Source organism: Camellia sinensis, chromosome 5, assembly GCF_055761805.1.
Source record: "Camellia sinensis isolate YWXY chromosome 5, ASM5576180v1, whole genome shotgun sequence".
Classification (NCBI taxonomy): Eukaryota; Viridiplantae; Streptophyta; class Magnoliopsida; order Ericales; family Theaceae; genus Camellia; species Camellia sinensis.
The window spans coordinates 34,625,257-34,688,327 of record NC_138965.1 but is presented as its reverse complement, the minus strand read 5'-3'; the positions used below and the strand labels follow the sequence as shown (position 1 = coordinate 34,688,327).

The 63,071-nt window shown below is 36.9% G+C and overlaps 1 protein-coding gene across 1 annotated transcript; it reads right to left on the bottom strand.

The window, feature by feature from the left end:
* Nucleotides 1-2,688: 2,688 nt before the first annotated feature.
* LOC114291736 (glutathione S-transferase zeta class) lies at nt 2,689-19,915 on the bottom strand. Its single transcript, XM_082868537.1, has 11 exons — nt 19,778-19,915; nt 19,500-19,605; nt 19,360-19,416; nt 18,066-18,151; nt 17,902-17,973; nt 16,289-16,342; nt 16,087-16,162; nt 13,421-13,482; nt 5,730-5,789; nt 4,954-5,059; nt 2,689-3,025 (listed from the first exon to the last, which is right to left on the bottom strand). Exons 1-10 carry the CDS (start codon nt 19,778-19,780, stop codon nt 4,955-4,957), a joined length of 681 nt encoding a protein of 226 aa, XP_082724663.1. The 5' UTR covers nt 19,781-19,915; the 3' UTR covers nt 2,689-3,025; nt 4,954.
* Between the last annotated feature and the right edge of the window lie 43,156 nt (nt 19,916-63,071).

Sequence of the window (63,071 nt, the reverse complement as noted above, 5' to 3'; positions counted from 1 at the left end):
ATCCGATCAGATCTGAACGTTGGATCGACGATCTATGGTGCAGATCATTCTAACATTGAATAGCTACCTTGACTGATCACACCTGATCACGATCGGGTGCCATCTCAACCGTATGATCGCGCGCATCTCCAATCAATGGCTATGATCAACCTGTTCCAGATCAAACACACAACCGTTTGATCGGTTGGTTGACTCATCGCCAACAAACGACACGTCATTGCCACGTGGAGCTGACTATATTCCATGTCACCCATGCCACGTTGGATCCACATCATCACTCCAACCTGTTCGATGCAAATAGGAAAGCGCTCTAATGGCGCCTTGCGGTGTGGATGTATGCACACTAGCTTTCACCTCACAATTCCATATTCAAAGGAATATTTCATGTAATGTTTTCCTCTCTTTCCAATGTGGGATAAAGTCCCCAAGCTTAATTAATGCTCTCCAAAGAAAAACAAGGAAGGTTTTGAAAACAACCAAAAAATTAACCCGTAAATTTCAAAAACCATTTTGAAAATTCCCCAACATTCCTCCACCATTTTCAAAATACCAGATGATGACTCTTGGTTCACTTGGCAGCCTTATACATAGGTGAAGATATCTTACGATTTGAAATGCATAGGTGAAGATATCTTACGATTTGAATCATTCACTTAGTGAAGACATCTCAAAGTTAGTCAAGATGGCATAGTAGACTTGTCTTTGAACTAGCGATCTTATTCGACTAACCAGACATGTCTCACTCACAGTACAGGTTACCTCAAGTATTCAAACAAACCGACACGTGAATTGGCCTTGTGTCTATATCCTGTTTCATGAGCGCTCTAGAGTCAAGCCCTTGGACTTATAGGAAGCGACACCACCTCCTACACTCACAAAGGTAAGCTTACTGAGAGTACCCCTGTAATTTACAGTACCCTAACAACCCAGTTGTAAGCTTATTAAGAGTTTGCTAACTCATCCTCTTCTTTTCACATTATAGGTACCAAGCACTTCAACCTTAGAATGAAAATAAAATAAAACTAAGTGCTTACAATCACGACATATGGTGTACTTGGGCTCATTGAACTCAAGGCTTGATATTTCTTCAAGCGTTGAGTCGAGTTTCCACCAGGAGTGATTATGTTAAGTGGGCTTAAGACCCATCCCCTTTGATGTTTTCCACGCCAAATCCGTTGCAAGTCCCTTTGTTAAGGCGTCAGCGAAGTTTTCACTTGATTTTACATAATTAATAGTAATCACACCTTCTGTGATTAACTACCTAACACAGTTATGTCTCAGTCCTATATGTCTGGACTTTCTGTTATAGACATGGCTATAGACCCGTGATAGAGTTGCTTCACTATCACAATGCAAAGATATTGGTGGCATGGGTTTTGGCCATATCTTAATCTCTAACAAGAGATTCCTTAGCCATTCTGCCTCTTTGCTACAAGAAGCCAATGCTACAAACTCAGATGCCATGGTTGAGTCTATTATGCATGTTTGCTTCTTAGAACCCCAAGAGATAGCTCCTCCTTTAAGAGTAAAAATCCAACCACTCGTGGACGAGTGATCTTCACGGTCAGTTATCCAACTAGTATCCGTAAATCCTTCCAGCACTGCTGGATAGCCACTATAGACTATTCCATAGTCTATTGTGTTCCTCAAGTACAAGAGAGAATGGGTGAGATATAGGAGAGAATGTGAATGGGTTGTTGGTAGGCAGTGTCTGATGGAGGCAAGGGGTCGCGACGGTGTGTGAGGTGGCAAAGATGGAAGGGGTAGAAGCAGTGTGTGATAGTGGTAGAGATAGAGAGGAAGGGGTGGGGGTTGCAGTGGTGTGCAATAGAGGGGGAAGAATACCCCCATGCAGCGGTGTGCGATAGAGGGAAAAGAATAGGTAGGGGTCACAACAACACTATGGTAGGAGAAAGTATTGTATGCCACGGATGCACTAGCATGGCGCAATACCTTCTAGGGATGAAAAAAGAAAAAGAAAAAAGTAAATGTTTGAAGCAAATTAATTTATTTTCTCTTTAAGTGAAGCTCAGTTATCTGTCTAATGGATTTAGCTTGGCATGAATTTGCCAAAACAAATCTTGTCAAACCACTGCCACAAAGTCGAAGCATGGATAACAATTGGGATTTGATGGCCAAAGAATTTCTATTCCCAAATCCCTTCTCTTCCTATCCCAAAACATTTACCCAGACCTGTCTGACCTACCATTAGCCTGCTAAAGCTTTACTACTGACAGCTGGCATATCGTAGTCCTCACCAATATAAGTGCCTGGACACCACATCTTGACCAACTCATCCGAACAGAGTGAGGAGCCCTCCTCGATGCAAAATCCTGATATGAATACAAAGAATTTTTTTGGGCATTTCAGAGGAGGCCGAAGGCATTCTCTATGAAATCCAATGTTCATGTCTTTATCCTAAGGGCTATAAAACCATCTTTGAGAAGCATTAAGCCGTCAAACTGTCAACTCTAACCTCAAAATATAATTCAACAGCTGTCAAGTATTATATGAGAATTCCAAAACTTTGTTTCTTACAACTCCAAGAACAGAAAACTTCAAAATTTTTTTTCCAAGCATGGCCTTTGTCTCTCAAAACAAGGTGGATGTTTTACATTTTTTTACGGAACAAAAGCAGCCAACAAAGTAATTTTAAAGCACCAAGAGACAAAGAAAGAGAGCAAGAAATAACAAAGCCATAAATTATTCTCATTTATTTATAGCAGCATAAACACAGTAACATAAGGAAACCTTTAACTGGGCAATGTCAACATCTGTGTGATACAGTTGACAAACACCAACAGCTTAACAATTAAAAAGAGGGTACAACAAGCCAGTTTGAGCTTCAGGAAACTATGCTTAGATGTTTCAAAACGTATAATCACATCACTTAATTTTATTGCATTATTGTTATTCAAATGCACAGACAAAGCTTGGTGGCATTACAATCTGCTAGCGACAGCTCTGCATCAGATCTGCTTCACCGGTTTACCTTGAAAGTTCAATCTAACCCGCCTCTTCTGATCTAAATGTAGAAACAAAAGGAGGAAATTTTAGTACAAATCCAACAAAGCTTTGCACCAACTCTGTGAGGTCAAGCTGAAATTTAACAAGAAAGAAAACTTGAACCAAGCATCACAATATTATGAGAATTCAAAGTATAGTTACACGAAGCGAGGGCAGGGCAGGGAGCGCCTATGTGAGCGTGTGTATTTTATATATTAAATATATAAATATATTTTAACAAATTATTATTTTTAGTTGTAATATGTGTTAAATATGAATTATTAGTAGAGATTGATATCAACTACAAATTGTCTTTGTTAAGGACAAATAAATATTATGTAAATAGAAAGTACTAGAATAAGCTTAAGGTTTGTTTGCATTTTTTTTGGAGATTGTATGTTTGAGAAGTTCTATCTTAGATGAGAGTGAGTTCCTCAGCAGGAGTGAGTTTCTTACAGGTCTCTTAATTGGGAGTGCGAAATCACGTTTTCGAGTAATAAATGTCACCTAAATACAGCTACTAAGGTTCAAAGCCACTAAACCACCACTGGCCTTGTTGGACCCTTGTGAATTGCAAACACCAACCACAGCAATTCATTAGAACCCAATACTAAAGGGCTAAGCATACATCCATCTAAGAAATATATGTCAGGAAGTAAGGCACCCTCAACTAGAGCAACACAATGGTGGTAAATGAATGCATAAACTCATCCTCCTTCCCTCCCAAAAAAACAAACCAAAAAAAAAAAAAAAGGGAAAAGAAAAGGAAGAGAGAACAAAGTGTTAGGTTTTATTTCTTGGCAATCCCGTTTGACAAAACTCCTTTGAGTTGTAATTTTATTCGCATTTTTATTTCAGTAAGGCTATGAGTGTTTAGATGCGAATCCAACCCGAATTGTGCCATTCAGAGAAGTTTGTGATGCTAATGCTTTCAAGATTGCCACTTCGCTGATTATGACGGGGATCGAGCTGCCCGGTCAGCTCGCGGGGGTCCAGGGGGCAGCGCCCCTTGGCGGGTCCGGGGCAGCGCCACGGCGGGGTCGAGGGGCAGCGCCCCCGAAGCAAAATGCAAAAATGCATTCAAAGTTGCCTGTCCGAGCATGTTATATTTTTCTAGTTTTTCCAGTTTTGGCCTTCCCGCTCGAGCGGGGAAACGGGCGCTCGAGCGGGGATTGGAAGCTCTCAGCATCTCTGCAGTCGCCTGTAAAAATACTGGAATGTGTGATTTTACGCTCGAGCGGATGCTCCTACGCTCGAGCGCATCTCAGTTTGTTCGCACGCAGTTTTTGGTCAGTCCGCTCGAGCGGGCTGTGTTGAGCTCGAGCGGAGATCGCGGGACAGATTCTATAAATTCGCGTGTTGGGTCAGATTTTAGGATAACTTCTCCAGATCTTCTTTTTGGTTTCTAGGGTTTATATCTGGGGATACTTTGGGAGTTTTCTTTGATGTTTTTATTGAGTATTCAACTCATGATCTAAAGAGAGTACATCAAAGGTTTGTTTGTTATACACAAAAGAGAGAGTTATTCTTCAGTTGTGGATTCTGAAGAATTCGAGCCTGAAGCTTTGGTGGAATCCGGAGTGGCTCATCAGAAAGACAATTCCGTGGTGAAGATGGGGTTGGAAGAGGCACATAGAGGTTGGTTCAATTAGGCGTTGTGGATTCGCTAGGTAATTGAGAGTATACCTGTGTAATTCCTTTAAATCTTCTTAGTGGATTGTTCTTGTGGCTGTTGCCCGTGGTTTTTTGATCACAGTTGGAGGTGTCCAATTGTGGTTTTTTCCACGTTAAAATCGTTGTGTCTCTTTGTCTTGATTGTTTGATTGTTTGATTGGGATTGTTATATTCTGCTTTAAAATTGATACATAATCACAAATCATCATCTAGGGGATTTCTAGATTTTTCACAAAGCATATATCAAGAGGTACTTTTATACTAGTTTATTACCTCATGCCTCAACTGGTGCGTCTGGCTGGTTTTCTGGCATGGCATCTTGGAAGGCAGGAAGCTCATTGTATGCATCATTCAACCTCGAGAGAATAGGGTACTGAGTCTGCAAGAACAACAAGAAACTTGTAATTAGAACTTTCTCTGAGCGATACCAGGTGCACAGAAAATACATGGCATCAATTCCACGTAACAAGCAGGAAGAAAACAGGCTGCAATTGCGGCCACAGTGGTGTGCACACATGTCACAGAGATGGAGAGAGATTTAACATTGCACAAAGAACTCCTAAGGTGTTGAAGTTCAACTCAACTCACAAGTCTTTACTCCGGGTCGGCTACATGGATCCATTTCCTCACAATGACAAAACTAAAGAAGTTACAAGGAGATAGAAAAAATTAAGAAAGTCCAGAAGCACTACACATTCGTATTTGATTGCAACCATCACATAATCAAGAAGATAGTTGATGATATATTAGATTTTCAAGTGTAATATAGGTTATATTAGATTCTACACGAACCCATTCTATTGGATTTGAGACTACCAGAAACCACAATTCTTGCAAACAATGCACCAGCATACATTCCATTTATTTTAAAAAAGCTGACAGCAGAGAAAGTTAACACAATTAATGTGGATTTCCCCCCATCTCTTTTCCTCCGTTTGTTTAAGAAATGGGTATGGCAAAATTTAGACATGTAAAATACAAAAATTATTTGAAGCTGAAATATAAATAATTACAGATTCAATTGGACATGAACTAAAAGAATGACGTACCATGTCAAGACTGAACCTTTTGATTGCTCCATGAATCTGAGGTGCTAGAAAACAATCCGCCTGCAAACAATAGCCAATATTATATTTCAGGTAGTATAGGAGTACAAAATAATTTTACATAAGCACTTGCTATATATCTACGTGTAATCTAGGTTATATGGAAAAAAAATCGCCACAAGTATGAAAAGCAACAATTTCTCATGTCAAAACCTAATATCTGGATTCTGGTTCCTATCTATGTGTAATCTAGGTTATATGAAAAAAATTGCCACAAGTATGAAAAGCAACAATTTTTCATGTCAGATTCTGGAGCAATAGTCGGTACTCTTCCTGCTTGGAAACTATTGACCTATGGTTTTAGCGCATAATTGTGTTCAGATTGAAGCACAAACAATCTCCTGGTTTTCAAATTTATAAATTATATATTGTGGTGGGTAGAAAGTCTATACGATGGTTTAAAGAATCTATCAATGTCAAGCATTTGCTTTCATTTGTGAGAAAATAAACCACATCAACAGAATATTGGCCCTAGTAGAATTAGGAGAAGAACAAATTTGTAGATGTCCATGTAAAACCTCTATTCAATAGAGTTGAGCTTTTAAAAATTGAGATTGTTTTAGTGTGGTTTTTATCAACCCTTGCGATGGTGAAGCCCCCTCCTCCCAACCCCAAAACAAACCTATTTCAGTCCAAAGTCCCTACCTAGCTAGTCGAGTCCTAATAAACCAAAGTGTGGCCTTCAATTCAAAGCCCTCAAATTTGTTTCTGTCTACAGATTTCAAGTGATTAGTTTCCACGAATCTAGAAACCCAGCACCTTGGAAAGCAAGCCAATTTCAATCCCTTGTTGACTACAACCATAGGACTCTTCCACCCTTAGAACTCTAATGTTGTGTTTGGTTGGGGGATTTGGGAACGGATTTGGAAAAAGAAAGAGAAAAGATGTGTCAAACTAGGTGAAATATAAGTATATTTTATTTACATTTCACCTTCCTTTTCATTTCCCTTTCCAAATCATTTCCTAAATCCCCCAACCAAACACAGCATAAATGTAAAAGCTTTCCTCAACAAAGGCCACCTACGTTACACGGACTCGTTCATTTTTGGGAGGTACCCGTGTCGACACGACATGACACAGGTACGGGTATGGGTACGGGATATGGCCGGGATACGGCAAAATAAAAATGGATACGGCTAATTGTTTTTCTATAATATTTTTGTTACAAAATTTCTTTCTTGTTCTTGGTTTGAACCTTAGTTGCTCGAAGCGGAAGTGGGAGCGGAAGCAGGAACGAGAGCGGGAAAGCATGGCCATGTAAAGGAGTTGTAGTTTGGGAGCGTTTATATATTATTTTTATTGAAATATTTTTAATTTATCTATATAAACATTTTTTTTTTAATTTTTAATTAACATATAGATGTTATAAATTTTTTTATTTTTATGCAATATTTAATTAATTAAATACAATATAAAAAAATATTTTTTAAAAATGAATAACCAATAAAAGTAGAGGAGTGTTTTTAAAGGCTCAAGATGCACTAAGGCGCTGACGGTCTCTCGGGGCCTAGGCACAAGGCGAGGCACGAGCTTTATTAAAGTAAGGCGCACAGTCTTAGTAAAAACTAAAAAAATTAACATAGACTAATCATTCATAGTACTAACTACTAAGACAATTTTTTTAAAAATAAAAAGTAATCAAGATTCAAGATAAAATATAAAATAATTCTCAAAGCCATGAAAGTGCATATTACATAACATTCCAATTTTCAAAGATAAAATAATCCACATTCAATAAATAAAAACAAAAACAAAAACCTAAACACTAATACATCCAAAACATAAATATCTAATTTTGAAAAATAAGAATCAGAATCAGAATCTAATTTTGGAAAATATGAATTAATTTTAGTTAATTAGAATAAGAATCTAATTTTGGCAAATATGAATTTTGGAAAATAAGAATAAGAATCAAAATCTAATTTTGGAAAATAATTTTAGTTAATTAATCAGAATCAGAATCTATTTTTTTCCCCTAACAGATAAAGGAAAAAAAAAGACTAGTAGAACATTGTATTAATTAATTATTTATTTGTAATTTTTTTTTCAGTGTATTTTTTTAGTTAATTAATCAGAATCAAAATTTATTTTTTTCCCCTAATAGATAAGGAAAAAAAATTGAAAAAAAAAGAAGGCATAATTGAAAGGCATAATAATCTATTTTTTTTAGTCTATTTTTTTAGTTAATTATTTTGTATTTGTATTTTGTTTTTTTTGTTTTTTTGTTTCTAACAGACTCAAAGGCTTAATTGGAAAAAAAAACAAAAAGGGGGCAGAACAGAGACGAGACGACACAGCCAAAAGAAGGAGGAGGAGAAAGAGAGTCAGAGTCAGAGTCGAAGAAGTCAAAGCCAAAAAAAAAAAAAAAAAAAAAAAAACAGAACCAGTCGATCAAGTCGAAGAGGAGGAGGAGGAGAAGAATCAAGTCGATCAGCCCATTCGATCAAGTCGATCTATCAAGTCGATCAGCCCAGTCGAAGAGGAGGAGAAGAAAAAGAAGAATCAAGTCGATCAACCCATTCGATCAAGTCAATCTGTGGTTAAGAGCCATTCGAAAAATCAAACGCGCCTAGTCGTCGCCTTGCGCCTCTGTCGCCTGGTTCAAGTCGCGTCTCAGGCGTGCGCCTAACTCAACTCGCCTCTCCTGGGACCTGTCCAGGCGCAAACCATGCGCTTCGCTTCGCCTTGCGCCTAGGCGCGCTTTTCACAACACTCCGAGTGATATTTTTTAGAACACTGGTCATTATCTTTGAATAAAGTTTATTATATTTTATTTAATAAAACAACATTTATGTTTTATTTAAATATATTTATTATTTTTATTGATAATATTTTTAATTTATTTATATATATTTTTAATTTTTAATTGACATATATATTATAAATAAATATGATTTACAAATAGTTATTTTTATTGATATATGACATATATATATTATAATTGACATATATATTAATTAAATATCTTTTGAGAGAGAGGGAGAACAAATTATAAATACAGAAAAAACTTATAATTTCAACCTATGTTACAGGAACTCGGGTACGGGTATCAGGTGCGGGTGCGTAGGGGTCGGACATTTCAAAATTAAAAATTGAGGATACGTGAATATATATCCAAATTTGGATACTGGTACGGGGATACATTAAACAATTTTTTTTTAAAAAATATATATTTATTATATGAAGATGAGTTATATTATATATAATAACATAAGTATTTTTATTTTAGACATAAAAATTATATTATTTATGATATATTATATTATATAATTTTTTTTGGATAAATAATATTATATAATATTATATTAATGTAATTTATATTATATACTAATATAAATGTATATAATATAAAGAGTAGAGAGAAGTCAGACAAACAAATAGAAGAAGAGAGAGGAAAGGAAGAGGGAGATCGAGATCGAGAGACGAGAGGAGAAGAAGAGAGATCAAGAAATGAGAGAGAAGACAGAGAAGGAGATTGAGAGACGAGAGAGAAGACAGAGAAGGAGAAGGAGATCGAGCATTGAGCATCGAGCAAAGGTCGAAGCTGCGACCAGAAGGATCGAAGTCGGTGACCGATGTATTCGTCGTTTCGAAAGGCGACTAGGTTCTCTCTTGCTCACTCCTCTTCCATTTCTTTTGCTATCTGTAAAGAGCCGTATCCGAGAGAAAATAGGCAAATCCGACACAGATCCCACACCCACCCGCACCCGTGTCGTGTCGTGTCATGTCGACACGGGTACTTCTTCCCAAAGTGCCAAGTCCTTGTAACACAAATTTCAACCATTATACATCACAGGAAAAACAATCCGATGCTTCAGCCCACGTCATTATTATAATATAAGCACTACACTAAAAATAACTATTAATATTGACTTCTTAACTTCTTCCCCATCTTCATTATTTAATATTTATATTCTCTATTATCAGAATCTTACAATTCGCGATTCGATTCGCAATTTTTGCAAAATCGATACGAATTTATGGGTGAATCTATTTTGGAAGTGAATCTCTAATGAATCGCATGATTCACAATCGATTCACGATTCGATTCACTTTTTACAATTCATGTAATTTTTGAAATTATTATGTCCGACATATTTTCAATTCTTTTTTCCTCCATCTTTTTAGTGCAAATGACATAATACAACTTCTAATCAGTGTGTTTGGTTTGAGTTTTTTGGATTAAGTTATTTGAAAATTGAGTTTTTTGGTTTTCGTATTTTTTTTGTTTTTAGTGAATATTTTTAAAATTTTAAACATTTTTTTTACTTTTTTAGATACACCTTACTTAGATGTATCTAAAAAGTAAAAAATTTGTGAAAAAATATTTTAAAAAATTAATAAATACATAAAAATACAAAATATGCACTGAATTGTTGTATTTTTGGTATTTAGTGAATTTTTAAAATATTTTTTTACAATCTTTTTACTTTTTAGGTGTATTTATGTTAGATGTGTCTAAAAAGTAAAAAAATTGCTTAAAATATTAAAAAAATTCAGTAAAAACAAAAAAATACGAAAAATAAGAAAGTAGAATTTTCTGAAAAGTGTTTTTTGAAAAATGGAAACAAGCAAGGTGAATAGCGTTTAATACTAAAATAACCAACATATATACATGATTTGTAATTATTTTAGTACCCAACATATTTTTTAACCTTTCTTCTCATTTTTTTTTCCTTTTAAAAAATTATAATATATCTTCTAAAGATGTTTAAGATTAAAGATACACTATGAATTATCTATTACTATTTTATTAAATTGAATATTATATGTGCCAGGCCAGTTATCATTTTTAAAATATTTTAGGCTTTAAAATAAAAGATTCTAAATAATTCTTTCTTATTATTTGCTCACTGCTACTTAGAAAAGTATATATGCTTATTGTCCAAATATCAACATTGTTGTTAATTATTGTTACTTTGAAAATTGATAGTTTGTCTATTTGGTTATTATCTTTATTAAGAATGGTTGATAAGAAATATCTAAAAAAGAAAAAAGGTAATATGGTAAGCTTAAATAGGAATCTTTGTTAACTTCTTACCTATTATACTACGCGATTATTATTCAAAATAACATTTTTATTGATTGAAGTCTAAATATTTTATATTCATAAGATATATTTAACATCTAAATTTGTAGGTATATATTTTTAAGTAATTTATAAAAAGTGACTGAATCTTTATGATTCACGATTCGATACAAGGCCATTTCGATTCACAATACGAATCCCGATTTGACAACTATGTTTATATTATAATAAAAAGAAATAAAAAAGAAAGAGGAGAGACTCAGACAAACACGAGAGAGAACACCGAGAAGCGAGAGAGAACAACGAAGTGAAAGGCGAGAGAGGAGACAGCGAGAAGAGGAGGAGGCGATCGACTGAGAGAGAAGAGTAGATCGAGAGACGAGAAGAGACGAGACGAGATCGATCGAGGGAGAGATGAGATGAGATTGATTGATCTAGAGAAGACAAGTCACGAGATCGAGATTGAGAGAGAAGGGATAGACAGATAGAGAGGAAGACAGATCCACAATCAAATTCGCATTTCTCTAGCATCAAACTCGTGATTCTTCTACGAATCTGAGTTAGAAGCGCAAAATTGCGCTTTTGAGGAGGAATCGTGAGCAAGTTGAACGATCCTGCTACTAAGGTTCGAACAGGAAGAGGGCAAGATGAGAAGAAACAAACCAAGGAAATACAGAAATTCACAATTTGATTTGAACGGAAAGAAAAAGAAACCTGAAATGTTGAAGCAAAGTTCAGCAAGACGAAGTCAAAGTGCGATCGAGTTCGAAGTGCGTAGTCGATCTCGTCTTCCTTACCCGTACTCGTGTCGATCTCTTGTTCTTCTCTCTCCTATTGCGATCTTGATATTGTGTTCTCTCTCTCAATCTCTCCTGTTCTTCATCTCTCGATCTCCTCTTCTCTCTCTCCCTCTCTCTCTCTCTCTCGATTTGTCTTCTCTTCCGTATGTTCTCTCTTTCTCTCTCTCTCACCCCAATATTATTTAAAGATAATAATGACTCTCTAGTCCTGCTGACTCCACTACTTTGATTTAAATAATATCTCACCACTACTCCACTATTTTTATTTAAATATAATGACTCTCTCTCCCCACTTTTATTTAAATGACTTTCTCTCTCTCTCACCTCATTACTTTTAAAATAATAACTTTATAAAGATAATAATTTTATTTTAAAATATTTTTATATTATATTTAATATGCTGTATTTAATTAATTAAATATTATTTAGATAAGTTTTTAACATGATAATTTAACAAATATTTTTCAAAAATAACTATTTACCGTATTTCCGTACCCATATCCAAATTTGAATCCATATCCCCGTATCTTCCATTTTCAGTTTTAAAGTGTCCGACCCCTAGATATGCACTCGCATCCGCACCCGCACCCGATACTCGTACCAGAGTTTGTGAACGTAGAAGGCCACCACAAAAATAAGTGTAGGCAACACTATCCTAAGTTCTGAAATGTCATACATCACAAGTTCAACACTTAGTTATACCATTTTAGGGTCTATCATGTACAATTTGGTACTTTGTCTATCCAGCAATATTTTTTATCAAACCCACGTTTGTTTTAAACTAATTTTCCAAAACCAAGCACACACTTGTTCCCCAAACCTAGGTTGTTTTTAAAGTCATGTATTCAAAACACGATTTTGTGTGTGAAGTCTTGTTTCCAATACATGACTTCAGGAAGGGAAAAAACAAGAAGAGAAAAAGAAGTTACACAGACCTCAATGTAGTTTCTGAAATTACACTGACTCCCCTGTTAGAGTTGTTGGCTGACCAAGATTAAAGGGAAACGTGAAATTAACCTTTTGCCCGTTAATAATACCAAAATTCCATCACAATATTTCTAACCAAACAAATCCTTTCCTTTAATATCTGTTACCAAACAAACACATATTTCAAAACCATCCATTTTGCTCTCTAACCAAACACTATCACCACCCACAACCTCCCCTATTTCATTAGCCAAACAAAATCCAATGCCATCCCTCATCCCATTGTTCCCACCTGTGCCTCCACCTTCTCTACTCCACCCTCTCTGTCCCACTCATTCTCCCATTCTGTCTATTGATTGCATCACCTAAAACCCACAACACAGTTGGTGAATCAATTATAGGATTATGGGGCAACCACCACCACCGTAGCATACAAATCCAGCAAATTCCCTTTCTGTCTATTTGGTTAACTAACATTAATTGAAATAAGGCTTTATGTTAGGGAAGGGTTTTAGCCATGGAAGTCGTGCATTGATCACACAATCGTGAAATCAATACACATATTAACTCTCCATTGCCTTTAAAATCATATTTTCAAAAAACGTTTTTATCTTAAAGTAATGTTTTGAAAACACGATTTCAAAAACAAACTTGGTTTGGTATATAAGTTCACAACAGCTTGAGTTTGGGAAATTTGTTTCGAAATGACGTGTTTGGTATTAAAAAAAAAACTATCTATTCAGGTTACACAGCCAGCGTGGTCTCATATTTTAAAATTTCATTAGGGCTTAGATATTAACACTCTGCAACGGATCCCCCCTAAACATACAGTATGCATATAGGCTTGAACACAGATAGCAGGGAGGGAAGAAACAAACCAGACAGACTTCATCTCCAGTGGCATATTTCCCAGCATAATCTTTTAATAGCTTCTCAAGAGCTGCAATGTGTGTACATAGAAATCAGCTCAAATTCAACACTCAATTTTCAAAGCAACCTTAATCATATCATAGCAAACTTGTTTCTGGTCACTGTTTGCCCAGAAATTACCAAACTCTAATGGAAAATTTCCCAACTCAAAAGTTAAAATAGGTTAGGATTTTTTCAGACGAATTCTACAAAAAGAAACTCCTATTGATGATAAATTTAAATCAGCAGTGATTTTTTTCCTAATGCTTAGTACAAGATCAAATTCTCACCTAACTTCATGGTAATTGAAACTTAAACCAATAGGAAGCCATGATGCACTTTCAATCCACTACCCACATTCATGGAGATGATTACCTATTGAATATGTTAATCCTAATTATGTATGTTCAATCAGATAAATTGATGCATTCTTATTGAATGTGTTGATTAATCCTTTTAAAGCACCAGAACTTCTGTGCAAAGTCCTATATTTGATACAATACCAAGATCATTTGAATGGTTTGTAGATCCTCATGGCATAAAATATAAAGTTGCCTCAAATTTAACTTACATTGCACATAAGTTGTCTGGCTTGAAAAAAAGGAAAAAGAAAAAAGGATAGAAAATGTTTCCATTGGACTGAACCATGGGTTGCATTAAAAAAGTTCCATCTTTTCAATATAAGGCATACTAAAACAAGGTATATTAATGACATGCCCATTTTCATTTGTTGGACTCCAACACTCGTCTTTAGACACTTATGACACGTGTCAAACACGTCCAGTTATTATTATTATTATTATTATTATTATTATTATTATTATTATTATAACCAAAATTTAAACTCAGACACACTTTGGAAATTTGAGGGACACATAACATTACAAATTTGAACAAAATAAATTAGGAACTAATAATTATAAAAAAAAATGTAAATTTATACCCATTAATCCATTCTCATTTGAACTTTGGAAATGCGTGTTATGTAGTGTATTTTTATTAACTTTGACTGAAATATTTATATATATAACATATGATAAATATAAAAAAATTATATTTTACTCATGTTCCCACGTAATGTCCTGCATTTTTTTTTTTGAAAACTGTTGTATCGGTGTGTCCATGTCCATGCTTATTAGATTATAGGGTTTTTGTTAGAGGACAAAGTGAAGATTTGAATAGATAACAAGATCATATCTTCTACTTTTTATGTATTTATTTGATGATCCTAACACAAGACATGTTTTAAAAGTAAGCTAACATCAATTACTTATAAATTAATTAAATAATTGGCATGAGGAAAAAGGTTCCAGTCACTTCATAAAGTCTTCTTCTTAACAATGATCCAGCTATTGTTTGGTTGATACTAGCAAAACAATTAAAATACATTATTAAAACGAAATTATCATAAAGGAGTTTGGATCAAACTGTGATGTTCATGGGTTGCACACACTTGCTCTTTGATAGGAACAAGGAAACAAAGTATTGCTCGGATGATTGGAGGCAACAGGTTAAGAAGGTGAAACGTCGAGTAGTCAGCACTAGCAGGCTACACACCATAGTTGTCAAATCGGGATTCGTATCGTGAATCGAAATGATCTCGTACCGAATTGTGAATCGAATCGAATCGTGAATCGTAAAGATTCGGTCACTTCTTCTAAATTATTTAAAAACATATATTTACACATTTAGATTTTAAATATATCTTATGAATATAAAATATTTAGACTTAAATCAATAAAAATATTATTTTGAATGATAATCACGTAGTTTAACAAGTAAGAAGTTAACAAACGTTCCTATGTAAGATCACCATCTTACCTTTTTTTTTTTTTTTAGATATTTCTTATCAACCATTCTTAATAAAAATAATAACCAAATAGACAAACTATCAATTTCTAAAGTAATAATAATTAACAACGATATTGATATTTGGACAATAAGCATACATACTTTTCTAAGTAACAGTGAACAAATAATAAGAAAGAATCATTTAGAATCTTTTTTTTAAAGCCTAAAATATTTTAAAAATATAACTGACCTCATAGATGTAATATTTAATTTAATAAAATAGCAACAGATAATTCATAGTGTAATTTTAATTTTAAACATCTTTAGAAGATATATTATGATTTTTTAAAGGAAAAAAAATAATGAGAAAAAAAGGTTAAAAATATGTTGGATCTGACTAAATCTAATTGGATCCTATTAAAAACTTCATGATCACTAAAATAACAACAAAGCATGTATATATGCTGGTTATTTTCGTATTAAACGCTATTAGAAGTTGTATTATGTCATTTTTACTAAAAAGATAGAGGAAAAATAGAGTCAAAAATATGTCGGACACAATAATTTTAAAAATTGCATGAATCGTAAAAAACGAATCGAATCGTGAATCGATTGTGAATCGTGCGATTCACTAGAGATTCACTTCCAAAATAGATTCACCCTTAGATTCGTATCGATTTTGCAAAAATTGTGAATCGAATCGTGAATCGAATCGCGAATCGTAAGATTCTGATAACAGAGCTACACACAACCAACTTGTGTATTCAAACTGGTATGACAGATTTCTTTAAATGAAAAAATAAAATAAAAATCCATAATCTGTAGTTCATTAGGTAAAGCTTACCTGCAAAGCCTTTGCCAATATGATACTGAACCCAAACAAGCTTCTCATCAGGATGAACTTTTTCCCCAATATACTTCTGTACATTAAAAAGCAGGGAAAAAGATAACCCATCACTATGCTAAAAAAAATGTTGTGATAGCATTATATGAATTTTAGCAATGAAACAAAAATTTTAAAGCAGTGATCTCACTCCAATACTCACCAGTACACCTATATTCTGAAGCGGCTGTATGCTTGAGGAAACGATATTTGCAGCCTATAAATCAAATAATAAATACATTGAGGATTAGTTTAAGTAATCAGAAAAGAAAAAAAAAAAAAAAAAAAAAAAAAAAATTGAGAAAGTAGAAATAGAAGGAATGAATGAATAGTTCTGCTAGCCTAAAGTTTTATTACTTTAACATGTTATTCCCCCAAAGCCGGATAAAGCACTTCAACTAGAGCAAGGGTGTTCTAAGGATATCATTTTCCATGTAAAATGACAGTTGCATGTATGTGTTGGACCCACTAAGGTCCATTTTCAGACTTTCAGTAGCATTGCTATAACCTATACTCCATCCTCCCAAGAATTCCCTTATCTTTCAATAAGTTCCTTATCTTATCTAAGAAATGAAAATACCACTGAAGGTGCATATCTTGATCACAAAAGATCACATATATACCAACAAGTGGATTTGAGCACCGAACATCAAAGATGAGAGGTCAAACAGATACCACTAAGCTTAGATCAGCGATTTTCTGTTGCCAAGCAGTCCAAAGAATTCCTGTGTTCATTATTTTGTGATTGAGAACATTTGATCTCATTGTACTCTACACATGAATATAATCAAGTGGTTTGAAAGTTTAACTTTGACAATAGTCATATTGGTATGGTTGTTAGAATCATACAATTCATGATTCAATATGATTCATGATTTGATTCACAATTTGACAACAATGGGTAACCCATTCAAAACAATACAGGCCAACTTGGTATGAGGAATATCCTTGTGGAAAGTGACTACCATTGGTGATTAATTTAGCCAATAACTTCTCATAGTGTCTGTGGAGGCAACCACACCTATGCATGAGGTGCTGGATTCTGTCGAAAGAAGAGATTTCTACCCTTACTATGATTTATATAAAGAGGGGCTATTAGCATTTGAAGCAACTAACATGCGTACATGCTGGTTAGCCCAATTCAACCAAATTTGCTAAAAAAGGAGTGGGCTTGTGAAGAGAACATTTGAACTTATGATGTGTATATGGCTCTTTAGGCATGTCATTGACCAATACCAAGATAGTAATCACCTCCATATGATTGACAAGACCTTCATCAAGCAATATAGCAACCCAACATTTGTAGGATATTTTAATTAAATTTTCCTGGTTTAAACACCTTCAACTGTGAGAGTAATAAGATGCATATAGTACCACTCCATAACAATATAATGTTAACTCTGTTGTCACATAATGAATTTTAAGCCAACTAGCATTTCTTCACCAGTTCTGAATTTTCTAGCTTATTCCTCATAAAAATTGATTTGTTACTACATTCGGTTTGAATAAAGTTTGCTAATACTAGTTGTAACTATATTTGGTTTAAATAAAGTGTGCTAATATTAGTGAGAACTTGTAGAAAATATGACGATATAAAATTTATGCAAGCAGTGAAATTCTAGCATTTCCAGAGCCTCACATGGATGCTTAGGTTCAAACACATTGAATCAAATAAATATCATACTGGTGAATGGAAAAGAGCTAAAAAATGTTGTTGTAAATAATAAACAATTCATATCAATTGATCAAGAAAATAAGAGATTACATGCATTATACCTGGTAGTTGATGCCTCTTCTTTGAAGATCACGAGGCAACAATGGATGTTGAGGATACTTCTCTTCCAAATACTGCAAATTACTAAGCACATGTTAGAAACATTGAAAATTTTTACTAAAATCAAATCCAATCGGGTGAAGACAACAAAGGTCCAACCACTCACCATTAAGATTGCAAAAGAGTCAGAAAGCACAATGTCTTCATCCACCAACACCGGCACATAACCAATAGGATTGAGCTTCAAAAACTCTACATTCGAGAAAGGAACAAATGTTATGAAGCATATTACAGTATCTATAACAAGTCCAGTTATGATGGAACCCAAAATTTTGGCCTCCTAGTTTTATAATATGCATATGTATCTCAAGAATCAATGTCATTGTAAGCAATTTATATATATATACATATATATATATATATATAATATAAACTGCACTCACCTCCTTCAAGTTTGGGAAAAATACAATTAGCCCCACACTTTTGACATAATTACATTGACTTCCCTTTTACTAAGGCTAAAATGACTTAAATTAATGCAAATGGTGGATAGACTTTGAAATAAACAAAGATAAATATACATTTTAGTTGAAAAAAGATAATAACAGCTTGTTTGATTCCATTTTTCTAAAAATACTTTTCAGAAAATTCTACTTTCTTATTTTCTGTGTTTTTTTGTTTTTACTGAATTTTTTTAATATTTTAAGCATTTTTTTAACTTTTTAGACACACCTAACATAAATACACCTAAAAAGTAAAAAAAATTGTAAAAAAAATCTTTTAAAAATGTACTAAATACCAAAAATACAAAAAAATATAAGAATTTAGTACATTTTTTGTATTTTTTATATATTTATTAATTTTTTAAAACATTTTTTCACAAATTTTTTACGTTTTACATATATCTAAGTACGGTGCATCTAAAAAAGTAAAAAAATGTTTAAAATTTTAAAAATATTCACTAAAAAAAAAAAAACACGAAAACCAAAAAAACTCATTTTTAAAAAATTTAATCTAGAAAACTCAAACCAAATACACTGATTTTTTTTCATTCATAAAACTAATGAATTATTGATAATATAAATAAAAAATAAAAAATACCTAACTTGTTATGTGAATTAAAACCTCAATGGAATCCAGTGTAATTATGTTGAAAGTGTGAGGCTAACTATATTTTCCCAAATCTTATCCATTTATACGTATTCTGTTGTGCTCTTGGTCTCCGTGTCAGACCATCTCAACCCTTCACCAATTTTTTCATCAAATTTGATTCTAAACTTGAACAAAAAGTTTGATTTAATATGAACTACTTCAATCTTTTCATCAAAATCTTTATAAAATTTCACCTTTTATCCCAAATTTCCCTTTTATTAGTAGCAGAACTGTTACAAAAAGTACACCTACTACTAACAACACTCTATGTGTGTGTGAAAATGAGCACCCAGTAAAATACAACTCACCAGGACTCAACTGCTCTCCCTTGAGTAAATTAACTGCTTTGTATTCATAATCAAGACCTGTTTATAAACACGATGAACAAAAATCAACAAAATTAGGGTTTGAAAAAGAAATCAAATTTAGGGAGTTATTAGAGAGAGACCTTTCAAGTTGAGAGCAATACGAACACGTTGAGAGCAAGAGCTTCGAAAGTAAGAATACAATTGCAGCTTCGTTTTGGGCTCCACAACAACACCACCACCACTCGCCTAATCATCGATTTCAAAAATTCAACAATTCAGGGGTCAATTACTTGAATTGCTCCGAGAAAATGAGCGAGAAAAAAGATTGTTTACGCATAAATCATATGAACATAGACAGAGAAAGTGAGTGTAGTAATAGAAAGAGGAGAGAGAGAGAGAGAGAGAGAGAAATGCGCACCATAACTAGTTTGAAAACGTCGATTGGATTGGAACTGAAAATTGACTCAGTTTTCAAATTTTAGTCCATATTTATAATAGTGAAATTCTATGGTACACATTATTTATTTACTTATTTTATTATTACTAATATCATTTTTGGTCTATCACATATGCCAATTATGATTTTGTAATTTTTTATTTTGATCAGTTATGATTTAATTATAATTTATTATGTTGTTAATTATGATTCAATTATAATTATTTATAATTTTTAGAGAAAATGTCAATAAGACGTGGGAAGTTGAACAAATAATTACAACTTAAGTGTAAGTCATTTATGTATTAAATTGTGCAAATAAATATTATACTTTTATCAACTTATAATTATTTTTCTTACTTCTCATTTTTTTTTATATATATTTTCTCTGATTTTTATTTTAATTATAATCGAATAGGTCGTTGGTTATGTTAAAATGATATTTGGTTATAATATTTGATTATGACTATTTTTTTATGTTGGTTATCACATATTATAATTATTATTTTGGTTATAATTGAAAATGTCTTTATTATGTATTGTGTTTGATTGTTATTCATTGTTATTTTTTTAGTTATATTTTAAAATGATTTAAATAGCACAAATATCTTAACTTACATTAATACATGATTTTGGAGTGTTTGATAATCTAATTCAGCACTTAAAATTGAATATATTAAGTGATAATTAAATAAATCTATTTAATAATCACAATTGATATCATTTAAAATTTTAAATACCTCTTAAAATTAGAGCTAAAAGTTAAAAAAAATTTAAGTCATATGAAACTAATTGTAATTGAATTTATAAATGCTAAACATAAGAATCAATATACATTATTATAAACTCACTATCATTACCACTACCACTACCGTCACTATCACTACCACCCCTACCATCAACACCACAACCACTTCCACAACCGCCGCCACCACCATCACTTCCACTTCGACCACCACCATCACCAGTATGCCACCGCCACTGCAACTACCACCACCTTCATCACCATTGTCATTATTATTATAAGCACTATCATCATTTTACAATCACCACCACTACAGTCGCCATTGCATTACTACAACAACCACTACAATCTTTCACCTCCACAATTATCGCCATCATTGTCATAACTAGTATAACAACCACCATCATTACACTGACATTACTCTTAAACCATTACAACCACCACTATCCATCTATTTCCACCATCATTGACATTAGCGTGATAGCTAACACCAGCACCTCCACCACCACTACCACCACCATCAACTCACCATCACAATATAAAAATTGAAAGATATAATTTAAAAATAATAAATTTCAAATTTAATTTTATACATATCAAATAACTTGTTTTAATTCAACACTTAAATTTTTATTAATCAACTTTTCAATTTAAAAAATTCAGGATTCAATTTTTGGTATTTAATTTTCAATTTTCAATTTTCAAACTTTAGCAAACACCATCTTTATATATATATATATATATATATATTAGCGAGTTTGCGGTTAAATATGTAAAATATAAAAGTGAATTGGTTATGTATCGCCCAAATAATAAAATTATTCAGTGTGTTTGGTTTGAGTTTTATAGATTAAATTTTTTAAAAATTGACTTTTTTGGTTTTCGTGTTTTTTTTTGTTTTTAGTGAATATTTTTTAAATTTTAAACATTTTTTTTTTTACTTTTTTAGATACACCTTACTTAGAGTATCTAAAAAGTAAAAAATTTGTGAAAGAATATTTAAAAAAATTAATAAATACATAAAAATACAAAAAATGTACTAAATTCTTGTATTTTTTTGTATTCTTTGTATTTTTTTGGTATTTAGTGAATTTTTTAAAAGATTTTTTTTACAATTTTTTTTACTTTTTAAGTATATTTATGTTAGGTGTGTCTAAAAAGTAAAAAAATTGATATTAAAAAAATTCAGTAAAAACAAAAAAATACGAAAAATAAGAAAGTAAAATTTTTTAAATAGTGTTTTTGAAAAGTGAAAACAACCAAATTGTTTTGCATATCAAAGGTCCTGAGTTCAAACCCCATTCACCCCATTTTGTATTTTAAATAATTGTTTAGGGAAAAATCTAAAATATAGGTAATGTTATGGTACACACCTTCAAAATGTATGTATTATATGTAGAATTGTTAGTATTTTTTTTTTAGTAGAGTTATGGTGTATTTTTTTTTTTTTTAATTTTATGGTAGAGTTATGGTTAAAAATATATATATAACATTATTTCAAAATACATAATTTTATTTTTAAATTATAAATTGTTGTCTACCAAAAAATTAGGTTATATTTACCACAAAAATTCATAATAGAGTGCATATGATATACACGTTTGGATAGATAGATAAAAGGATAAATTACAAATATACCTTCTGAGATTTACTTAAAATATAGATTGCTCACTATGGTTTAGAAAATTACAAATACCCTCTATTAAATTTTTTATTTAACAAAATTAACTGAAAAATTAAAATTCCTAATTGTTCTCTTATATAATAATAAGAAGGGTAAATTACAAATATACCTCTTGAGATTTAAAATACGATTTGCCTTATGTGGTTCTAGAAATTACATCTCACCTCTTAAAATTTCTAATTTCATCACAAGTAACCCATTTTATTAATAAATCATGAAATTAATTAGCAGTTTTTGATGATGTCATAAATTTATTTCAATTAATAATTCAAATAATTTTATTATTGTATAGGAGAATAATTAGAAATTTTATTTTTCTTAGTTAATTTTTTAAATAAAAAATTCTGACAAATAGATATTTATAATTTTTCAAATCACATGGAATAATTTATATTTTAAGCAAACCTCAAGGCGTGTATTTATAATTTACCATTATTTCGATTAATAATTCAGATAATTTTATTATGGGTAAATTACAAATACACCTCTTGATGTTTGTTTAAAATACGGATTGCTTTCTGTGGTTTGAAAAATTACAAATATCCCTTATAAGAATATTTTATTTAACAGAATTAATTGAAAAAATAAAATTCCTAATTATTCTCCTATACAATGATAAAATTACCTAAATGATTAATTGAAATAAATTTATAATATCATTAAAAAATGTTAATTGACTTAATAATTTATTAATAAAATTGGTCATTTTAATGATTTATTAAATTGTATTTTAAGCAAATCTCATGCAATGCATTGGTAATTTACCCTTAAAATAAATTTCTAACATCATTAAAAATTGTTAATTAATTTGATGATTTATTAATAAAATGAACAATTTGTTATAAAATTAGAAATTTCAAGGGACGAGATATAATTTCCAAAACTACAGGAATAAACTGTATTTTAATCAAATATCAAAAAGTCTATTTATAATTTTACCCTAGATTGCTTCTCTCAAGTTGGCTATCTGAACTTGAGAGAGTGTTTAAGCTTGGTAAGCTCATTTTTGGATCGATTTTGGTGATTCGAACTACTCACTTTTTAGGATTCGTCGAGTAGAATATTTATATAATAAATTAAGAGAATCGAATATTGATAACTATATATTTGAATCAAATTTATATTACAAAAAATGAATGACTATTATTAAAATTATATTTATCGTATATTTTTTAAAAACAAATATGATTCAAACATAAAACTACCCATATTCAATTATCTTGATTTTTTACACGAATATTCTACTCAACGAATTCTAAAATATGAATAATTCGAATAACCGAAATCGACCCTAAAATAAACTTACCAAGTTTAAACTCTCTTCCAAATTAATATGAAATTTAAAACAACCAAACCCACAAAAGCCAAACTTTTTGATTTTTAACATTTTCTAAATCATATCACCTTTTTATTTTTTTATACAATTTTTAAAAAAAATTTAAAAAATTAATTTTTTTACCAATTTTCCAAAATAACTACACGGTTTTTGGCAGGACAGGCATGGGTATTGCAAGTGCAGATGTACATGAATGGATGTCTATAGTGGAGATTGAAAGAGTTGCGAATGGGATGACCTCAGAATAGACAAACGCAAGCTTCGCCATGTCCGACCACCGCCGCCTTTGTCGTTGTTATATTAAAAAAACATAGTCAAATTACCATCGCATATAACTTCAGGTTAACAATTTCTCTGAATTTTAAAATTTGTGGGGGCTTATCATAATGTGGTTTATTTTATAGATAACGTTATGGTGTATATATATATATATATATTTGGATAAAATACCATTAAATCTCGAATTAATATTTGTTGCACCATTTAGTCATGAAATTTATTGGTGTTAGAAATAGTTTTGGAAAAAAACAAAAATTTTTATCAACTTTGATCTAATTTTTAGGTGAGACCCATGCGCCGAATTTGAGGGGCTAAGTAGTAACGCGTTCTATGTCGCGTTGTGATTCACGTAGTATATTTGGTTGCTCAAAACCATTATCGGGTGAATAAAAAATTGAAGTAAAAGTGAGCTCCATGGAAATGGAGTGTTTGGTGGAAATTCCTTAAGGTTTGAATAAAGGCTTGTCCCACATTGGCCTCGTTTGGGAAGTGGCTATTTTAGAGGCTTTTTGGCTTTTTTGCTATTTTAGTAGGCTATTTTAGTTTTTGTGTTTGTGAAGATGAGATGGATTTTTATTTGAGTTGTTGTAATGAAAAGTGTGTTGAAATGATGTTTGAATTTAAAATGACTAATTTGTCCCTAATATTATAATTTTTTAAATTGATGTAGTGGGGCAAAATTGTAATTTCCCAAGTGGTGTAACAATTTGACACTTTGACAGTGTAGGCTGTGCCTACACTGCCGGCAGCTGCAACCTTTTTTTTTTTTTTTTTTTGAAAAACTTTGAACAGTGGGGCTTTCTGACTTATTTGTAATTTGAGGCTATAATAGCCTCATCATTTTCTTTCCAAACAGCGCCATTGGTTTGGTGAGAAAACTTTTATAAGCTTATAAGGCTTGAGTTTGTAACTTGGAGAGGGCCCCAAGGGGCATCCCAAATTTGTAGAAAGGAGGGGTTATGGCCAAATTGGGCTAGACCCATTGGATCCAAAAATAAAAACACGGCTACCACTGTCGGCCGATCAGTTGGGTTTGGATGCAGGTGCATGGTGTGAGGTTGCGTTGGACTTATTCAATCCAATGCCTATCTTTTTGGGCCAAAAATATTTGTGTTTAATTTTATTTTTTGGTAAAATAAAATCTGTCAAGAATTTGAAATTAATTCTGAAAATCTGTCCAATTTAATTTCAATTTTTGAATTCAAATCTGTTTGCACCTCTTCAGAATTTCTGTACAGATCCGAATATGTTCAAACCGAAAACAGTTTTTTTATCTGTTTGAAAATCAAACCAGATATATCCGAATAGGTACCATACCTATTGAATTCAAATTGAAAGGCCACCATTCCATCTATAAATAGGCAGTCTCTCATTTGGTTTTTTCACTAAATTTTCATCCTAAATTCTACCTGCTCTCTCTGTATTTTGTTGCATTTAATTTTCTGTGAGAATGAGTGTAAACACAAAGTGTGTTCGTTGTGCAAATAATTTGTAGTGTTGCTATTATTCGCAGTTGATCATTTTATCCTGGGAGATAGACGACCACAATTTGAAAGCACCGTGGAGAGAACGAATCCGTCTTAAGGATACAGTGTTAAACACTGGGCTTGATCAAAATTTTGTTCAATAAATACATAAGGTTAGTAATTAATTTACTTTCTGTTTTACTTATTTATTTTTATCAGATTCTAATTTTGTTTTTTGTAACAAAATAAGAATCTATTGTTTTATTTTATTTTATTTTCTGGTTTGATTTTTATAATCAAATAATCTCTCTCATTTTTTTTTATTTCTTCTGTTTGTTGTTAAGTACACAAACATAATTTGTTTGTAATATAGTGAACATTATCCAACAATCTTATGACAGAATATTTTTTAGTGTCTTCATTGTATTTATTTTCTGTGCTTTTTACAAAGTGATATTCTGGTTGGAAAATACAAATAGTAGTAATATACTGTTTATTTTCTTTAACAACTAGTAGTAATATACTGGTGTCATTAACAATTTGAGAATATTAATTTGTGATACAGAAAATTATTGTGGTATTTTATTTTTCTAGTTTTAGTAACAGGAAAATAAAATCATTTTGTATTGTAATTTCTTTTTTGGTTTTAGTAACTAGAAAATTAATTTGTATTTTAATTTTTTCTGATTTTTATAATCAGATATTATGGCTGTTGAAAGTAGTACTCCAAATCCGATCGTTACAACGACTCCAGTCCCTATCCAGAACCATGCTCAAGTTCCGATAAATTATGGAGAAAAATCGAAAAAATTTAATGGCACTGAGTTTAAGAGATGGCAACAGAAAATGCTGTTTTATCTTATATCTGAATCTTGCCCGGTTTCTTTGTAAAGAGGCTCTAGTACTTAGAGAGGATGAAAGTGATCGGTAAGTTGTTGTCGCTGTGAATGCCTGGAAACATTTTGATTTTCTGTGCAGAAACTACATCCTCAATGGCTTTGACAACATGTATAATGTTTACAGCCCTCTGAAAACAGCAAAAGAATTGTGAGATTCTTTGGGGAAAAAATACAAGACAGAGGATGCCGGCACAAAGAAATTTGTTTTCGATAAATTTCTGGACTTCGTTATGGTAGACTCCTAAACGGTAATTTCTCAAGTTCAAAATTTTCAATTAATTTTGCATGATATTCATGCTGAGGGTAGGTCTCTGAGCGAGTCTTTCCAAGTCACTGCATTAGTGGAAAAATTATCACCAGCTTGGAAAAATTTTAAAAATTATTTAAAACATAAACGCAAGGAGATGACCATGAATGAATTGATTGTAAAGCTAAGAATTGAGGAAGATAACCGTAAAACTGAAAAAGGAATGGTAAAAATCCCATTGAGTCCAAGGCTAATGTGGTTGAACAAGTGCACAAATCACATAACAAAAAGAGGAAGTTTGCTAGAAATGGTCCTAAATAAGGCGACAACAATGGCAATAAGAAGTTCAAAGAAAAATGTTATAACTGTGGCAAGATTGGACATCGAGCTTCTAATTGTCGCCGCCCTAAGAAGGATCGGGGAAGTACAAGTAAGAAGACCACCAATCAAGCCAATGTGACAGAATTAGATTACATCTCTTACGGGGTAAATGACATCAATCTCTCAACTGTGGTGACTGAGGCTAATTTGGTTGGAAATCCCAAGGAATGGTGGGTTGACACTGGGGCAACTCGTCACATTTGTGCCGACAAGAAGATGTTCACTACTTACAATGAGGCTGCAAATGGTAAACAATTTTTCATAGGAAATTCTTCTACTTCTACTGTGGCTGGACAAGGAAATGTGATCTTAAAGATGACATTAGGGAAGGAACTTACTCTCAACAATGTACTACATGTACCAGACATCTGGAAGAATTTAGTTTCTAGTTCTTTGTTAAGTAAAAAAGGCTTGTATTTGAGTCTAATAAATTTGTATTAACAAAGAGTGGTATGTATATTGGTAAGGGATACATGAGTGATGGTCTCTTCAAGTTGAATTTAATGACGGTTGTATTAAAACTTGCTATTAATAAGAATAACACATCTTTTACTTATATTCTTGAGTCAAATTTATGGCATAGTAGACTAGGACATGTAAATTTTGATGCTTTACGCAGATTAATTGGTTTGGATTATATACCAAAGTTTGAAATTGATCCTAATCACAAATGTGAGATTTGTGTAGAAGCGAAATTAACTAAGGCTCCATTGAAATTGGTTGAAAGAAAAACCTAACTTCTAGAATTAATTCATATAGATGTATGTGATCTTAAATTTGTTCAAACTAGAGGAAGCAAAAAGTATTTCATAACATTTATCAATGATTGCACAAGATATTGTTATGTGTACTTACTTAGAAGTAAAGATGAAACTTTAGAAATGTTTAAACTCTACAAAATTGAAGTTGAAAATCAATTTGGTAAAACCATTAAAATGGTTAGAAGTGATAGGAGTGGTGAATATGATGCATCTTTAAATGAATTTTGTGCACAACATGACATTATTCACCAAACTACAGTACCCTATTCTCCACAGCAAAATGGAATTACTGAAAGGAAGAATAGAACTCTTAAAGGAATGATGAATGCCATGTTACTAAGTTCAAGCTTACTACAAAACTTGTGGGGGGAAGTAATATTATTCGCTAATTATGTTCTTAACAGAATACCCCACAAGAAAACCAACAGTATTCCTTATGAATTGTGGAAATGTTGACCACCTTCCTACAAATACTTAAAAATGTGGGGTTGTTTGGAAAAGGTAGAAGTTCATGTTTCTAAAAAGACTAAGATAGGACCAAAAACAGTGGATTGTGTGTTTATTGGTTATGCTCAGAATAGTAGTGCATATCGGTTTCTGACTTATAAATCAGAAATACTTGATATAAATGTGAACACTATTATAGAGTGAAGGAATGCTGTGTTTTTTGAACATGTATTTCCTTACAAAAAAGGACAACAATTAAGTTCATAGAAAAGAACTTATGATTGTACACAAAGTCAAGAGACTAATGACAATCAAACACAAGAGACTAGTAATGCTCACGACTAAGAGCATCTCCAATGGTGGTAGGCATTTTACCTATCTAAATATTACTATAAAGTATACATTTTATTTTGCCTGTCAACAATTTCATGTTTCTACCCCAACCATGCTCTTTATTTTAGCTACTCATCCAAATACTATTAACTTTATAGAATGCCACGTTAGCAACAAAGATGGAGGGAAATAATCTTAATGATTAAATATATTTTGCCTAGCCTTGAAGGCTAGCTACATATAGCTAGTGAATGTGAGCTGAGCCAAAATGCCTAAGCATATGCCTAGTGCATTGGAGTTGAAAAAAGTGAGTCATATTAGGCATTTTGACTAACAAGCATCATATGCCTAGTGGGTTGGAGATGCTCTAATAGGATTTAACTGATGATGAACCAAGGCGAAGTAAGAGAGCAAGAACATCAGAATCCTTTGGTCCAGATTTTCTAACATACATGTTAGAAAATGAACCTCAAAGCTTTAAAGAAGCAATGACAGGTCCTGAAGCACCTTTGTGGAAAGAGGCTGTTAAAAATGAAATTGAATCCATTATACAAAATGATACTTGGGAATTGGTGAATCTTCCACCCGGTTCTAAACTTCTTGGATATAAATGGATATTCAAGAGAAAAATGAAAGCAGATGGTTCAATAGATAAGTATAAAGCAAGACTTGTGGTAAAATATTACAGATAAAAGAAAGATCTGGACTATTTTGACACATATTCCCCTATGACAAGAATAACATCCATCTGCATGCTTATTGCTATAGCAGAGTTGTATAATTTAGAAATACATCAAATGGATGTTAAGACAGCTTTCTTAAACAGTGATCTAAATGAAAAGATCTATATGGAGCAACCCGAAGGGGCTGTAGTGCTAGGGCAAGAAAATAAAGTTTGTCGGCTTGTAAAATCTCTTTATGGATTAAAACAAGCTTCTAAGCAATGGCATGAAAAATTTGATCATGCTATGCTTACTAACGAGCTTAAGATAAACGAATGTGACAAGTGCGTATATGTTAAAAACACTGACCAAGGATATGTCATAGTTTGTCTTTATGTGGATGACATGTTTGTCATTGGAAGCAGTCAAAACATGATCAAATCAACTACGCAATTGCTGAATAGAAGATTTGAAATGAAAGATATAGGAGTCGCAGATGTAATATTAGGAATGAAAATTACTAAAACATCTGACAGATATGTATTATCTCAATCACATTATATTGAGAAAATTCTTGGTAAATTTATTAAAGATGATATGAATGTAGCTAGAACACCTGTAGACATCAGTCTTTATTTATCAAAAAATAAAAGTGATGTGGTGTCTCAGTTAAAATACTCCCAAATCATTGGAAGCCTAATGTACCTAATGAATTGTACTCGTCCTGATATAGCTTATACTGTCAGTAAATTGAGTAGGTACACTAGTAATATTGGAGAAGACCATTGGAAAATGATTATTCAGGTTCTTAGATACCTAAGATTTACTCATGATCATGGTTTGAGCTTTACGCGATATCTTGCGGTCCTAGAAGGTTATTGTGATGCCAATTGGATATCGGATACCAAAGATTCAAAATCCACTAGTGGATATGTCTTTACTCTGGGAGGTGCTGCTGTTTCTTGGAAGTCCATGAAACAAACATGCATTACATGATCCACAATGGAATTTGAGTTTATTACTTTAGGCAAAGCAGGAGAAGAAGCAGAATGGTTTTGTCACTTCTTAGAAGACATTCCAATGCGGCCAAAACCTGTGCCAGCTATTTGCATCCTTTGTGATAGTCAATCTGCAATAGGCAGGGTCATATGTATAATGGTAAGTCACTATATATTCGTCGTCGACATAATACCGTAAGGCAATTGCTTTCAAATGGAATAATCTCAATAGATTATATAAAATCTAAAGAGAATATTGCGGATCCGCTAACAAAAGGTTTGACAAAAGAGCAAGTGTATAGTTCATCGAAGGGGATGAGATTAAGGCCTATTACATAAGAGTCATCATAATGGTAACCCTACTTATATGATTGAAGATCCCAAGAACTAAGTTCAAAGGGACAACTAAGTTATGTGTGGCTCACCAGAAATCACCAAGGGATTAAAATTCTCTACCCATTCCTATGGTGAGAGAGATATCTGCAACATATGTTGTATACAGGGGTTTAAGGGTAAGCTTTACTTTTAATAATTACTTATATCTTGATTTAGACATAAAAAATCAAGACGAGTATAAGAGATACTCACAATAAGAATCACCTATATGAGTGTCGAAGTGGGGCCAGTTCTATGAGAATAAAGATGCTAAATTCTCTAGAAGCACTCATGAAAACCAGGAGCGTTCAAGGCCAAAATGAATACAATCGTGAGAACCACGATGTGTCAGAATATATTTTGTGTGAAATCTATTGTCTGGGCTTACACAAACGGCTGAACAATTCAAGGCATCGAGACCATTGGTTAGCTAGTAAGTCCGATGTGTTATCACTAGGGAAGGTTGAAGGTTGAAAGCTACATATCTTGATGCAATATATTTTCGATTTATACTCTTTCAAATTTTTTTGCATATTATTGCATTTCTGTTGTTATAAAATTCCATTCATGTGGGGGATTGTTAGAAGTGGTTTTCGGAAAAAACAGAATTTTCCCTCAACTTTGGTCTTATTTTTTAGGTGGGACCCATGCGCCAAATTTGGTGGGTTTAAGTGGTAATGCGTTCTATACCGCGTTGTGATTTATGTTATATATTTGGTTGCTTAAAACCATTATCGGGTGAATGGGAAATTGAAGCCAAAGTGAGCTTCATGGAAATGGAGTGTTTGGTGAAAATTCTTTAAGGTTTGAATAAAGGTTTGTCCCACATTGGTTTGGTAGGAAAACTTTTATGGGTTTATAAGGCTTGAGTTTGTAACTTGGGGAGGGTCCTAAGGGGCGCCCCAAGTTTGTAGAAGGGAGAGGTTATGGGCAAATTGGGCTAGACCCATTGGATCTAAAAATAAACAAGCGCGCACGCCGGTGCCGCTGCCATCCATCCGTCCGGTCGGTCGGGCGGGCTTGGGCGCGGATGCGTGGTGTGATGTTGGGTTGGGCTTGTTCGGCCCAATACCTATCTTTTTGGGCCAAAAATATTCGAATTTTATTTTATTTTTTGGTAAAATAAAATCTATCCAGAATTGGAAATTAATTCTGAAAATCTGTCAAGTTTAATTTCAATTTTTGAATTCAAATTTATTTGCACCTCTTCAGAATTTCTATACAGATCCAAATCTATTCAAACCCAAAACAGTTTTTTTTTATCTGTTTGAAAATCAAACCAGATCTGTCCGAACAGCTACCATACTTGTTGAATTCAAACTGAAAGGCCACCATTTCATCTATAAACAGGCAGTCTCTCATTTGGTTTTTTCACTAAATTTTCGTCCCAAATTCTATCTGTTCTCTCTGCATTTTGCTGCATTTAATTTTCTATGAGAATGAGTGTAAATACAAAGTGTGTTCGTTGTGCGAATAATTTATAGTGCTGCTATTATTCGCAGTTAATCATTTTATCCTGGGAGATAAACATCCACAATCTGAAAGCACCGTGGAGAGGACGAATTCGTCTTGAGGATGCAGTGTTAAACACTAGACTTGATCATAATTTTGTTCAATAAATACATAAGGTTAATAATTAATTTACTTTATGTTTTATTTATTTATTTTTATCAGATTCTGATTTTTTTTTGTAACAAAATAAGAATCTATTGTTTTATTTTATTTCTTTTCTGGTTTGATTTTTGTAATCAAATAATCTCTCTTCTTCTATTTATTTCTTCTATTTTTTGTTGAGTACACAAACATAATTTGTTCATAATACAGTGAAGATTGTCCAACAATAGGTCCTATTAAAATGGTAAAGACGTTGGAGTCCATGGTATTAGCCCGTGTCTTGCAAGTTGTGGGGGGTAATTGTGGGTTTGTGTTGATATTAAAGTTACTAAATTGTCTATAGAGCGTATTATAATGTCTTTTTAGCTTCCCTTTTACTTGATCAAAACGTAAAAGACAAAGATGGAAAGTTCTAGACTACCATCCAATGTTAGGGGATGATGATCATTCTATTCCTTTGAAATCCATTGTTGGCAACGTTAATCACTCGAATGACATTCCCAAAATTAACATGTGAGCCCCCCTCCCAAACCCTAGAAATTTGAAACCCCTATTTTGCAGAAACATTGTCGTCATCATATGGGTGCGAACATTGGAACATTGTGAACCGTGGTTTACGGTGACGTCGTGTTGTTGGTGAGTTCTTATCATCTCGTAGTCTGCGTTGGTGTTAATTTTGTGGTTCCATGGCATCCGGTATATGGTTTATGATGCGTTTGTGTTTTTTATTTGTTGTATGAACATTGGGTTATCAAAAGTCAAAATTACCTACAAATTTGGTTCTGACTTCGATTTCCGTAAATGTGTATACTAGATTGCATGGTGCTGAATGTTAAAGGCATTATGGGTTTGTAACTGTGTTGATCTAATAATGGTGTGGAGTACTTTTGTTTTTGTTGGTTGGTATGGTGGTGTCATTGTGAAGAGACGGTGTCCCTTGTTTTTTATGTGTATTAATGTTTCAGATTTTTTTTTTTTTAATTTTTTATGTTTTAGATACTGGTACTAGTGTGCACTGTATAATGGGGTTCGGTGGGTAATTTGTGTGGAATGTGGAATGTGTGATGTGTGCTGGTACTAGTTTATAATATGTAATATAATTTGACATTATGTTGGTTGTAGCCCCCTGTTTTAAGGTCTACTGTGTGACGGTACAAGTGTGTACTTTTTACGTAATGTTATGTCGTTCATGGGGATATGTAGGGTGTGTGTTTGTTGTTTTGTGTGTTGTCAGGAATGGGATGAGCTTGCTGTAGCTTGCTTTTCGTGCTCCTTTGAGGGGTTTAATCTCCTCGGATACAATAGCCCTACAGTTCAGACTCCTATGGTTCTGAATCTAATTTCACAAGTGCAATGTGAAATAGAAAAAACACAAAAGAGTCCAAATCTGACAAATATTTGAAAAATCGATTTTTAATCAAAAATGCTAAAAATGGACTGCATTGCCAGATTTCAGAGTCGCCACCTAAATATTTTTGAGAAATTTATCAAATCTGTAACTTGTGTCAAAGGCCACTTGTCCGTCATTACAAATGTCTTTACTCGGGAACCTAAGTATGAGAGGGGAAGGTCATGAATTGAGCACCCTACTCACCCGATCAAAAATTGGCCTCTACTAATCATGATGTGATTCTTATGTACAGTATATGCTCTTATTTTGATTATTATACTATTTTTACTATGTGATGCACACAAGTATAGACTAATTTCACAAAATTTGGAACGCTTTGATTTCATGTTTGTTTAAAAAAGTGTTTTAAATATGTACCACTTGAAAAAGTGATCTTATATGTGCATTTAATCAAATCATCCCAACTTAAGTAAAAAAATCCTTTTTCCACCAGCATTCAAACAGGTATATCGACTAAGCACTTAGCCTCATGGTAAATATGCTTGACATGGCAACACTAACACACATGCAATATGCTAAAGTAAGAAATGCTTACCTAGTACTCAACTAGAGCAAGCCAAAATCAAATAAAACCATTAGAAAAAGGCATGCTCTACTATGCAAGTGACTAATGCAACACATACAAAATGTAACTACGAGGTTTGATTTTTAATATGTCATGTGAATTAACTTAGTATTCAAGGAAGTAAGAAATGACAACATTGTGTTAGAATGATGAATCGAACCCGATGCATGCAAAAATAGGTATTTTTCATATGGGAATGATAGCGAACCAAAATTTGGATGCAACCATCGTAAGCAGGTAAATAAAAAAGAGAAAGAATAGGGGTTGGAAGACATACACAATATTACATTTTTGCCCTCATGCAAGAAGGTCCGAATAAATGTTCTAATTAACTAATTATTACAATACCAAATTAATTAACTAGATTATAAATTCAAAGGAATTTAACTAACTAATTACAACACACTAATTAATCTAAGAGCTATTTAAGCTAATTAATTTGAACGAGAGTTGAAAAACCACGTGCGCAACCGAGAACATCCTTCCGAAAACTCCTTTGTTTTGCTGCCAGATTCTGTTCTGTTTCCAGTCAGAAAATAATTCTGTTTTTTTCCCAGCTTCTGCTCTGTTCTGTCATGAAAATGACATTGCTTGGCTAAAATGAGATGACCAACTGGCCTTGGAATGTGGTCGGTTGGATGGTAGGGTGGCGAGTCGACCATTATTTTTAGGTGCTGCCTTGTTGTAACAGAATGGAAACAGAGCAAACATAGAGTGTTTCCAAGGGATGTTTATCCTCTCTACCTCTCCCTATCATGGAACTGATCAAGGAAGGAATAGAATCAGTCCACAAATCATCAATGGTCGCAAGGTTATTGCATGATGATCTATGAATCGATGGAACAAAGGCTCAATGAATAAAAATAAAAGACTAACAAAACATCCTCCCTATCATGAAGTTACCTCAAGGGAAGCGGTAGACATTGATTCTTGAATCATTATCATCACTAAAAAGTATGAACTGACTTAAGACTCAATGGGTTCAATATAACGTCCGATTGAACCCAACTCAATTTTATTATGTTGTGCCTTTTTTAGTCCAATTTTATTAGCAATTTTTATTACCTTTTCATTCTTTAATCATTTTGTCCAAAAGTGATAATTATATCCACTAATGAAGAGAAGTGTCAAACAAGAAGTTTTTCTTGGCATGAGAGAGATATAATGCCTTGATAATGAACCTCCGAAAAGTTTAAACCATTAAGCATGGAAGGTCTCTTTCGTATGTCTTAAACAACAATTGTTTGCAACAACTCTTAAACAAAGAAAAAAAAAAGAAAGGAGGGAGGTTGCATAAATGATTATTACAAGTGTGAGTATGTGTATGAAAACTATGAAATAAAAACTATCAACTCAAATAAGTTGGTATCTAAGGCCTAAACCACCAAACCTATGAGGACTTACAATAATACAAACATAATATTCAAAGTATGAATGAAGTAAACACTTCAAAACAGTCCCAAAAACAACAACACAGAGTTGAAATTACTTTGAAAAAGCTAAAACAAGTAAGCAAAATGGCATAGAATAAAAACTAATAAGCAAGCCTAAGGAGGGGTGGCTAACCCCTCCACTTTTTGGACTAGCCTCTTAAAACTCTGAAAAACAGTAGCCAAAGGTTGAGAAACAAGTAGGAAACACAACGATAAAAGCTAATGGAATAAGGTTCAAGAAAGGATGGTTAACCCCTCCACTTTTAGTAGATTTAAATCACAAGTTTCAGCCCACCAAAACAGTCTAAAAAAAACATTGTAAAAACAATGAGAGAAGAGAGGGAAGAAGTAGTGTAAAGATGGGCAAAGTTATACCTCTTGAAGAAAAGTTACTATTTTGTTCACAAACCACAAGGTATGCACTCTCAAGGGCAGATATTTTAGCTCAATAACTTCGACAAGGAGCCTTAAAAAATTGGTTTAGGAAGTGTATATATAGTGTATGTATATTGCAAGATAGAGAGGGAGAGTGCTTTGCAAGTTTTTGAACTTTGGCAAATTTTTCTAACCTAAAACCATGAGGGATGATCAAGTATATATAGAAAAATAGGCACCTCTGTCGAAAATATTTGTATTGAGCCAGCTGATGCAGTGCATGCACATGGAAGGGATAGTTGGCAACAAATATCTGTTTGCCAGGAAACCTGGCCGCTGGCCAAGTAGGGGGACGGCCAGCCACTAATTTTTGGCTAGTTGGCCACTTGTTGGCCAGCAGGCCTCTGAGTGGTCAGGTTGAAAAAAAATTGGGCTTTGGTCCGAAGGAGGTGCAAGGTTCTAGGCTTCTGAAACTAAAAATTGAGGTTTCTTGCCGAAGAAATCGAATTTTTGTACAGCGTAACTTTTCATCATCGAGTAATCAACTTGAAGCGCCTAAGTCTTAAGGGCGGTCAAAAATGGGGTGTCTACATCGGTGTAGTGTAGTGTGGTTGGTAAAAAAGTATGATTCCATAGGGGTTGGTAATGTGTACATATTGACAACATTATCGTAGTTGATTAGCAGGCATAAAATGGTGTGTTGTGGGTATTTGGTACACGAGGGTGCATACATGTCTACGCTTTTAATTGTGTTGTAAACAGTGGTTGCGTTGTCAGACAATATTGTAATGTACAACATTCGTGGCATGTTTATTCTTTGTTATGTGTTGATGTGGTGTGTGTTGCTCGTAATATGTGTTGATGTGGTTTGCATGGCAGTAATATGGGATGACAGTGACAATGGGTTCCAAGTTTTTTTCACGGACGTTCAGGATTTGGTCCAGCAAAGCTCAATTCAGGGGAATGTATGTGCATTTCAGTCATTAAGCTTAACTGAACATAAATGTGGTTTTTAAGTTTGTGAGTGGGAAAATTAAATGTGCAGGTTATCGATGCATTTTCTGCCATGCTGATGGACTTGAAATGGAGGGCAGCTGATAGGAGCGAGTATGTGGACATATCAAACATTTATAGTAGCGTATGTGCGGTACGTACCTTTAACGTGAACACACACACACACACACACACAAATTCCCATTTCTCCCCCCCTCCAAAACAAATTGCTTGCTGCCAACGCTAATGTGATTTGGATTGGATCGATGTGACCCATGGTAATAGGACATAATGAGGAACACAAGTGCAATCTCGAAGACGAAGTATCTAAATATGCACACAAAAGGCACGAGAGGACACAGATACACCCTATACCTGATCTACCATGCCAATCAATGGATGGTAATGGTTCACGATTTAGAAATCAGTACATGGAAACATTATAATTCCATGAAACAAAGACGAGGGATGCGAGATAATCATTACAACGAAGCATTAAAAGTGGTAAGCACGTGGTTATTACTCAACATTATGAAATGGTATTAGCTTTTCTTGTTCGGCTGATAAAAAGTTGGTTAGCATTGTCGAGGGGTTGTTTACTTGTGCTGTTGGTGTTTGTTATTTATTTATTTATTTATTGTACAAATTGTGATATATGTGACTCAACTAAAAATATGTAAAACATTCATGATCTAGAAATAGTAGGTGGTCACTCACCATGACAGTTTTGTGAGGTCAAGGTTGACGGGGGGTACTGTTCAAGTTAAGGATTTTGACGGTGTGCTCATCCGAGTTATGGACTGTCCATAACAGGGTGCAAATACGTAAGTTATTTTGTTGTTGTTTTATCAGTCATACGTTTGTTGCACATCTGTGTAAGTTATGTGTTCATGGTGGTGCTGTGGTGTAGGTCAGATGTGCAATTTTGGTATGTTTCATTGTGAGACCCCTAACTTTAGTAAACCTTATTAGGTCTCTAAATTTTGAGTTATTATAATGAAACCCATAGTTCATTGATTATTCGCAAATTAAACTCTAGAACCGAAAACACATCACGGACAAACCCATAGAAACCCTAATCGACCCTCGAAGCTTAGAAATCATTTCTAACACTCTAATATTAATTATTTGACTTTCAAATTTTAGATTAATCTCTCTAAACCTTAACTTCCGATTTTCACAATTTTCGTTCGGTTATTCACTTTTAAATTCAAAACAAGATAATACAAACCGAATTATTTTTCCTAACCCTAATTTATTAACTCTACACTTGAAATACATATTTTAATTGAGCCCAAGCCCTAACATTACACACATATACATATATATATATATATTAAATAAATAATTTTGTACACAAAATATCTTCACAAGGAATTTGGGAGATAAATTCCTTGTACATGGCCAGCCACCCTTGGGAAGAGAAATTAATATAACTTTTTCAAACCATATCCATGAAATTAAGGAAAAAGCTTGCTAGTACACATCAAAACATGGAACCTTGTCTCCACCTCAAGTTCCATCCTAACAAGAACCTAACTAGATAATGATTAATTGTATAATTAAGGCCCCTAATCATTCACTATTTTGTTAGGTTCCAAGTAAATCCAAAATATCTAATCCATTTCCAAAAAAGGAACCTCACGCTTAGCATTTTGCACACAAGAACAACACTTATACACACCTAGACATTCAGTTAAGAGAAAGAAAGAGATGAAGAGAGCTTTGGTGGTAGAGGAAAGGAAAAAAGAGAAGAAATTGTGCAAACTCTTCAACTAGGCAACAAGTAAGCCACAACACAACTCTCTCTTTTATTTTCCTTTTTCAAATACATATTATTAGAGTCTTGAAATCATATTTTCAGATGTGTTTTAATGGTGTTCATGTGTTCAAATTTGATGAATTAGGTTTAATCTTTCTTCCATTCGTATTTCCTTTTAATATATGCAAAACTACATTTTTCTTCCCATATCTTACATTATTTCCAAAGGCATATCATCACTCTAAAAATATGAGTTATTGGTACATTATTTAGTATGTTTTAATCACAAAAGAAGTGGAAAATTTCCCTTAGTTGGCCTGTTTTCTCACCAATCTTCTTGTTTTGAGTATTATGCATGAAAAACTTGTTTTACAACAAACTTTCAAAAATTCTATAAATATCTCGAAAAATTCCCTTGAGTTCATTTTTATCTCAAAACCTTCCTTAAAGAGTTATATTTCAAGGAAAATTGGTTTCATTAGAAAATAGTGAGCGGTTTGTGAGAAAATTCGATTTTCGTAACAGTCAACGAATCTAGACAGCATTGAAGTGTTTCTTAAATAAAAAAATAAAAAAAAATAAATTAGGAAAGCTATTCCATTTCTGAATTTTTTTTTGAAAACTAGATAAAATTCTCTACGAACCATAAGAAGGCCGGGCTCTGAAAATATCTGAAATGGTTTTTTTAATTTCAATCTTTAAGTGGTTTTGAATCCAGAAATTTTGTTTCGCCTTGGTGATATAGCAGATGAGAGTTGTAGATTTTATCAAAGTAAGATCAGAGTTATTTTTGAAGATCCATGGAAAAATATTGAGATTAGAGTGTTGGCGACGGAGGAGATTGATTTGAGGTAATTTGGGTGGTATACAATATGCTTCCTTTAAATCTCTTTGCAAACAGTGTTATTTTAATCACCTTCAATTTGTACTCCTCTTGATGATTTTGATAATTTGATAAATTCTGTGGAATTATTCGTTATTGATTCGTTTGATTACTCTAGTCATTTGATGAACTCTGTGTAGTTATTCTGTGTTGGAAATGTTGATTTGTCTGGTTAAATGACGTGAAAATGCTCCTTACATAGATCGAGTGGACTTTGCCAATATGCTTTGTACCAGTAGTCTGGATAAGCGATTGTGCTTGGGTGAGGGGGGTGAGGCCGGTCACTGATCATGTATTGAGTAGGACCGGGTATTTGGTTCTAGATAAATTATCATATGTGTAGACACCCCATTTTTGACCGACCTTAAGACTCAGACGTCACCAATTGAGCGCTTGGTGATGTTGCATAATGTGCTCGTTCAGAAGTTTCCGAGTCGCGGCCGTGAGCCCTGCCTCCGGACTTCCGAACCCTCTTCCGTGCCTTACCTCGGTTCGCGAACCAGACTCGGTTTTCTTTGTTTCTTTTCCTGAGGGGAGGGAGAGGTCCTGTAGACCATCTCTTAGTGGCCGTGGGCTATGTTTTGTGGTCATAGGCCATTTTGCCCATTTCGGAGCCCGGTTCCCGGTTTTCGCGACTGTTGGCCGTGTGCCTCGGTTCGGGACCGCCTAACCATCTCCGTTTGCTCTGGTTTTTGGCATATGTCTTATTTTCTCCCTTTTGAGGGACACTGGGGTCTGAGAAACCCACTTCGTGGCCGAACGCCACTTTCGGTGTTTAACGGGCAGTTTCCGGGGCCCCGAACTGCGTGTTTTGGCCCCCGAACATTCGTTTTGCATCGGTTTTCATTCGTTTTTGGCAGGTACCTCTGTTTCATCACTAGGAAGGTCATGGAAGGGTGGGAGGCCAACAATTGTTTCAACAACCAGTTCTTTACTCCTCCGGCGCCCTCCGACACCCGTTTTTCGCACTTCCGGGCCAATGTTGAACACCTTGGAGCCATTTTCTTCAAACCCAAACCACATATTTGTGATGTACACACATGGGAGGACCCTAAAAGTTCATGGCCGGCCACTAATGCTTCTTGACCCTTTTGAACCCCTCCTTCCGAGCCAATGTTGAACACCCTTGGGCCACTTTCTTGAACTTTGAACCACATATTTGTGATGTACACACATGGGAGGACCCTAAAAGTTTATGGCCGGCCATTAATTCCATTTGAACCTTTTGAACCCCTCCTCAAAATGGCTTGTTCTCTCTCCTGTTTTAGAGTTTCCAAATTCGAACCACAGGGTTGTGAAGAGGAGACCTAGGAGGCCACCAATATGTGGTGGCCGGCCACTATTTCAAGTTGACCCTTTTGACCCCTAGCTGGGCGGCTAGGGGGGGTGGCCGGCCGGCCACTTCCAAGCCCAATAGGTGGCCGGCCATGTTCCTCTCTCCTTCCACTTTACAGCTGTGTAGCCCTTTCCCCCAGAAAATATCCCAATCCGGGGGATATTTTGTGGGGGAAAACTTGCCTATTTTCCCCCACCTTTTGCCCCTCCTTTACTCCCCTCTTCTTGTCCATATAACCAGCTGGTGGCATCACATTTAGAGGTTAGAAAATTTGCTCTTCAAGGCTAGATACATAATTCCCCTTTCATCCCTCTCATTTTGCTTGAAAACTCCAAGTCCTACACTTTGTTTTCTTCATCACCACCAAGCTCTACCACCACCACTCCATCTCAGCAGCAAGGAGAGGAATTCCAGCAGCTTAGAGGCAACAAATTTGGTCCAAGAAGTTGCTAGAGTTTGGTCTACAAGGGTGAGTTGCCATTTCTCTCTTTTTAGCTCATTTCTTGCAACATTTCTTAGCCTCTCTTTCTTGCACATTTGAGTTCCGGCCATAACTGAAATTAGTGTTATTTTGAGCTCATTTTTATCTTTCATTAAGGATATTTCTCCGTTTGAGTTTTATTTTTGGCACTTGCTTCACAACCCTCTTGTATGCCATCCTTTTTGCATGATATTTCTAGCCCATGTGTGATCTGTTTTTGAGCATTCTATAAACTGAAAATGTGCTTATTTTGGGCCCTTCTTCAACATTGTTGAAGGGCCCATCACCATTTGATGTTTCTATATGCCACCTACCATTATAGCCCTCTTTCCCCCTCATTTTTGCATGTTTTTTTAGCCTATTGTGTTTTCACTTTTCGGCCATGATCAGAACCGAAAGTGGCCATATTTTGACCCCCTTGTCATGTTTCATTAACAATATTTTTCTGTTTGGTGAATGCTTTGTATACCTCATGTTATAGCCACTTTTGAGCCTCATTTTGCATTGCATTTCTAGAATGTTTTTATACTGATTTTGAGGCTGCCATAAACTGTAAATGTGCATATTTTTGGTCCCTGTCCAGTGTTGTAGAACGGAATTTTTCAGTTTGTCTTTTGCATATACCACTTGCTTCATACCTCTCTCTTGACCCTCATTTTTGCATGCCATTATTGCTCTACCTATGCTTGCTGTTTGACCATGTTCATAACTAAAAAAAATGCCTATTTAGGGACTGCCTAGCTTCTGTATTTGCACTTCATGTCCATATTGTGCACGCATTGCGTAGCTATAGGCCATTTCGGGTGCCTAAATTCGCATTTCGGGACTATTCCATGCATTTGGTGTCATTTCGTCTCATTTCGGGACTGTTTTACCCCATATTTCATTGCTGAAAATCCATTGGCATGCTTGCATACCATTTTTCACGTCATTTACATTGCATATGCCATCGCCTCGGTTTGCGTGCCCGTGTGCACGCATTTCGAGGCACTTCATTTTCATCCATCGGCCTCTTATGTGAGTGCGGCTGAGGCTCTCTCATGTTAGTATAAGTCCATGTTGCATTTTATATGCCATTTCCATGCCATGGCATTGCGTATGCCATCGCCTCGGTTTGCGTGCCCGTGTGCACGCATTTCGAGGCACTTCATTTTCATCCATCGGCCTCTTATGTGAGTGCGGCTGAGGCTCTCTCATGTTAGTATAAGTCCATGTTGCATTTTATATGCCATTTTCATGCCATGGCATTGCGTATGCCATCGCCTCGATTTGCGTGCCCGTGTGCACGTATTTCGAGACACTTCATTTTCATCTATCGGCCTCTTATGAGAGCGTGGCTGAGGCTCTCTCATGTTAGTGTAAGCCCATATCGCATTTCATATCATTTGCATTGTGTATGTCATTTTCTCGGTTTGCGTGCCCGTGTGCACGTATTTCGAGGCATCTCATTTTTACAGCATAGTGCATACTAGGTTGTATCTTAAATCGCATTCTGTCATTTTCTCAGTTTGCGTGCCCGTGTGCACGCATTTCGAGGCATCTCATTTTTACAGCATAGTGCATACTAGGTTGTATCTTAAATCGCATTCTGACATTTTCTCGGTTTGCGTGCCCGTGTGCACGCATTTCGAGGCATCTCATTTTTTACAACATAGTGCATACTAGGTTGTATCTTAGATCGCATTCTGTCATTTTCTCGATTTGCGTGCCCATGTGCACGCATTTCGAGGCATCTCATTCTCATAGCATTGTGCATACTAGGTTGTATCTTAGATCGCATTCATGCATTTCCTCGGTTTGCGTGCCCGTGTGCACGCATTTCGAGACATCTCATTTTCATAGCATTGTGCATGCTAGGCTGTATCTTAGTTGCATTCATGCATGTCATGCATATTGCATCATGTTCGGAATAGGAGTTAGCCCGGGCACGGGAAACGAGGTGCGTTTCGTACTCCGAGTGACGGAACGCGTCTCAATTCCCCAGTCACCGACACTCCGGATCATCCATGATGGAGTTACGTTTTGTTGTGTTTTCATGTACATTCATTCTACATTGAATTGCGCAATTCGGCTCCTCGGCCATCATGCATCGATATGCGTGATTGGTGGCATGAGAATCGAGGCATGCATATATTTGTGAAATACATTGCTATGTCCCTTTCCTGCTCTCTGTTGCAGCAAAATGAAGAATCAGCAACTTTTCGGAGCTTGGCACGCTTTTCAAGAATAACCGCTAAACAGAGGCTAATTGGGGCATCCTGGTGGATTTCTGCGCAAGACAACCCGGACATGCATCATCCATCAGAAGCAAGGCAGTCCCTGGCTTGCATGCCAGTTTTATTTATTTTCTTAGTTAATTTGTTAATTAATTAGGAATTTGTATATTATTCGGACTGTAATATTTGGACTGTGATATTCTTTTATTCGGAACTGTATTATTTATTCGGACCCTCTGCGCGAGGGCACAACTGTAATAAGTGTGCGTGTGTGTGTTGTATGTCTTCTAACCCCACGTCTTTCTTCCCTTTTATTTACCAGCTTACGATGGTTAGATTAGGGCATGTTTCAATTAGCATACAGTATGATAGCATGTTTGCATCCATTCATCTATTTTGCATGCACCGGGCTTGGCGCATCATACTAATTGCATTGTACTTTCAATTCCAAATTGAATACATGATAGTTGTAGCATTTCATATGCCATGTTTAGAATAGCCGAGCCTGCTATAGTTGCATTTTGCATGTGTTGCATTAGGCATTTCTGTGTATTTAGGATCATGCATGATTTCTAATGAGCTTCTGTTTTGGCTTGGAGTACTCGGTGAGCTTTATGCTTTAGCATCCTTGCATGCGTGTGAGTGAATGCCATGACAGCATGCTTACCATGAGACTATTTGCTTATGTGATATAACTGCTTTGAATGCCTGTGGGTGAAGGTTGGGTTATCTGAATTGGGACAATTAATCAAATGTTTGTTTTAAGCCCACTAGATAGTGGCAAAATCATGTTTTCTAAGCCCACTCGAGGGTGGCAAATCCACGTCTTAGTCTACTTGCGAGTAGCACCATCAAACCATTTTCAAACAAACAAACATGAAATGTTTTGTTCCAATTCAGGTGACCCGGTCTATACTTGTATGCTGTAAGCATCACATAGTAATCTAGGCTAATAACCGGAATAAGAACACACAGGGTTCGTTTGGTTTGAATTTCTCAAAAAATTTTGGGAAAATTTCTCTACAAATGAGTTTTCAGAAAAACTCAAACCAAACAAATTTTCTCAAAAAAATTTCTCAAAACTTGTAAACCAAACAAGTTTTCCAAACAAATCTCTCTCTCATAAACATCAAATCAATCACTTTTTCCAAAACTCTCTCTCAAAATAATATTCCAAAACATCTTTCCAAAAAAACTAAACCAAACAACTTTTCGTACTTTTTATCTCCCAAACTCATCTCCCAAAATCAAACCAAACAAGCCCACAATGTTTTCAAAAATAGATATCATGGTTAGTAGAGGCCGATCTTTGATCGGGCGAGCGGGGGTGCTCACGAAGTGACCTTCCCTAATCGTACCCAAGTTCCCGAGCCGAGGCAACTTTGGTGATGACGGACACGTGGCCTTTGGCACCGAGTCAGGGTTTCCTAAATTTCCCATTAAAAAACATTTAGGTGGCGACTCTGTATCTGGCAAAGCAGTCCATGTTTGGCACTTCTTTCAAAAAATCTGTTTTTTTTCTCAAAACGATTTGCCGGATTTGGACTCTTTGGTTCAGACTTAGAACCGTGACAAATTTGAGAGTCCTGAGCTGTAGTGACCCCAAAATGAACAGAACGGGAGCTCGTTCCTCCTGGGGCGTTCGGGGACGTCTACAATATGTCGAGTTAACTTATTTGTGGAATTTAGTAAATTGCTTGGTATCTTGAATTGATTGTTTGTGTAGTTATTGGATCCCTGTGAATTTTTTCTTTGTCCGAGCTTTGTTATTCTTGTTGTATTGTGTAGTTTCCGAATTAATTTATTTTTCAAGTGCGGAGCAATTTAGTGGAGATTGGATTTGAAGTTCTAAAGAGATTATTAGAGTTAGGTATTTTGGGGTCACCACTATATGTTGTTATTATTATTATTATTAGTATTATTATTTTTTGGAGATTTGTATAAGATATATTTTAGATACATTTATGAAATTATTTTGGAGATAAATTTGTATTTTTTTTTTGAGGTTATTAATTAGTTAGAGGTTTAAATTTGAGGTTGAGTTGATTTATTAACTGCCCAGAAGTTAGGGCGTTACATTTATCATCCGCCAATATGTGCACGGAATCGAAATTGACAACACAATGGGTGGTCTGATGCCAATAGTTCTACGCACAACAATGGTTAAAATGTTCCTCAACGACCTGGTAAAAGGACTTAGTGCGAGGACGGCGTGAAGTCTTTGTCTCACCAAATCCCCCCTGACTTCTAATATGCGTTCATGGTTCTTGCAGGATTTTTTTTATTTTTATTTTTTTTGATTGTGGGTGAATGTTGAACATCAATCAATCTTGTGTTAGGATAGTATTATAATGCTGCACAAATTATGGTGGGATTTTTTGGAATGTTTTTGGTAGTTTGGCAAGTTTAAGGTTTTTTTGAATGTGTCTGATGGTGGTATTACATTTGTTGTCACCAATGTTGTTATTGTGGTTGACGAATGATGTTACTGTTGTTATGTGTGTTAATGAATCCATGTAAGCATGCGTCATTGGAAGTGAAGCCCGTCACGTTGTTGTTGGCTACGTTATGTGTTTGGTTTTTTTTAGAATGTGTCCGATGCCGGAATTCTATTGATTGTCACGTGCATTGTTATTGCGTATAAGGATTTTTTTTTTTTTGGGTATTTGTCTACCAGTGGACTTATGTAAATGGGGTGTCCAAATAATGATTTAGTCAATATGTTTACGTGGAAAAAGAACATTGCTAGTCATGTGGTATGTTGTATTGTCCTGATGTTGGTATGATGTATTGTCCTTTAATTTCGGTATGTTTAAAATTTAGTTGGGTCAACATTTTTTGTGCATTATCAGACAATGATGTTTTAGCTGGTTTTGTGATGTTATTGTAATTGGACTACACGAATGTGCACTGAGAATGGCATGCACATAAAGTGGACGTTGTGACACAAACTTCCGGCAATAGTACCCACCTTTTGTCACCCGAGCAACAAAAATTAATACAATTTCAGAATGTCGAATAATAGTCACGTGCTTATCACTTTCAGCACCTTATTGTAATGATCATCTCGTAACTGTCGTATTTGTTATGGAATTGTAATGTTTCCTAATACCGATTTCTAAATGACGGGAATTGATTCCGTGGTGTAATGTGCACAACCAAATTGGAACACGAAACATAGAGTAACAACAACGACCTACGTGTAGTCCCTCTAATACGAGTTTGTCAGTCGTAGTTAGATCGCAACTACTCATTCCAAAGCGGGCGATAAGACATGGTTCCACCCCACCTGACATCGATGTTGAAGCGACAGTGTGGTATTAGTAACAACTGTTTTGTAATCGCATACATGGTTTGTAATAAACACCCAGTGGAACCCACAATGCGATGTACACTTACATCATACTAACACATTCACCATATAGTGTCTCAAAAAAATAGTGAGTTGTCAAAATACATTGAAGATCGAATTAAATTTTTTTCTTTTCATTGGTTCTGATAAACGGTGCAGCAAATAACATACTGATATGCTAAAAACGTCATAAATTCATAGAATACATCGAAAATTTGAAAATAAATATTATTTCTGCGGTAACATGCAATTCATGAACTGATGGAAAACGTCATGAAACATGTAAATTGTCATAAAATTCTATTAAACTATGATTGGACGACCATAAATAGGAGTGTGCAAGGGGATGGCTTATTATAAATGTGAGAATGTGTTCTCCTTTTTCCTTATAGGATTAGGAATTAGTGTCCTATTAGACTTTTATATATCAGTGATGTATTCATGTAGGATTAGGAATTAGTGTTCTATATAAATGGTGTATTCTTTGTCAATTAATTAATTCTAATATACAGTTTTTATTCAGAAATCTTACATGGTATCAGAGCTAGGTTCGAAACCCTAGCTGCTTCACATATCACCATTCGAGTCGCAACTTTTCTCTCTCCAGACTGACAAAGGTTCAAAACCCTAGCCCTCTCTAGTTCGTCACGAAGGCCCCTCTCTTCCTCGCGATCTCTGTTTGATTCGATTCGCAGCTATATACTTCAGCTCTTTGGTTAATCTAGTTCCTCTGCCTCTCTCTTCCTCACGATCTCTGTCTGAAGAACGATCTCAGCTTCGGTGTCTCTCTCTATCTCTCTCTCTCTCTGTGCTTCGCGATCTCTGTTTGAAGGTCGATCGTAGCTTCAGTCTCTCTCTCTCTGTGCTTCGCAATCTCTATCTACTCTCTCTGTGCTTCAACTTAGGTATTTTATTTTAAACCCTATTTCATGAATATTGCACTCAAGCCCCATACTTGTCTGTTTATTACAAATTTTGTTTTATTACAATTTCGGATACTAAAATTCAAGCCATAAAATATAAACTCACTAGTGGCAATTATGCCTATTAGGCCATTGTCATGAAGAATTTTCTTCTTGGTAAAAAAAAATGGGGTTATGTTTTTGGTTTTGTTCCTCATCCATCGGACCCGAAGGCGGAAGGGTATCTGCTTTCCTGTGACACTTGGGATTGTGATAATGCCCTAGTTCTGACCTGGTTTCATAATTCTGCGGATGACCGTATTGGAATGATGTTTTCCAAGTACAATACTGCTAAGGAAGTGTGGGATTATTTACTAGGTGTTTATCAGTAGTCCAACTTTGCCAAGCGATATGAGTTGGAAACAACTATTCAGAGTGCTCGTCAACGGAATCAAACTATTCAAGACTTCTATATTGAGATGACTAGTCTCTAGGATCAGTTGGCTCTTATGGAACCACCTAGTCTCAAGATACTGGACGCTTATATTGAGTTTCGGAAGCGAGGTCATTTAGTGCAATTCTTAACGGCTCTATCCCTCAGTATGAGGCTATCCGAGGTGGCATCCTTCACCGATCTCCTCTTCTCTCTGTAGATGCTATTGTTCGTGATCTCCTCTCTGAGGAAACTCGTCTTAAGATGGCCAGTCACACTCTGCCTCCTTCTGTCTTCTTGGCTCTTGCCAAGCCTTTATTGTTATCGACCCCACCTCCTTATCAGCTTCAAGCCACTACGAAACCCAAGAAAGGACTATTAGGGCCAGATGAATGTGCTTTCTGCCATCAAAGGGGTCATTGGAAGAACAACTGTTCCAAGAAAGGACGTCAGCTTGCTCCATCTTCCCAGACACAGTTTTGCGGTCCTACTTCAGGTACTTTTCGCCTTCTTGCTGCTTACACTGCATCAATGTTTCAATACATACTAGTTTGTTAATACGGATACTGCATTTACTCCGGCTCCTGATCCTGACTTGGCTTCTTTGAGTGCTCAGGTTGCACAACTTCAGCATATCCTCTCCACCTCTCAGCCATTCTCATCTGCCTCTGCTCTTATATCTCTTTATTCATGTTTGTTTGGGTCCTTTTCAAGTATCCCTTTTTCTGTCTGGCTTTTTGATTCTGGTGTCTCTCATCATATGACTCCTCACATTTCCTTACTTCAAAACTGTATTCCCCCACCCGTTCTTATTACTATTGTGGGGGCTGAATAAATCTATTACGTATGGAGGCTGAATAACTTAAGGAAAGAAACCAAATTGTGAATTATACGGCTCCATCCCGGAGGGACGAAGGCCGAATAACCAGATTGGTCGAATAATCAACTGTAGACCAAGCCGAGTACGAACAATTAGCCGAATGAGGGATTATTCATTGGAAAAAAGGTGGGCCCAACCGTCAACATCAAGAACGACTATAAATAAGGAGAGTATCAACTAACAAAAGGTATGCGAGATCAAGTAAGTTTAACTTAAGATATAAGCAACCAAGAGATTATACTGACTTATCCGTCGTAGTGCTAATTCTGGCACCCCCGACCGGAGTGTTCATTCATTTTCAGGTGACTAGCTGAGGATCTCGAGCGTCCTACTGGATCCAAAGAGTATTTCCAAACCACATCTCCATAATTGGCGCCGTCTGTGAGAATACTCCAACACATCCATGGCGGGCGTGACGGAAGATCCTCTGGTAGTCATTGACGACCTTACACCACGAGTTGACACCACTCCAAGCAACATGCTTGGACCAGAAAACATTACTGCACGAAGAGCCTTGAACTTCGACTCAGCTGCCCAGACCTCACCCTCGACATCAGGACATGAGACAATGCAAGCAATTATGGATCAGGCGAAGCAAAATGAACAAAGGCTGGAAAACATGATGGCTGAGAACGAGCGCCTTCAACAGGATTTGGCCTTGCAGTGGCAAAATCCCAACAGGCCGTGCGCCAAAATCTGGGACGACCTTTAAGAAAGGATGGTCGACGACCTCGAATTCGGAGACAAGATAGCAGCAGTGATTCTGACTTGTCATCTCCAGGATCCAAAAAGAAGGGATGAGTCGAAGTCTCCAGCTCTTCCGAAAGGAGTCCACGTGCAAGGACTAAACGAAGAAGAAATGATTCAGGTGAAGAGGATCAACATGACTCTTTTGTGCAACGGATTGCAAGGGCGGTACTACCCAAAAAGTTCAAAGCTCCATCGTTCACCCTCTATGATGGAAAATCAAACCCCACCGATCACATCCATCACTGCAAGCAAGCCATGACACTACATGCAGACGACGAGGCCCTAATGTGCCGAATATTTCCCAGCAGTTTGGGACCATGGTATTATAAATTGGAACCGGCGTCGATTAAGAGCTTCCACCAACTCCAAAAATCCTTCAGGGCAAGGTTCATCACCAATGAGGTCCAACCGAAGTAGGCCGATCCTTTCTGGGCAATGCAAATTCAACCAGGGGAAACCCTACGTGCTTATTTGGCGCGCTATTGGGAATGCTGTAATCTCATAGATGATGCCAGCAATGACTCCATGGCTATCACCGCCTTTCAAATGGGATTGTACCCCAACAGTGCCCTCCGCAGCTCTCTGACCAGAAGGCCCCACAAAACAGTCTGGTCGCTAATGAAGAAAGTCAAGGAATGCAACAAAATGAAGGATGACGCCCTACGGGTTAAAACCGGGTACAAGGCCAACAAGACGGCCCCATCTGAGATCATTCAGCCGATAAATTCTGTACCTTCACGGAGCCCTGAACCACGGAATCGGGCTAAACGAGACAAAAGACGAGATTCGCGCTGATCAAATGATCAATGTTCACAACGGGCTAATGAACAACTTCAAGTGGATAGCCGGCGCATCAGGCGTGCGGACAAGAAATATGCGGAGCTGTCAGAGCCGATCAGCACGATTATGTCTAAAATTCAACATCTTTCATTCTTCAAATGGCCACCCAAGATGGTGGGACCTCCCGACACGAGGAGACGAAATAGACAGTACAAAAATCACAAAGACCACGGACAAGATACCGACAATTGTTATGCCTTGAAAGATCATCTTGAGGAGTTGGTACAAGACGGTCGGCTTAAGCAATATGTCTGAAAGAACAATTCAACCAAAACAGTTGCTTTACGACAAGATTCACCCTCACTCGGTGTAATCTATATAATATATAGCTTGTTGATGGCATCCGCGGTACATATAATTCAGTCGCATCCTGACCCACAAAAGCAAATCACACCAGCGAAACGACTCCATGAAGCTCTGAGAATTACTTTCGGCGATTCTGATCTGGTTGGCGTAACGCTCCCCCACATTGATCCCTTGGTCATCGAACTACGCGTAAACCGATTCACCGTAGAACACGTTCTCATTGACCAGGGAAGTACTTTGGAAGTTATGTACTATAAGACCTTCATCAAACTAGGGTTCACTGAGTCAGACCTGTCTCCAGTTCACTATCCTTTGTTCGGCTTCATTGCCAATCCGGAATATCCGTTGGGCAAAATCACGCTACCAGTTCGAGCGGGCTCCCGATCAGTGGATGTGGAATTTTTTATTGTCAAGCTTCCCTCGCCATATAATCTCATCATGGGACGAACTTGGTTGTATACGATGCAGGCCGTGCCAAGCACCTATCATCAACTACTCCGTTTCCCGACTGAACGCGACATTGAACAAATCTGTGGTTCTCAGAAATCGGCTCAGGCATGTTATCTCCTTGCCACAAAGACACCACAAGAGCTGGAAGTGAATTCTATTGAGGTGTCGGACCGAGAGAGCCTCGACGATATTGGGTGGCTCCCAAACGAAAAGGCAACTGAAGCCCTAGATTGAGTTGAAATTAACAGGAATCCTGATAGGTTCTTCATGGTCGACGCCTCCCTAAGCAAAGTTGACAGGCAGCAGTTAATTTCCTTTTTACTCGGCAACTTTGACATATTTGCGTGGTCACCATATAAGATGCCGGGAGTGGATCCATCTGTTTCTCAACACCGTTTAAACGTTGACTCCAAATGTAAGCTGATTATTCAGAAAAGTCGGCGGTCAGCCGCAGAATACACGGCTGCCGTTATTGAAGAAGTTGACCGGTTTCTTGATGCTGGGGCAATAGGGAAAGTGACCTATCCTACATGGCTGTCGAATACTGTGGTTGTAAAGAAGAAAAATGGGACTTGGCGTGTTTGTGTGGATTTCACCGACTTAAATAAAGCTTGTCCCAAGGGTTATTTTCCCCTTCCCAGAATAGACCAACTCATAGATGTCACGGCACATCATCAACGTATGAGCTTCCTCGATACCTACAGAGGCTACCATCAAATTGCCATGCATCCAGAGGACCAAGACAAAACTGCATTCCTCACCCCAAGAGAAACCTATTGCTATAAGGTTATGCCTTTTGGATTGAAAAATGCGGAGGCAACTTACCAAAGGCTAGTCACTGCCATGTTCAAGGAGCAACTCGGCCGTACTATGGAAGTGTACATTGACAATATGGTGGTCAAGTCCAAAGAAGAGCAAAATCATCTAGCCAATCTGGAAGAGACATTTGGCACATTTGGCATTTTACGCAAGTACAAAATGAAGCTGAACGCTTCCAAATGTGCATTTGGGATCAGATCCGGTAAATTCCTTGGATACATTGTTAACCACCGTGGAATCGAAGCCAACCCGAAGCAAATTACAGAAATTCTGGAACTCGGCTCTCCTCGATTGGTCAAGGAGGTTCAAAAGTTGATGGGGACTGCCGTCGCACTCAACAGGTTCATCAGTCGTTCCACATATCACTGCTGACAATTCTTTTATACCCTACGGCAGGGCAAAGCTTTTGAATGGACCTCTAAGTGCGAAGCCGCTTTGAACAGTTTGAAGACTTACCTCCCATTAGTTCCACTCTTGATAACACCTTCGGTAGGTGATCTGCTCATTTTATATCTAGCAGTTTCTGACCGGGTCGTCAGCGCCGTACTGTTAAAAGAAGAACTTGGGGAGCAGCGGCCGATGTATTATGTGAGCAAAGCAGTGGTTGATGCCGAAACACGTTACCTTCCGTTAGAAAAACTTGTCCTTGCTCTCGTTATAGCAGCAAGAAAACTGGTGCATTACTTTCAGGGCCATACCATTAGGGTACTAACGGACTACCCCTTTCGGTCAGTACTTCCTAGTGCAGAAGCATCGAGGCGCCTTTCAAAGTGGGCTCTTGAACTCGGCCAGTACGATATTAAATTTCTGCCTAGGACCTCAATCAAGGGGCAATTGCTCGCCGACTTTGTGGCTAAATTCACTAGAGGCCTCGCCGACTTCAAGTCTGATCAGATTCAACCTAAGCCGAATTAGAGAATTTATGTTGGGGACATTTGGCAGTTGTATTGTGACGGATCGTCCAACCAACGTGGCAGTGGGACGGGCGTAATGATCATGGCTCCCGACGGGGCGATAATTAAGCAAGTTGTCAAACTGGGCTTCGATGCATCGAACAATGAGGCCGAATACGAAGCATTGTTAACCGGCTTACGGAATGCACATCTCCTTGGTGCTCGGCGTCTTCTTATTTTTTGCGATTCAAAGCTAGGCATCAACCAATCACAAGGGGAATACGCAGCCAAAAATGACCGTATAGTAGCTTACATGGAAACGGCGAATTCTTTGCTAGCAAAATTTGACCATCATGAACTAAATCAAATAACCCGGGATCAGAACACGCATGCAGATGCTTTGGCCTGCCTAGCCTCCGCCATCAACTCAGAAATCAAATGGACAATTGAAGTAGGATTCATCCTTGAGCCGAGCATTGCCCCCTCGGAGTCAATCCAAATTGATGTCGTAGAATCAGGTCCAAGCTGGATGGACCCTATCACCGTATTCCTATCTTCTGAATAGCTCCCCGCGGACAAGAAAGAAGCACACAAACTACAGAAAAAAGCCCTGCGATATTACTTGGATCCGCATGGAAAGCTCTACAAAAAATCCCTTTCTGGTCCATATCTAGAATGCGTTCATCCGGACAAAGTCAAAGAACTCCTGACTGAAATACATAAAGGTAGTTATAGTGCCCATTCCGGCGGGCGCTCTCTGGCTCATCGAGCTGTGACACAAAGGTATTATTGGTCGAAAATGAGAGCTGATGCCGAGTGTTACGTCAAGAAATATGAATAGTGCCAGAAGTTTTCTCCTTTAACCCATTTGTCTGCTGAGGAGTTAAGCTCTGTCACCAGTCCTTGGTCGTTCGCCCAATGGGGACTTGATATCGTTGGACCATTACCTCGTGCCCTGGGCAACAAGCGATTTTTTATTGTCGCAATAGATTACTTCACAAAATAGGTCGAAGTGGAGGCACTAACGCACATTCGAGATACTGATGTTAAGCATTTTGTATAGAGAAATATCATCACATGATTTGGCATTCCAAGAGCACTTATTTCAGACAACGGCGCCCAGTTTGATTGTGGCGTCTACCGGGAACTGTGCAGTACGTATGGTATTCGGCCTTATTTCTCGAGGCCGGCTTATCCATAAAGCAATGGCCAAGCTGAAGCCTCCAACAAAGCCATCTTGGACGGCATCAAGATAAGGCTGGAGAAAGCCAAATACAGATGGGTCGAAGAATTGCCGAGTGTGTTATGGGCTTATCGCACTATGCCGAGGCAATCCACTTGGGAAACGCCATTTGTTTTATGCTTTGGAACCCAGGCAATCATCCCCCTGGAGATCGGCCTCCCAACTTTGAAATCAAAAGCTTTTGATATGGGCCAAAATGACATGATGTTGGCCTTGGATTTGACCCTGATTGAGGAACGACGAGATCGTGCCCTTGCATCCATGGCACGGTACCAGCAACAGCTTGTTAAGTCGTATAATCAACGTGTTCATCTGCGCCGTTATACACCAGGAGAATTGGTCCTCAAGAATGTACTCCCAGCTGCCAGGAATCCGACTGATGGAAAACTAGGTCCTAACTAGAATGACCCCTATCAAATCGATTCAATCGCGGGAACAGGGGTATATCGGCTCAAAGACATGTTCGGAAGGAGTCTGCCGCGTCCTTGGAATTCCACGCATTTGCGTAAATTCTATCATTAACCCGACTTGTGGGGCATAATGATTTATTTTGAATGTTCGCCGTGTACAAACTTTCACTTTTATAATACAAGATTACTTGTCTCACTACATGAAATTTTAGTTTGAAGATGAAAGCCTCCGGATTCGGAGGGCCCTTCGTGGATATCACGATCGGCCAAGTAAAAAGCCTCTGAATTCGAAGCCCCATCAGTGAATGACACTTTTGGACCGAATAAGCCTCCGGATTCGGAGCGCCCTTCATGGATATCACGATCGGCCAAGTAAAAAGCCTCCGAATTCGGAGCCCCATCAGTGAATGACACTTTTGGGCCGAATAAGCCTCCGGATTCGGAACGTCCTTCGTGGATATCATGATCGGCCAAGTAAAAAGCCTCCGAATTCGGAGCCCCAACAGTGAATGACACTTTTGGGTCGAGTAAGCCTCTGGATTCGGAGCGCCCTTCGTGGAATTCACGATTGGCTAAGTAAAGAAGGGCCTCCAAATTCGGAGCCCTATCCGTGCAGGATCGAGTAACCATCCAGCTTCGGCACGCTTTTCATGAATATTCTGTTAACAAGAATGGAAAATGATTGTTGATATGTTTAAACACAAACTGAAACAACATACAACATAAGCTGAAACAACATGCAAGCATGTAAAATAATATGTTTTATTGTATTAATCGATAATACATAATTCACTCCCAATTTATGTTAGAGCGGTACAATATGTTTAATTTTATTCGACATCACCCTCGTCATCGCTCTTCTCGACTTCAAAGGTCGCGAAGGGAAAATGATGACTCTGGTGTAATGGGAACGTCGAATCAACGCCTGCTACCCGTAGAGACTCTGCGGCCTGGAGAGCCTTGATCCACCCGTGCTTAAATCCACGGTTCTCACATCGGCAGACCTCATTGGCGAGCTTTTCTTTCGTCTTCTCTATCCCAACTTTTCGGCCTGCATGAAAGCCTTGTTCATAAGCCCTGGTCTTTGCAGCTTCTATTGCAAACATGCTTGCCATATCGCGATCGGCAATCGCGTGACTTATAAGACGCTGGGTCACCCTCTCCTCCACAATCGGGTTAGCTAGGCCGACCGAATGAGTTTCGGCGATTTTGACTTTTCTTAACTCCCGCTCGGCCTTCTTCGTGCGGGCCTCTAAGTTACGAATGCGTTCATCTTTATGTTCGATCTCCCGCCGCGCGGCACAAAGGCGCATGCCGATCTCATATGCGGTATATAGTCATTTCACCACTCTGTGAATGCCCTCTCGAAACACTTCGAAATCTTATCGACCAATCATCGATTGTTGGACTCCTGGTGAAAAAATTTGTCGTGCAAATTCGACTGCCACGCTTGGATCTCGGATGATCGAATCTGCTTCCGTCATTGGTTTGTTCCCGATAAAGACTGAAAAACTCAATGGGCGCGATGGCCCACTGGCCTCGCTTCGCGAATGAGGGGAGTTTCCCCGTTGTTGCTTCTCCTTTCTAGGTGACATGCTTTGACGATGTGGAGAGTGACGCCTCTCCCGCTCCCTAGACGTCTTACTTTTTGTTCATGAAGGTTCCCCACCTCGATGCATCGCTAAGTCCAGCTCAGCCAATGTCCTACTTTCTCCTCTATTGTTGAAGAATAGTCTACCTGACATTCACACTTATCTAGCCTTCTTCGACAAACTGGTTTGAGTTGAGTCTTAACATGCTTATAGGACCTACGCGGACGAAGCAACTACCCTTTTTATTAACCACGGATGCACCGCTCCCAAAGCGGTCCTTTCAACGTTGTCCCAGCCAATTCATAAATGCTTGATAATCGGCAGCGACATTCACTAATCCGCTGGGGCAAGGGAAGATTAATTAATCTATTCGACCTTACGCAAGTCTTTATGTCGAACAGACAGGCTGCCCCAGCCAATTCACGAACGGTAGATTCATCAATCTATTTAGCCTAAATATCATAATTGATAGCTGAATATTCATTGTGCCCCAGCAAACACCTGAACTGTCGGTATTAGGCGGCCTTCATTAACTCGCTGGGGCAAGAGCAGATACATCAATCTATTCAGCCTAAATATCAGAACTGATAGCCAAATATCCATTATGCCCCAGCAAACACTTGAACCGCCGTTTTTAGGCAGTCCTGTTCATCAACTTGCTAGGGCAAGGGCAGATTTATCAATATATTGGGCTAAGTTACAGTGCTATACAATTATTCATGCGCTGGCTTGATTCAGTAGTGTCACGATCGAAACCCGTCCCTGTAGGTTTAGCACCATAACCGGCCAGTAATCTATGGATTACCAAAGGCCTCTGAACAGATTAGCAAATAATAAGGGGCTGCGGAAGCAATAATACAAAATAGACAAGGTCCAATGAGCTGTGATAATGTACATGGGACAGAACATTTCAAAACTTATTTATATATGTATATATATAAACATGCCAGTCCAGATACACAATATTTACAGAATGTACTTCCCAAGACCTGACTTTACAGAGCATACACAAAGACTAGCATGAATACAAAAACAGTCATGGCATTAGGCTTCGTTCGGAACCTCCTCGTGAGGCACAATAGTTGGCTAACAAAAACAAAACAGAAGGCCGTCAACTCTGGCCCCAGTCATGTGCGGGCTCACCTACATATATAATATAAACTGTGAGCGAAAGCCCAGTGAATAATAACAGAGTAAAGGGTTTTTATGAATGATGTCCAGCACAAGTTAGGATCCAGTATTTAAATCAGAACATATTCAGACTACAAAACAGAAATAGATTTAGATACACACTCATGCTCATACTCAGATTTTGCATAAGATCATACGTGGTACACCTATTAGCTGTTAGATCAATTCGGTCCAAAGACCCACATGCATAGTTGGTACCAACGGCCATAAAGGTCCATATCTTGCGCGCAAGTAGCCATGGTATTGTTACCCCCAGACAAGGGCCACTTGCAGATTGGCCGCGGTATTGTTACCCCCAGGCGAGGGCCACGTGCAGATTGGCCGCGGTATTGTTACCCCCGGGCGAGGGCCACGTGAACTAAGGGTGCCACAAATACTTTTTAGAAAATTGGGCATTCATTCATAATTCGTAAGATAGCATTTCAGAAAACAGATCATACCATACCAGTCAGAAAATACTTAAGTTAAACATAACTTTATAGATTTATTACTCACAGTGGGCCTTGAGACAGACAGACGGAGTAAACTTGGTCAAACAGTACGAGGCACGTGACCTACACAACACATAACAGATGCACACTAAAACACACGTTCTAATTGTACAAAACATATGTCGTTGGTTTTGAGTGTGTTTCTAACCTTAAATCCTCACTATAGAGTCTTAAACATGGCCTAGGAACACCTAGGATGGAATGAGGATGCAAAGGTGTCTTGGAAAACATTTTTCAAAATTTGCTAAAAACAGGGGTCTCGCTCGAGCGAGGCTTTCTTCGCTCGAGCGAGCTTGTCAAAACAGAGGGGTCGCTTGAGCATAGACTCCTCCACTCGAGCGGTCTGTGAAAATGCAAAAGTACTGGCTGTTGAAATTTTACCCTCGATACCCACTCGATGCTCGCTCGAGCGTGAGATACAGCTCTTCGCTCGAGCGTAGGTCTCGTAACTCGAGCGTGCATCTGCATGCACCAAAAACCTGAGAGCTTACAATTTACGCTCGAGCCACCATTTCATCGCTCGAGCGAAGCTCTGAACAAACGATGGTCGCTCGAGTGTGGAATCCTTCGCTCGAGCGAGGAAGCCAAATTCTGGGATTTCCAGATTTGCCTCCCAATCTCAAACCAAGCATTCAACACCTCAAATCTCAACCCTTTGGGCCCATTTTCTGGAAAACACTTGTAAACTCATAGTATAAGATGTTTCAAAGATCAATTCGTAAAATCAAAGCGCAAAGGTGAGTCAATTAAACATGATTTCAAATAAAACTTCAGGAACAAAACAAGAGTTTAACATGCAAGTGTTCAACTTAAATCCAATGCTCTAAAACATGACCAAATGTAAGATTAAGCTCAAAATCATGATGAATTCATGAACTAAAGCTAGAATATAGGCTTGCATGCAAGAACTTCCATGAAAAACACTTCAAAATGCTAAGATATGAACATGCATGCATAAATTACTACTCAATTCAACATTTAAACCAATTCTTGACTTTAATCTTCAATTTTACCATGGACCATGCAAGGTATAATTTAAATGCACAATCAAGAAGATGATTTTCCTACCTTGGGTCTTCAATTCCAAGTATGGAGGCTCAATTATGCAATTCTTCTACAATTCCTCTAATTTCCAAGCAAAATCTTGTTGAAACTAAGTTTTTCCCTATCTCCTACTCTCTCCCACGATTTGGTCTCTCAAATGAGGATGAAAAGATGCAACAAATGTATGAATCAATCTTAAGGTTGCCTTAGGTAGTGGGCCACTCAATGGCAATTTAGTAATAAACTTAACTAATGTAATTTAACGTTATTTAATCTAATTTAATCATACCAAATCAAATTTTAATTAAATCTACCATAAAATCACATATATTCTAACTAGTATGAAACACTAGTCAGTTTCGAAATCGGGCGCCGATAAGGCTTTGAATTCGCAGTTCAAAGTCTAAATATGAACAGATCATTTTATGACAAACAAATAGAAACGCAAAGATAATGCAATACACATGCAAATTAATCCCAAATTCTTCCTAAATTACCATCAGACATAATTAAGTACGGATTAACGTTAATCAGAGGTTGGGGTTGTTACAAGTAGTTTGTTTTATTCACTTCATGATCATGAGCTGGCTTGATTCAGTAGTTTGTTCTATTCATTTCATGAATGTACATACCGTTAACAAGCACATTCATCAGGCAGAAAGGAAAAAGTAATTTTCATTCATAAATTGAGCACAAACATAAGTCATTTTACAAATGAAAACCACCCTACGTCAGTTTCTAACAAAAACCAACAGTCAAAATCTAATAACTCCAACAAAACCTACATATACATACCACCAAAAAAAAAAAAAAAAAAAAACAACCAACAAACAAAATGAAAAATACTGGACTCTAAATCAGTCTTCGAGGTCAGATGGCAGCGGCTCAATGTCTACCTGCTCGTACGGAATCGGTTGCTCTGATACCACGTTAGCGGCAACCAAGGCTTTGAGCCAGCCGTGCTTGAACCCCCTGTTTTCAAACTTCAGCACTTCTTCTACGTAGTCCGCCAAGGCCGCATCCTTGCCCGCCAAGAATGACTTGGAAATTTTGAACTCAGCGTTTGCCATCGCCCTCTTCGACTCTTCCAAGTCGGCCTTCAGCTTGGAAATTGTTTCGTTGGCCACTTTGAGCGTTTCTTCGTTGGCATTCGCCCTTCCTTCGGTGGCCACTCTCAACTCGTCAGTAGTATTGGCCTTATCTGCTTCGAAATCGGCCCTAGCTCTCTTTGCCGCCGCTTTCATGGCCTCAGAATCGACCCGGAGAGAGGCCTCTGCCGCCTTTCCCTTCTCGTTCTCCAGCTTAGCTGTAAGAAAGCCGATCTGTTTGATAGCGTCGTGTTGGCGACGACCAATTTTGGCTATCCTCCCTGCTGCCTACAAAATAAGGGATCAATAAGCTAATATAGAAACTTTTCTTTTGGTCAACCTTGCAAAATTACAAAGGGACATGTACCAATATCACCGATTGAGCGGCCAATGCGACGGCCAGCAGATCGGCCTCTACCCTAAAAGCTGCTCTGTCAATCGGCAGAGAAATGGAGGGCGCCAAGCTCAAGGCCAATGCTGGGTCTCTTATAGCCGATGCATCAGAGGTAACCGGCATGTTCTTTATCCTTGGTTGTATCATAAATGGCACAGCCAAGTCAAATTCTTCAATGCGTGGCCGTTTGTCAATTGGTTCTTCTGAATAATCGGCTTCGTACTCAGCCGGGCGTTTTTCGCCCCTGTGCTCCGTCACTTGACCCTCCTGTTGATCGATAACAGGTTCCGTTTCGGCCACTACGGTCTCAGCCTCTTCAACAGGAGCAGGTGGAGGAGTTTCTTCTCTAGCCTCGGGTGGAGGGGGTGGAGGTTGGTCTCGCTCGGCTTCGACTCTTCTACGCGCAACTATCCTCTCTTCGTTTTTCTGTCTAGCCAATTGAGTGAGCGATTCACTAGCCATGTTGTCTGGATAGGAGCCGGGTAGGTCCCCTAAGTCGGTAAATATATTCTCAAAAAACACGTCCGTTCGGTCGGAAGTGGAGGGAAGATTGAGGCCAGCTTCTTCAAAAGCCAAATTTAGTGCCGCGTCAACCTCTTCCTCTAGTCTGTCGGATTCGTCCAAAGATAGATGATTCGGCTTCTCAGCGACTCATTCGGTAACTTGTTCTTCCGCCGGCTCTGAATCTGAAGCCTCAAAACTGATCTGCCTAAGATTCTTGAAGTTCGGAAAAATAAGCGCCGTGAGGTGTTGTTCGCCCCTTGGAATCGGAATATGTTCCGCGGTCGAAAATGTGGAATTGGTTGGCTCATATCACAGAAGAATGTGGGCCGCCCTCCCTTGTTTCTGGAGATTCGGATGGCCAGTGAACTAGAGTACCGTTCTGATCTATGCAAGTATGGCGTCGTCGGCCAAAACTAGAACTTTTTTCAAATTGTTTCCTACACAATTAAAACGGTAAACACATGGAATTTGAATAGGAAATATTTAGTAAAAATTCATGGGGAATTAAATGGCCACCTGGTTCGCTCCTTCGCCTGGGCGTTGGATCTTGATGATCTTCGCCCTCGCCGAATTCCCAGTTTCCACGGACCATAACCATGACATCGTCAACTCGCTTGCCAGAATTGGCAAACATAGTGACCAAATGATGGTCGGGGTCCTTGGCCCTGAGAAAGTAGTGCCCCTGCCGTCCAGAGGACATGGCCAAGGCATAACAATGCCGAATGGCAGAGACTTCAAGGTTAAGCCTAAGGCACCGGTTTAGTTCTTCAATACCCATTATTATTCGAAAAAAGTTTACGTTCGGCTGAGAAGGGATTAAACCCCAATGGCGAAGGACAGCCTTTAAAAGTGGATGAAGGGAAAAATAGACTCCGCCCTCCGCGATTGACAATAGAGGACAGACGATTGTACTCTCATCAGTCCTCTCTGTGTCAATCATGTTCTCTGCCAAAAGTGACAGATAAACGTCATCAGCGATAGAAAAGTGGCAACGGAAACCATAGACTCTTTCCGCGGAAAGAAGGGCTCTCAAATGTTTAACCATCACAGTATGAAAAATGGACACTCTACACAGTAAACAAACAAGGAAAAGGGAGTCGAGATGGAAGAAAGAGAACCTTACAAAAAATAAGGAGGACAATGAAGAACGGAAAGAAGTTACAGAAGGCGAGAAGTGAGGGAGTTAACGAGAAACCTTGAGCATTCAAGAAAGAACATACAAACGAAAAGACAACACGGTTTCAAATCATATTAAATGAATGTAATGTACGAAGGGGCGAGAAATTGTAATGATGCTCAAAAGTAGTAGGCGTCCTGACCCTTGCATTGGAGTAAGGGATACCACTGTATTTTCTGACTCTCTTGGTCCAAAGACCAAACATGCCAACTAACTGACGTTAATAGGATGTTTGGGGGGCAATTGTGGGGGCCGAATAAATCTATTACGTACGGAGGCCAAATAACTTGAGGAAAGAAACCAAATTGTGAATTATACGGCTCTATCCCGGAGGGACGAAGGTTGAATAATCAGCTGTAAATCAGGCCGAGTACGAACAGTTAACCGAATGGGGGATTATTCATTGGAAGAAAGGTGAGACCAACCGTCAACATCAAGAATGACTATAAATGAGGAGAGTATCAGCTAACAAAAGGTATGTGAGAACAAGTAAGTTTAACTTAAGATATAAGCGACCAATAGAGTATACTGACTTATCCGTCGGAGTGCTAATTCCGGCACCCCCGACCGGAGTGTTCATTTATTTTCAGGTGACTAGTTAAGGATCTTGAGCGTCCTATTGGATCCAAAGAGTATTTCCAAACCACACCTCCACAACTATTAATACTACTAATGGGTTTGGTATGTTTGTTTTGTCTATTGGGTCTGTCTTACCCTCTGCCATGTCTGCTGTTATTATTCCTTCTGTTCTCTATGTTCCTCAGTTATCTGTCAGTTTATTATCTATCAGTCGACTTGATGCATCTGGTTTTGATGTTATCTTTTCCTCTTCTGT

Bases quoted from the DNA above. Each gene is read 5' to 3' on its own strand.
- LOC114291736 (XM_082868537.1), bottom strand. The intron at 19,417-19,499 runs GTCTCTCTCTAA...GTTTATAAACAG, and splicing joins TATTGCTCTCAACTTGAAAG to GTCTTGATTATGAATACAAA. The intron at 18,152-19,359 runs GTGAGTTGTATT...TCTCGAATGTAG, and splicing joins GGGAGAGCAGTTGAGTCCTG to AGTTTTTGAAGCTCAATCCT.